Consider the following 63586-nt stretch of genomic DNA (forward strand, 5'->3'; position numbering starts at 1 on the left):
TATTTATATTGGAAAAGAGTAAAAGGTCACAAATCAATAATCTAAACTCCTACCTCATAAACTATAAGTAAACTCCTACCTCATAAACAAAATAAAAGTAAACCCAAAACAAGAAGAAGAGAAGAAATAATAAAGATCAGAGCAGAAAACAATAAAATTGAAAAAGGAAAACAATAGGGAAAATTAAAAAAAGTCTGGTTCTTTGGAAAAAATCAATAAAACTGATAAACATCTAGCAATACTGACAAAGGTAAGAGGAGAGGAGTATAATAACCAATGTGAGAAATGTAAAGAGATGTGACTGTCCATGCTACATCCATTAAAAGTTAATAAAGGAATATCACAATGTTATGCTTATGTACTCAAATAGAAGAAATAGATCAATCTTTAAAAACAAGCTACCAAAACTCAGCCAAGAGGAATACATAATCTGAATAGGTCTCCAATAATTTTAAAAACTGAATCCATAAATAAAAACCTTCTGAAAATGAAATCTCTAAGTTCAATAGTTTCACTAGAGAATTCCATCAAACATTTTGAGAATTAAGACCAACTTAACACAATTTTTTCTTGAGGATACAAAGGGGAATATTTCCCAACTCATGTACAGGTCAGCATTACTCTGATAACAGAGCCAGGCAAAGATTATAGAACAAAACAAAACTACAGACCAATATCTCTCATGACTTAGAGTCAAACATCCTCAAAAATATTGGCAAATTAATTCCAACAATGTATAAAAAAGTATACACCACGACCAGTTATGTAAAAGTGGTTTAGCATTTGTAAATCAATCAATATAATCCACCATACCAACAGACTGAAGGATAAAAATCATATGATATCAGTCAAGGCAGAAAAAACATTTGACAAAATCCAATTCCCAATCATGATAATAACTTTTAGCAAACTAAGATGGAAGGGAACTTCATTAAGTTAAAAAAGGGCGTCTATGAAGAACCTCCAGATAATGGTGAAAAATTAAATGATGAAAGATATAATGGTGATAGACTAAATGCTTTCCCTTTAATATTGGAAACTAGGCAAGGATATCTGTTTTCACCACTCTATATAGTACTGGAAGTTATGCAATAAGGCAAGGGAGAAAAAGCACGCAGATTGGAGAGGAAAAATAAAGCTGTCCTTGTTTGCAGATGGCATGACTATCTGCAGAGAAAATCCTAAGAAATATACAAAAACCTCCTAGAGCTAACATGTGAATTCAGCAAGGTTGCAGGATACAAGATAAATGTACAAAGTCAATTGTATTTCTATATACTAGCAATGAACACGTGGGTACTGAAATTAAAAAAACAACACCATTTACAATGACACACACCACACAAATAAGATACTTAGGAATAAATCTAACTGAATGTGTGCAAGACTTGTATGTTGAAAACTGCAAAATGCCAATGAAAGTAATCAAAGAAGATCTAAATAAATGTAGAGACATACCATGTTTATGGACTCAAAATTCATCGTAGTAAAGATGGCAAGTCTTCCCCAATTGACTTACAGGCTTAACACAGTTCCTATCAAAACCCCAGCAAGGGATGCCTGACAGGCTTAGTTGGTAGAGCATGCAACTTTTGACCTTGGTGTTGTAAGTTTGAGCTCCACGTCAGGTGTAGAGATTACTTAAAGAAATAAAATCTTTTTTAAAAATTTTTTTAAATTAGAAAATTTTTTTAACGTTTATTTATTATTGAGAGACAGAGAGACACAGAGCGTGAGCAGGGGAGGGGTAGAGAGAGGGGGAAACACAGAATCTGAAGTAGGCTCCAAGCTCTGAGCTGTCAGCATAGAGCCCGATGCGGGCTCGAACTCACAAACTGTGAGATCATGACCTGAGCCGAAGTCAGTCGCTTAACCAACTGAGCCACCCAGGCGCCCCAAAATCTTTTTTTTTAAAAGAAAGATTTTTTTGCAGGTATAGACAAGATTATTCTAAAATCTTGAAAGGGCAAAGGAACTGGAATTGCTGAAACAGTTTTGAAAAGGGAGATTGATATTAAGTCTACTTGATTTCCAGATTTATTATATAGCTGCAGTAACCAAGTCTGTACAGTATGGGTGGAGGGACAGACACACAGATCAGAGACACATGGAACAGAATAGAGAACCGAGAAGCAGACCCACACAAATACGCTGAGCTGATTTTTGATAAAGTGTAAAGACAATTCAAGAGAGGAAAGATAGCCTTTTGAACAAAGGGTGTTGGTGCAAGTAGACATCCATAGGCAAAACAAAACAAAGCAAGCAAACAAACAAAAGCTCTCCACCTAAATCTCATGTGTCATACAGAAATTAATTCAAGATGAATTCTGGACATAAGTGTAAACATTGAATTATAAGACCTATAGAAAAAAATTCCTCAGGATCTAGGTTCAGGATCCAGACAAAAAGCTGACACTAAAAGCAAGACTCATAAGAGAAAAAAAAATGGATAAATTGGACTTTATCAAAATTTAAAACTTCTGTTCTGTAAAAGATTCTGTTAAAAAGATGAAAAGACAAGCTATAGAGTGAGGAAATATTTACAAAGCACATATCCATCTAAAGACTAGACTCTAGAATATATATAGCACTTAGAAACAGTAAAAAAAAAAAAAAGCAAACAATCCAATTAGAAAATGGACAGGAGACATGAACAGATATTTTACTGAAGAAGATATGTAGATGGCACATAAGATATAAAAAGATGTTCAACATCGTTGACCATCAGGAAATGCAAATTAAAACCACAATGAAATATACCTACACATATGGCAGAATGGCTAAATGAAAATAGCAACAATGTTAAATTTCTGTGAGCATGTGGAGAACCTAGTCTCTCATACATTGCTGATGGGAGTGTAAAATGGTATTTCTACTTTGGAAAACAGTTTGGCAGTTTCCTATAAAGCTAACATACAAGTACAATGCAATTCAGCAGTTGCTGTCCTGGCATTTCTCCCAGAGAAATGAAGACTTATGTTTACACAAAAATCTGTACATGAATGCTTATCGCAGTGTATGGGAAAATTTCTCTGTTTTCTGTCAACCCACAGAATACCCTCCTCCACATCTGATACTTCTGGTCACCAAATGTGGGGGTGGGGGGCGGTTTCCCACACCAAGAAATTCAGTGACACTAGTTCAGTGTCCTACAATTCAATTCAGTCCTGACACTATCTAGCTAGTGTTAGCATCAGATGCCACAGGTTAAGGATTCAGTCCCACAGACTGCCCCCTGACACTTCTGATGCCAATCAGGCATCCAGGCTGTTACCTGTGCTTCTGACTGACTGGTTCTTGGTTCCATTAATTTGCTATAGTGGCCCTATAACTCAGGAAAAATAGTTTCCTTGGTAGATTACTGGTTTATAATAAAAGAATACGACCCAGGAACAGCCAGATGAAAGAGATACATGGGGCAAGGTAGATGGGAAGGGGCATGGAGCTTCCACGCCCCTCCTGGGTGTTGCACCCTTCCAGCATTTCCATGTGTTCACCCACCCAGGAGCTCTCCAAATCCTGTCCTTTGAATTTTTAAGAAAGCTCTATTACGTGAGACCCATTGATCAAATCATTGGCCATTGGAGATTGGTTGATTCAACCTCCATTCCCTCTTCCCTCCCTGGAAGTCAAGGGGTTGGGGCCAGTGTTTCAATCCTCTAATCACATGGTGGGTTCCACTGGCAACTAGCCCTGATCCTTAAGAGATTTTCAAAAGTCACCTATTAACATAAACTCAGATGTGGTTGAAAGGAGATTGGTATGGGTAACACAAGACATCTTTACCTCTCTTATCACTGAGGAAATTCCAAGGGTTTTAGGAGCTCTGTATCAGAAAAGAATATGAAGACTAAATACACGTTTCTTTTTGTAAATCACAATATCACAAATAGCTTTATTCCTAAAAGCCCGAACTGGAAACAACAGAATTGTCCTTCAATGGGTGAATGGTTAAACAGACGGTGGTATGTCCATACAATGGGATATTATTTAGTAATGAAAAGGAATGAACCACTGATAGACACAACAACCTGGATGAACCTACAGATAATTCTCTGGAGTGAAAAATGTCAATTCCAAAAAGATTACGCACTATACGATTCTGATTATATAATATTTCAACGACAAAATTATGGACGTGGAAAATAGATTAGTGGTTCCTAGGGATGAAGAGGGAGGTGTGGCTCTAAAAGGGCAACATCAGAAATTCCTGTGGTGATGTAAGTGTTTTGTATCTTGAGTGTGTCAATGTCAGTATCCTGATGCGATCTTGTACCAGAGTTTGGCAAATATGTTACCATCAGAGGAAACTGGATGAAGTATATAAGAGCTCTCTTTGCATTATTTCTTACTACAGAATATTAATCTACTATTATTTTAAAATATAAGGTTTAATTAAAAAAGCACAACGTGTGCTTGAATTTACTGGAGATCTAGCAGGGTAGTTATGGTAGATCGTAAAATCACTACAAATTCCTCCCATGCACATTTTTTAACAGGTGAAAGTAATAAATCCTTTATTGTAAATATCTCCTGATGGGTTCTGCCTATCTAATTGAATTCTGACAGACAGACCTAGCAAACACCAAAGTAATCAATAACTTGTTTAAAAAAAAAAATAGCCCATGAATTTATGGATGGAACTTCTCATTTCAGTTTCAATATATAAAGGGGTTGGAAGTCATTTCATACACACGATGAGAAAAAGGTGGACAAACTGAAAATTAACCACTTTTCTTAGATCCATGGGAGCACTGAGGTCTCAGGGCACACCATCACCCTGGAATCTGGAGACACAGGTGAATAGAAAGAACCACAGTCAGAGTCAGCTACCTGGAATAGAAGCTTCTAGAACTACAAACTGGTAGTTACATTTAAGTGGTCATTTTGACCGATTGCTGGCGTCTGTGTATAGATTAGCTTGACAGTGAGGCACTCCAGGCAGCTGGGGGTGGAGTTGAAGATTAGGGGAGTCCAGAGGATTCTCCATTCCAAAGGCCTGCATTTTTGTCCCTGTTACGTAATTCTGTGCTTTAAAACCGCTTGAAATAATTCTCTGTGGTTATGCTACAACCTTGATAGTTAAGTTCATATGCTTCATTCTGTTATTTTTAGCCATTACCTTTAAATGTATTGCTTTAATTTTGTTTTATAATTATGTAAGACATTTAGATGGCTCCAGACTCAGAACTATAAAATAAGGTCCTTTTAGTGAAGTCTATTTTCCAATCCTGTCTCTCCTCCTTTCCCTTATTGGAAATCACTTTTATTAGTTTTTGGTTTATCCTTTCATTGCTTAAAACATAAGCAAATTTATTTATTTACTTGTTTGTATTAATACTCTTCCTTTCTGAGATAGAAGACACTTTATTATGCATTATTTTGTACTTTGCTTTTTGCACCTGGCAATCATCATTCCATAGCTGTGTGCCTGAAACAAGATTTTGTTTTTTAATTTTTTTTAACGTTTATTCATTTTTGAGGTGACGTGGGTGCACAAGGGGGAGAGGGGCAGAGAGAGAGGGAGACACAGAATCTGAAGCAGTCCAGGCTCTGAGCTATCAGTACAGAGCCTGACGCGGGGCTTGAACTCACGAACCACGAGATCGTGACCTGAGCTGAAATCAGACACCTAGCTGACTGAGCCACCCAGGCGCCCCTGTAACCGGATTTTGAATGAGCTGCATGTGTTACGATGCAACCGGAATGTAGCTATATCATTTTCCCCCACTGCCCCTTCACACTGGCTCTCCCATCGTATTCTCCGTTTCCCCGGGGTGAAATCTCTGGCCATTCTCGGGGCTTTCCCAATCACTGACAGCTAAGGAATAGCGCGTCCTTTTCCAGTGGAATATAAAGACTCCAACTTTGTTTAGGGTGTCTCCCTTCCTGCAGCTCAGACCCCTGGGTCTCGGGAGCCCTCCATGGGACAAGTGTGCTTGTGGGAGGTATGATCAGCTTCTCTCTTCTTTCCCTTCTGTCCACCTGCCTCGCTGCCAGTTTGGATCCCCGGGTGGGGAGAATCAGAGTAGTTCTGGCTTGACTGCGGTAGTTGTAACTGGGTGCTGATGCTTCCTGGGCGCGGCTCTTTCCAAATGATCATCCTTCTCTAGGAATAGCTTCATGGGTTCTGTGACACCCTCCCTATCCCTAAGGATTTCTCACCTATCTTTACCTTGGCACAGAGGTTGTCTCCTTTTGCTGTTTCTGTGTAAGTTCCTTCTCTGCCCCTCAGTTTCTAGGGAGTCACCTAGTCTCTCCACACTCTTAAGGTGACTCAGCCTGGCTTCCTCTTTCAGGCGCTAGATCTGACCCTGGGAAACTCACGGACCCTTCGCGTGTACGCATTCCACTTTCCTTCTCTTGACGGGTTCCCTTGGGACTGAGGCCCACTCATGGACTGAGATTTAATTATAAGGTTGTAGAGATGCCCCGAGTCCTGGCTTGTCTTCAGGCTTGTGTTTTACATTCTGACCCAAACAGCACTCAAAACGTTCTGTCCCACCACTCCCCAACAGGATCTCCAACCAGCCAGGTCAACCTGCTCAGTCCTTAAACAAGGTGCTCAGACCCCTCTGCAATGCCACACTCCTGTTCAAGGCCACCCGGCCCTCTACCTGCTGCGTTTTTACGAGACCTTCAGCCCTCCCATCTACAGAGTTCACTCTTCATCTTGAGCTCCTGCGGCCTGGGTGGACTCTTCTACGGTCACCTCTGTGGCCATACGGCCACGCTCTGTTTCTTCACTCTACTGAGCGTGCTCATGGGCTTGTGTCAGGACTCCGGGAGGGGAAGGTTCACCACCCCGACAACGGGCTGTCGAAAACAGTAAGCACCCGCCAGACACTATGTGCTAAGGGCTGGACGCGGATCGTCCTCGTTAATTCCCGTTGCAAACATGGAGAATGGGCGTTTTCACCCCAGTTTCCCAGAGGGATAGCTTCAGAGAGATGAGTCACTTGGCCGAGAGGACCCCTTGGTGAGCAACAAAGTGAGCCTTCAAATGGAAGTTTGATAGGCCGTCTGCTCAAGTCCTTCACCACTGGGCTGTCTGGCCGCTGGGGGGCTCCTCCTGCTCACGGCAGTGGCAGATGCTGGTAGTCACCGCCCTGGCCAGCCTCGTCTGAATGGCACACATTGGGAAACTGAGGCTCACCGAAAGTCACACGGCCTGCTAACGTGAAGATAACTCTGACCCACCCCGCGGGCATTTCCCTACACTAGAGCTGCTGGTGGGGCTGCGGGGAGGCTCTCCTACGCTTTCTGGTTGTTTTATCTCCTGCTCCGGTGGAAGGTGACTCTGGGAGATGGTATCGTTTCTGGCAGGGCTTAGGGACGGTTCCGCACCCCACCCCCCAACCCTGCTGCCTCTCCTAGACTCCCTCCCCGGCAGGCCATAGTGCCCAGCACCATTGAAATTTCATCCCCAAACCTCAGCCAGGCCCTGAACATATGTTTCACCATGAAAGGAACAATAGGACCTCCAGGCTTAATTAAGACCCCACAAAAAGCGCGGCGGGGCAGGCCCCATTCTCTGCTTTTGGTTCCTTTTTCCGCTCACCCCGCCCCCACACTTCTTTCTGCTGCTCCCTCTGTGGAAGGGATGAAAAGCGTCCCAGGCCGTTGGCTCCTGTTCTCTCCCGCTCCTCTTTTCTCATCATCTGACCTCCCTCTACTCTCCTGAGCCCCGGAGGAGAAGAGGCTGCCCCGGTTCTGGTACCAAACTGCCCGAAGGCCCCGTGTCCGACTGTAGAAGCAGGCGACCAGCAAGAGCCTGTGTGGCTTCTGGTCCCCCCAGGGCTGCAGCAAGGTGGGGGGGGGGGGCCCTGGTTCACCTGTGGGCTCAGCCTAGCCTAAGCTTGCAGTCCAGCCAGGATTTTAGTGGGAGGTGACTGCTTTGACTCTAAGGGGGACCCCCGGTTCTGAGAGCTCTGTAGTTCACCCTTGGACCCGAGTCCACTGGCTTGTGAAGGCATATCGAAGGACCCGGCACAGTACAGGTCCTCGGAGAATTTTTGTGTTGAATGAATCTATGAGTTTTCACGTATTTCACAAAGCTCGTGTACCATTTACTGTACGCCTAGGAGCGATTAATCTTCACATTAGGTAGTATTATCTACTTCACAGATGAGACCATCGAGGCACAGAAAGGTTAAGTAAATTGCATGAGGTCACACAGCAAGTAGGTAGCAGGGCCAGAGAATTCAAATCAAAGGCAACTGGCCCCAGAGGCCACACACATAATCCCCCTGGGCTGCCTCTAATGAAAGAAGAGACCCATTTGACCACTGCCCGGAGAAGCAAACTCCTTCTTCAGTTCTGCTTCTCCCTCTTCCCTGTGCAGGTTAACAAATCATCATAAAGTGAACATCCATGAAACCACCAACCACGTCAAGAAATAGAATATTGCCAGGACCTCATAGCCTCTGCTGCCTACTGCGTGCCTTCCTCCCTGCCAGACCCAATTCCTTCCTCTCTGTTAGAGCTAAGCCCTACCTTTTGGCAACGATTTCCTTGCGTCTCTTGACATTTTTGCCACACAAGTATGTATCTCTAAATAATATAATCCAACTTTACCTTCTTTTGATCTTCATAGAAATGGACTAGGCAGTAAGATTTATTTTGCTCTGGCTTCTTTTGTTCAGTAGTAGTATTATTTTTGTAATGTTTATTTATGTTTGGGGGTGGGGAGGGGCAGAGAGAGGGAGACACAGAATTGGAAGCAGGCTCCAGGCTCCCAGCCGTCAGTACAGAGCCTGATGTGGGGGCTCCATCCCGCGACCCTGCGATCATGACCTGAGCTGAAATCAAGAGTTGGATGCTCAACTGATTGATCCACCCACAGCTTTTCTGGCATACTTGACGTTTTATTTTGTTTTTTAAGTTTATTTTTGAGAGAGAGAGAGAGAGAGAGGGAGTGGGTGGAGGGACAGAGATAGAGGGAGAGAGAGAGAGAATCCCAAGCAGGCTCCAGGCTGTCAGCACAGAGCCCAACACAGGGCTTGAACTCGAGAACCATGAGATCATGACCTGAGCTGAAATCAAGAGTCAGACACTTAACTGACTGAGCCACCCAGGCTCCCCCTTGACATTTATTTATTTTTTTAAATAGTATCATGAGGAATAGGAGTTCTTACTTTTTTTTTTTTTTTAAATTTTTTTTTTCAACGTTTTTTATTTATTTTTGGGACAGAGAGAGACAGACAGAGCATGAACGGGGGAGGGGCAGAGAGAGGGAGACACAGAATCGGAAACAGGCTCCAGGCTCTGAGCCATCAGCCCAGAGCCCGACGCGGGGCTCAAACTCACGGACCGCGAGATCGTGACCTGGCTGAAGTCAGACGCTTAACCGACTGCGCCACCCAGGCGCCCCTAGGAGTTCTTACTTTTAATGCAAATCTAATGTAGTAAAATTTATCAATCACTTCCTTTATTGTTGTTACTTTTTATGACACATTAAGAAAATTTCCACTACTGATGTCTAGGACATCTCTCTCTCTCTCTCTCTCTCTCTCTCTCTATATATATATATATATATATATAATATGTAATGTGGTTTACATTCTTAATTCTTTATTGTTTTACCTTTCATAATTAGATCTATAATACGCTTAGAATTTATTTGTGGTACATGTATAAATATGTGAGGTAAGGGTCCAATTTCACTTTATTCTGCTATGGATACCCAATTACCACACCATCACTTACTAAAAAGATTATCTTTTCCTTACTGTTCTATAGTAATGTTACCACAAATCCCTATGTTACCACAAATCCCAATTTATGGATTTGTCCCTAGATTCTGTTTATCCATTGGTCACTTTATTATGCTTATACCTAGATCACAATGTCTTCATTTCCAGAACTTTAAAATCGGTCTTGGATGCCTGCTATTGAGATTATGGGTAAATATGTTTTCCCCCTATTCTCCTATTAAGTACAACTAATGACCTTGGTTATTATGTATAAAATCAACATAAGGAGACTTTGAAAGGTGGAGACGAGCAGGCAGACTCGTTGGGGATTGGGGGATCTGAGGAATGACACAACACAGAAGTAAATTCCCTGAATTTCTCATTAGTCTTGTGTATCCCAGATTAGGAACTGAAGAAGCTGGAAACGGCCAAGGGTACAGACCATAAAAGCCTTGAAGAAGGCTGCTCTCTCTAGCAAAGTACTAGGAAAGGTACCTAGCAAGACAGGAAACTTTTAGACAAAAACTGCACTATTCTAGCCAAACACCACAGAAAAAACTGTGGTCTCATCCATACCTGCAAGGGCCAAGCAAGGAGCTTAGACTTCTGTCCTCATGATGCTGTAAAAAAGAGAAATCCAAGTAGGGAATCACTTTCATCCTCCCTAGCTCGTAATGAGTCCCCCTAGCTCCCACCCATCATATCAGTGGAGACCATTGGGGAATAGAAACTCCCATCCCCACTTAACAGTAACGAAGAATGTCTCTCTTCCACCCTCAGGCTCCTCCTTGGGTGCCATTGGAGGATGAGTGGGAAACCGGCACTTTCCACTTCCCACCTGTCATTGATGAGGCAGTTTCCTTCCATCCCTTACTGGAGCAGTGTCAGAAAATGCCAGCTAAAACAGAAGGTTTAAATAAGAGGCAGAGTCTCATACCATAATAGGAAAATGTCCAGATTTCGTTTGAAAATCACTCATTAAAACCCCAAACCAGGAAGGGATCAAAGAATGAAAACAAAAAGATTATTAACAGAATCCAACACTGCGATGTCAGAGATGCTACAATTACCTGACAAAATTTTTAACTCAACCATGAAAAAACGCATCCGTGAGCAAATAATGAACACACTTGTAACAAATGACAACATAGAAAGCCTCAACAAAGAAATAGAAAACCTAAAGAAAAATCAAATGGAAACTTTAGACTCGAGGAAAACAATAACGGAAAGAAAAGACATTTAGATGGGTTTAACAGCAGAATGGAATCAGTAACCTGGAAGGCAGAGAAATAGAAATTACCCAATCTGAACAATAGAGAGAAACTATGGGGGGGAAGGTGGGAAGGAAAGAATAGAGCCTCAGGGACTCTGGGAATTATAATAAAAGATATATTATATATATCAATGAAGTCCCAGAAGGAGAAAAGAAAGAAAGTGGGGCTGCAAAAGTACTTGAAGAAAAAATGGCTGAAAATTCCCCAAATTTGGCAAGAGATGTAAATCTAAAGATTAAAGAAGCAGATGAATTCCAAAAAAGATAAATCCAAAGAAGTCCATCCAAGACACATCATAATTAAACTTCTGAAAACTAAAGATAAAGCAAAAAAAAAAATCTTGAATGCAGCCAGAAGTAAAACAATACCTCAACCAACAGTTGAGGGCACAACAGCTCTAATGACAGCAGATTTCTTGCTAGAAAACCATAAGGGCAGGAAGAAAAGGCACAATATTTTTTTTAAGCATTGAAAGAAAGACCTGTCAACCCAGAATCCTATATCCTTCAGGAATCAAGAGGATATAAAGACACTCTCTGGAAAGAAAACTAAAATAAATTGTCACCAGGAAACTGACTCTAAAAGAATGACTATAAGAAGTTCTCCAAAGAGAAAGGAAAAAGTAAAAGAAACTTGAAATACCAAGAGGAAGAAATAACATGGCAAGAAAAAATATGGGTAAATAAAATAGACTTTTCTTCTTCCCTTGAGTTTTCTAAATTATGTTTGACAGTTGAAACTAAAATAATAACACTGTCTGATGTGGTTCTAAATATATGTAGAGGGAATATTTAAGACAATTACACCACAATTGGGAGATTAAAGGGACATGAAGGGAAGTAGGTTCTTATACTTCACTCAAATTAGTAAAACTGTGAGTGAAGTATAAGTATAGTAGGCTGTGATAAATTATGTATGTGTAATGTAATACTTACAGTAACCACTAGGTAAGCTATATAAAGAGATATAAGAAAAAGTAGTACAAATAAATAAAAATGGAATTCTAAAAAATGTGCAAGTAACCTATATGAAGGCAGGAAAACAAAAACAGAGAAATGAAAAACAGAGAAAACAAACAGAAAACAAAATAAAATTGTCAGGCATCAGCCCTAACATATTATTACATTAAATGTAAGTGGTCTAAATATACCATATAAAAGATCAGGAGAGTAGGTTTAAAATTATGCCATCTATAAGAAACTCACTTCAAATATAACAATATGGGCAAGCTGAAAGTAAAATTATGTAAAAAAGATGTATTATGTAAACATTAATGAAAACAAAGCAGGATAAAGTAGACGTCAGAGCAAGGAATATTACCAGAATGACCTTATATACGACAAAATAGTCAATCTACCAAAAAAATATAGCACACCTAAAAATGTGTGCACCAAATAACAGAGCTTCTAAATATGTGAAACAAAAACTGGCAGAACTGAAAGGAGAAGTAGACAAATCCACAATTATAGTTAGGAACTTCAACACCTCTCTCTCAGTGACTGATAGACCTGGAAGCAGCAGAACACACATTCTTTTCAGTCACCTATGGAATATCCACCAAGATAGCTTCTCTGGCAGAAAAGCTGGGGATCAGCGTCATCATCTCCCTGGAGGGCAAGCCTTTGTGAGCCCCCTTTACCCCCTACCTAAACCATATGACAGCCCCAGACCGGCTCATGGGAGTTTTGGCCTTCCCCCTTCCTGCCAGACCAGAAAGGCTAATGGGGATCCCAGCAGGGAGAGAGCAATCTCTTCACCCTAGTTGTTAAACGTTCCTTTCACCCCTGAACCTTCCTCTTTCCTCCATCCCTGACAGTTCTAGTCTTCCCAAACCACTTTTGATCTTCTGATTCCTCTTGGATTGAGGCAGTTCTAGTTCTCCCCAGGCACCCCAGTTTTAGGGGTCCTGTATTTTTTAATGACACCCCAAATCTCTACCTGGTCCTCCCCTTTCTCATGCTGCCAACTTCTAACCACAATAGTGGTGGAAAAAAAAAAAGATTTATTTTGGACCATAAAACAAACCTCAACAAATTGTGAAGAACTGAACTCATACAGAGAGTGTTCTCTGACCACAGTGGAATTAAACTAAAAATCAATAACAGAAAGATAGAAGGAAAATTTCCAAACACCTGAGGATTAAAAACACTCTATTTGGATAATCCATGGGTCAAGGGGGAAATGACAAAGGAATTTAAAACTTCATTGAACTACATGAAAATGAAAATGCAACATATCAAAATTTATAGGGCACTGCTAAAGCTGAGAGGGAAATTTATACCAGCAAATGTTTACATTAGAAAACAGGAAAAGTCTTGAACAAATCATCTAAGCTCTTACCTTAAGAACTTAGAAAAGTAAGAACAAAATACATCCAAAGCAAGCAGAAGGAAGGAAATAACAAAGCGCAGAAATTAGTGAAATTGAAAACAAAAAAACCAATAGAGGAATCAACGAAATAAAAGCAGTTTCTTTGAAAAGAACAATAAAATGGGGGTGCCTGGGTGGCTCAGTCAATTGAGTGTTTAGACTTCGGCTCAGGTCATGATCTCGCAGTTCATGAATTCAAGCCCCACATCAGGCTCACTGTCTAATGTCAGCAAGGAGCCAGTTAGGATCCTCTGTCCCCCTCTCTCTGCCCCTCCCCCACTCGTGCTCTCCCCAAAATAATAAAGTACTTTAAAAAAAAGAACAATAAAATAGACAAATCTCTAGCAAGAGTGAAAGGAAAAACAAAGACACAAATACCAATATCAGGAATGAAACATGGCATACCACTGCAGACCCTGCAGATATGAAAAAGATAATACAGGAATATCACAAACAATTCTACAAATGTATATTTGACAATTTAGACAAACAGACCAATTCCTCAGAAACCACACTACTGCAACTCACTCAATAGGAAATAGATCATTTGAACAGCTCTATAACCATTAAAGACATCGAATTCAGAATTTTAAAACTACTCAAATAAATCTTCATGCCCAGATGGTTTCACTGGTGAATTCTACCAAACATTTAAAGAATTAACACTAATTCTGTATCGCCTATTTCAGAAAATAGGAGGGGACACTTACTAATTCATTTTACAAAGCTGGTATTACCCTGATAACAAGATTAGACAGAGATAGTACCAAAAGAAACAAACGAACAAACAAAAACCCCAATATCCTTCATGGAAATGAATGTAAAAATCCTAAAGGAAATATTGGCAAATACAATTCAGCAATTTATAAAAAGAATTATACACCATGACTCTTCTAGGCATGCAAGTCTGATTCAATATTTGAAAATCACTCAATATACTGGGGTGCCTGGGTGGCTCAGTCGGCTAAGCGTCCAACTTCGGCTCAGGTCACGATCTCGCGGTCCGTGAGTTCGAGCCCCGCGTCGGGCTCTGTGCTGACAGCCTGGAGCCTGTTTCGGATTCTGTGTCTCCCTCTCTCTGACCCTCCCCCGCTCATGCTCTGTCTCTCTCTGTCTCAAAAATAAATAAACGTTAAAAAAAAAATTAAAAAAAAAAAAAAAGAAAATCACTCAATATAATTTGCCACATCGAGATGTTAAAGAAGGCAAATGACATAATCATATCAATCAATACAGGAGAAGCATTTGACAGAATTATATATATATATATATATATATATATATATATATAGCTACAGCTGATATTGGCCTACAGCTAACATTGTATTTCATGTTGAAAACTGATTTTTCCCTTAAGATTGCAACAAGCAACAATGTTTACTTTCACCATTCTTTAAAAAAAAATTTTTATGTTTATTCATATTTTGAGGGAGAGAGAGAGACAAAGCATGAGTGGGGGAGGGGCAGAGAGAGAGGGAGACACAGAATCGGAAGCAGGCTCCAGGCTGTGAGCTGTTAGCACAGAGCCCGAAGTGGGGCTTGAACTCATGGACCGTGATATTGTGCTCTGAGCTGAAGTCGGACACTTAACTAACTGAGCCATCCAGGTGCCCCTGCTTTCACCCTTCTTATTCAACATAGTATTGGAAGTTCTAGCCAGTGTATTAAGGCAAGAAAAGGAAAGGAAAGACATAAAGATTGGAAAGGAAGAAATAAAATGGTCTGTATTTGCAGATGACATGATTGTTTACATAGAAAATTCCAATAAATCTACAAAAACACCTAGTAGTAGTAAGTGAGTTCAGCTAGGTCATGGAAATATACAATAACACAATAATTAATATACAATAATATACAATATATATTGTACAAATGTACAATAATTAATTGCATTTTTATACACTAACAATTAACATATGGACAGTAAAAACTAAAATATAATATCACTTGCAATCATTTAAAAATGAAATACTTAGGTGTAAGTTTAATGAAACGTGTAGCCCTTATATGCTGAAAACTACACAATGCTGATGGAAAAAACAGAAAAATATGTAAATAAGCAGAAGGACAAACTATGTTACAGATTGGGAGATTCCACATAGTAAAAAGATGTCAATTTCCCCCAAGTTGATACACAGGTTGAACACAATTCCTACCAAAATCCCAGTTAGATTTTTCATAGATATAAACAAGCTTATTCTAAATTTTACATGGAAAGATGAAGGAACTGTAAAAATTAAAACAATCTTGAGAAAGAAGAATAAAAGGGAAAGAATCATTCTACCCGATTTCAAGAATTATAATATAACTACATAATCCAGACTGTGTGTTATTAGCAGAAGGATAAACACATAGATTAATGGAACAGAATAGAGGACCCTACGCACATCTTTTGTTAGATTAATCCTAGGTGCTTTGCATATTTCTTTAAAGTTTCATCTCATTTGGTATTATTTTCGTAATCTGATTTTCTAACTCCTTGCTGCTTGTATTTAGGAAGACAACTGATTTACAGATAATAATAATCTTACTAAAATGACTTATTGATTCTGATCATTTATTTTGGATTTTCTAGCTACCTAATCATATGGTGGATGTCTAGTTACCTGTCAAACCTTGGTGGAGGGGAGGACTCAGTAATTAAAAGCCAAAAGAGGGTGGAGCACCGGTGTGGCTCAATTGGTTAAGCATCTGACTTGGGTTCACATCATGATTTCACGCTTTGTGAGCTGGAGCTCTGCATGGGGCTCTCTGCTGTCAGTGTGGATCCTCTGCCCCCCCCCCTTCCTCTCTCTCAAAAGTAAACATTAAAAAAAAAGGCAAAGGGGCCTATGAATCTAAAGGACATTTGGTTGTGCCTGCTATGTCAGCGGAAGGGGCTATCTCACAGTAAATGACATTAATTTTCTCCTACTCCAGCACAAGGGGGTCCTGTTCCATTTTGGGTTCTCCAGGAAGCAAACTCAGAATTTAGAGTTCAGTATATTTATTAGGGAGGCAGAGGAAACGGGGTTGGGCAGAGGGGAAACTCATGTTATGATGAAAACCTGAGGGGCGCCTGGGTGGCTCAGTCGGTTAAGCGTCCGACTTCGGCTCAGGTCACGATCTCCCACTCCGTGAGTTCGAGCCCCGTGGCAGGCTCTGGGCCGATGGCTCAGAGCCTGGAGCCTGCTTCTGATTCTGTGTCTCCCTCTCTCTCTGCCCCTCCCCCGTTCATGCTCTGTCTTTCTCTGTCTCAAAAATAAATAAACGTTAAAAAAAAAAAAAAAAAGAAAACGTGACACTCAGTCAAGCTCGAGAGGATCTCTGGAGCTGAAACAGCCCCGTGCATGTCTCCTGTGGCCATCCGTCGTTGAATGTGGGCAGCCTCTGGAAGGGCTTGACTTTCGGTGAAGTGTCTTTCTGCAGCCGAGCAATCTGTGAAGGGGCTGATAGCTGAAGGCTTCATGGATGTTCTCCCGGAGGTTAGAGCAACGAGTCCTTCCCTGGAGGGCGTCTGCCCCGCACATCCTCATGTTTCCTACAGTCCACCCTTCACATCGTTCAGATCCACTATCCCGGGATTCTGGTGGGTCACTCTTCCTGGGAAATATTAGTGGGACAAACTAAAGTCCCCACCACTGTGGCTGCAAACGATCATCATCTCCCTCCTCCGCTATGCCTCAGCTGGCACCTCCATTGGTTTCAGTGACTTGCCCGGAAGCGTGACCCAGACCGTCATTCCCGAGGCCTCCGAGCTTCTGCTCTCCAGCCCCTCTCAGGACAGAATTGCTGCATTGCCTTTTACCACTACACTCGGGTAAAGGACAATCAAGAGGCATCCAAGTGGACCACGTGGGTGCCAAATATGGTCGCCCTGTCCCCATGATGTAAGAGCAGCCCTACCTCCTCTCAGTGACAAGGACCAGTTACTTCTGCCAAGACGAAGACCCCTGATTTCCAGAAATGGGGACCCAAAGTCCTCAGACTGCACCCTTCGCTCATAGTTCAATGGGACCCTTGCTATAGTCTCTGGCACTGGTGTTCCCCTTTGGGGTGCAGGACTTCTAACTTTGCAGAGCCCAGAGTTGTGGGGATGGAAGGCACACATCCCCCAAGAGGGTCATTGGGTGTGATGGTAAGTGAGGCCATTGCTTGCTTCTACCCCTGAGTTCCTGAATCCAAGTATTTTCCAACCGGAGACCCAACAGCTCGTACAGGTCTTTGATTCAAGGTATCCAATGCATCCTTGAGGATGGGACACCATTCTTGCTGAGCGTTGTCTCTGAGTGGGCCCCTGGCTGTGCCTTCAGTGGGTCATTCTAATGTTCTATTAGGCCAGTAGCTTCTTGCTGGTATAGTATGTGATGTAACCAGTGAATCGTATGGTTATGGGCACACTCTTGCACCTGCTTTGCTATAAAGGAGGCCCCTGGGTCTAATGCAATGTTATGTGGGATCCTGGACCAGTAAATTAAACACTTTGTAAGATGTGTGGTGCTAAGTGAGGCCCTTCAGGCAGGAAAGGCAAGCATACACCCGGAATGTGTGTCTCTTTCTGCTCAAATGAATTTCTGGCCCTTCTAGGGTGGAAGGGACCCAATGAAGTCAACTTGCCACCAAGTGGTCAGAGGGTTTCCTTGAGGGTTGGTGTCATACTGGAGGCTCAGTGTTGGTCTTTGCTGCTGGTGTTTGGATATACAAAGGAGGCAAGCGACTGTAATTGTGACGATGTACCCTGGGCAGTGTTTCCTGTCTGGGGCTTGGAATTGGCGACACAAGCTTATATCTTTGTTGGCAAATGGAGCTTACTGCTTTGTATCTGAAGGAGCTCTACGTTTAGGGGCAGCCGTCTGGCCCAGAGGAGCATCGACTGCAATGTTTTAAAAACTGCCTATTAGTGTCTACAACCTCGTTCGTAGGAGATGTCCAGGCTTCCCCTCCTAGAGGTTCTGATCCAATTGGTTTGGGCACCAATCCCCCTTTGGGGAGTCTAACGTGGAACCAGGGTGAGAACCCTATATTAGATTAGTGCAAATTAAGTTAGTGAAACCCTATATCATGGGTAGTGAAATAAAGTGAGGTCTTGATTAGCACCTTTTCCTCCCTTAAAACATTGAAAATATCACAGTGTATCTAATGTAGAAAGGATAAACACTGTTTTGAAACTTGCGTTTCACATGCGTGAGGCTCCTAGGTTGTGATGTAAAACGTACTGCTTTCAATGTACTGTTTGCAAAGGCACTGGTCTAAAGCAGTGCTTCTCAAACTTCAGCGTGTATAAGAGTAACTGTGCAAGGACCAGGGAAACCAAAAGCACATTTTTACTGGGCACCTGCCGGGAATAAGGCACGGCCAGGGGTCCAGTCTCATGCTAATGGCATCGGGTGTGGGAGGCACAAAATAAAGAGGCAGCAGAGAGGAGACAAGCCCGAGGGGGAGGGGGAATCTGTGAATCATTTGAATCTGCCACAGACCTTGAGCTGGCCATCTAGCATCTCTCTGAGTCTCAGTGTCTTATCAGCCAAAGGGAACAATAACACCTACCCTTCCTATGTCACAATCCAAAAAAGAATGATGTGGTCTCTGGAAAAGCATGGTAAGGACTCTGCACACAGAGGGGTTACTATTACTCAGAATCAAAGTTTGTGCTGTTGGCATAAAAATTTGGGGGGGGGTTGGTTAGATTGGGTGGAGAGGACCTTCGGGCAGATAGATAGACCCAAGCCAAGCAGGACTTTGGGTGATGTCCTTCAGGGACAGTGAAGGAGACCAGGTGGTTGGACCTGAGGGAAGGGGGTGGTAAGAGTGCGCGGGGGCCAGATTTAGAGGGTTGTCAGAGATTGCCAATGAGTTGGATCTTGTTGAAGCAGACAGTAGGGAGCCATTGCAGGTTCTTGAGCAGGGGAACTACCTGAAAGAAGTGGAGAGGTAGGAAAAGTGAGTCACAGCCTCCTGAGGCTGTTTTAGTTGGTAATGATAGGTCTTTTCCAAATCTAGTCAAACACTCCTACCTCCTAAAGCTGTTCTTGACCTTTCTAGAGAGATGTCCTCCTCTGGGCCCTCATGGTTATCTCTGGCTGGACTGTGTGCCTCTTTGGCAGCTGTTGTAGCAGCTCAAGACTTCCTAGAAGCGTCCCTCATTTCCTCCCCAGCTTCCCCAGCCCACTGAGGTCTCTCCCTCCTTGGGGATCTTAGGTTGTGAGTCTGATCTGTGGGGCTCTGTTCATGGAAGGCAGTGGTCCTCTGCGCGGGCTGTTCATTAGAATCGCCTAGAATTTGTTTTATAAAACGTCTCCACATGTAGGTTGCATCCAGATCAATGGCATTGTCGCCTCTGGGGTAGGACTCAGGCACTGGCATTGTTTTTAAACATTCCAGATAATTCCAATATGCGGCCAGTTTTGTGATCCACAGACCATCTCTGACAACCAGGAATCCCGCCTTGGGATCACCTCTTCCACAGGGGCACACCACGCCCGGCATCGGAGGTCAAGAAGAAAGCACCGGGACTTCAATTTTACATCTATCTGACACCTTTTTCTTGTTTAGAGTCCATGTTTTACAAATGAGTTACTGCAGTGGAGCAGTGGTAATGACAATAACCGTTAGCGGCCCCGAGCACTTGCTGGGGCCAGGCTCTCATCTAAGAGAACCGTGTACAAATCGTGCATAGTGCTCCACGAACACCTGATGGCAAAGGTACTGTTATTATCCTCATTTGACATATGAAGGAACTCACACCGGAAGGGCTGAGTAACTGACCCATCGCAGCGCTAGAAAGCAGCCATGTCAAGCTTCCAACCAGGTTGGCTCGGGCAGCCACCTTTTACCCACACACAAATGATACACAAATAAGATACAGATACCAGGGGGACCTGCTCAACATTTTTTACTGATAAATCTCATAATCAAGTAATTAAACCATGATGGCAGATGCTGAGTCCTTAAGGCAAGGCCTGAATCTCACTCTTGTTCCTGTCCCTCACTAGGGGCCAGTGGGCATCTGGCTACATCTCAACAAATATCTATCTGCCTTCTCCCAGAAACATCTACTGACTGATCGTCATAACCAATGTTTATCGACAGTTGCCGTGTGCCAGGAACTGTCATTTGTAATCTTTGCCACAATCCTGTGAAGTAACTGATACGATTACCTCCATGTTGCAAATGAGGAGACTGACCGGCCGGTTTCGGAGGCTGAAACCCAAATTGTGGGACCGCAGCGTTCATTCTCTCCCACTGGTGAAAGGGTCCACAGAGAACAGCTTATGAAAGTAGGCGGGGGGCGGGTATGAAGACATCAGGAAAGAGGCAGAGACTGATTGTTGATTGTTCACTCCTTTGACAGGTGGTACCCTTTGCCAGGAGTGGCCGTCCCTATTTATCCTACCTACACTTCTGGCCCCACCTCAAAGATCGCCTCCTCCAGGAAGCCTGCCTTCCTACAAGCTGCAGTTACTTGCACCTCCTGCCTTGTGGTTCATGCTTCGTCTTCCCCACTGGAAGCTGGAGCTCCTTGAGGGTCGGGCTGGGTCCCACTCAAGAGGCATTCCCCCGAGCCGGCTCAGCAAGCTCTTACTGGTGGGTTGAGCCTGTGCCTCCCCCAGGGCAGAGGGTCTCGCACCCTCTGGGCTTTTCCTCCACGGGCTCCACTTCCCTTTCTTCCTCTTCTTCTTCTCCCTCCTCCTTCTCCTACTTCCTCCGCTCTTTCCTCCCCACCCTCTTTTCTCCCTCCTTCTTCCCGGTGGCGCCCAGTTTCTCTCCCTCCTCCCTGCCCAGCGCCGCTCCCGGGCCCGGCAGCTGCAGTGCCCCCGGCGGCCTAAAGAGGGGGCTGCGGCGCCGCCCGCTGGCCGTGCCGCTGCGGCTCGAGCTTCCTGTGAGGTCAGGTGGGAGGAAGCGGCCTGGGAGCCGCGGGGAGTGGACGCAGCCGAGGCCCGGGAGCCGCGCCCGAAGGTGGGTGTCCGGGCCCGGGGCGCGGGCGAGCGGGCGCGCATCCCTCCCCTCCCCCGAGCCCGGGCTCGGCAGCCTGGGCGGCGCCCCCTCCCCGCAGCCCGCGTCCCCCTGTCCCCTCCCCCGCCCCGCGGCAGCCGCCCCCGCCCCCCGAGTTCCCCCCCCCCAGCTCCCGAGTCAGGTGCCCCGAGGGCCAACCGAGGCCTCCGCCCACCCAGCGGGCTCGGCGTGGCCAAGCGCCGAGGGACTGCGGGGCTCCGTGACCCGCTTGGCCTTCTCCAGGGACCGACGGGCTTCGGAAGGGGGACCCGCCTGTCCCACGCTCTGGGCCAAGGGCAACAGAACAGGGGCTCCTCACCCCCTTTGGGGCGCGTGTCACAAGTGCTTTTCAGAATTTAGGTGAAAACTGGCTCATCTCCTTAGAAAAGAATGGCCTTTACACAGACTCGGGGAGCGCCATGGAAGGACCCCACCCCCACCTCCAGCCCACGGACACCCTTGGGGGGTCTGCGGAGCGCCCGGCTCAGAGCCCCAGCCGCATCCCCCGTCCCCTAGTTTGGGAAGGCTGGCGCCGCCCCGGTGAGCAGGGGTGGGGGGGGACTGGTGTTATCTGAGAGGTGAGGGCCAGGTGAGGGGCGTGCCCTCTGCGAGAAAGGTCTGCTCCTCCCCCAGCGCTGGCGGCCCTGTGGCCAGCAGTATGGTCTGCTGCCAGGCCGTGAACCTGAAGTAGCAACAAAGTGGGTCCAGAGCTTCTGTGGGGAGCAGGCCCGGGTCCTTGGCATTTACTCCCAACGGGCCATTTTGTAACGGATGGGAAATAGGGACAGGGGGGATCTCGGTGCCCTGGACTCCATATTTAGAGCCGAGAGAAGGACCTGGGGCCAGCGTTCCTGTGGCTTCCCCTTCTTTCTCTGTTGCCTCTACGTGAGTGGTCCTGGGCAGGCCGGTTAGACCTCTCTGGATCTCTAGCTGTACCTGCTCCGGAGCGTGTGGGGAGGTGTAAGTGCGGTGGGCCTCAGTGGACTTCCCACAAGGGCCTGGGCCCCAGCGTGGGCTCTCATCCCTGGGGTTGCTGGAAGTGGTGGTTCCTAGAACATCCATCTCCAAGGATCGTTTTGGTAGTTTTCCCAGTGGACTCGCATGCCTGAAAGATTTTTGTCTGTCAAATAACGTGCATTTATTTCTCTCCTTGTAATTAATCAGACGCAGTGCCGGCCGGGCTCGGGGGACCGGTGTGAACACCTGCAATCTCAGCTTTTCCCACGAAGGCAAGCGTCTCTTTACCTCTGATGAATCATTTCTTTCAGGTCTGGGGAAGGGTGCAGCCCAGCAGGGACCCATAGCTCCTGGGAGGATGGTGCGGATCTTGGCTAATGGGGAAATCGTGCAGGACGACGACCCTCGCGTCAGGAACACTATCCCTTCGCGCAGCAACACCCCTCGACAGGTAGGTGCCCAGCGCCCGTGGCAGGGGCAGCTGGCCTCCTGTCCTCTGCGCCAGTGACTCCTTAGCTCCCCGAAGCTCTCTTGCTAGTCATTAACCTTCTGTAGCCTGAAGCCCTCTTTGCAGAGCGTCGGGCTGGGGAACACAGGGTCAAGACTGGGGGAAAAATGCAGATTTAATCCCAGCCAGGCCCCTTCCTCCCCAGTTCTTGCTCTTCTGGAAGCCTTCTCGGACTTTGAATCCAACAGCTGTCTCTCCTTTAGCTTGGTTAACCCTGCTGGAGCTGGCATCTTTGTTTAAGAGGCTGCCGGCCGACAGAGAACCCGGGGAAGGTGACAAAGATGGGCCCACGGCCACACCATGGTGGTGTTAAAGGAAGGAGCGATGATATGAATGCCTGCTCAGGAGCTGCGCCCTGTGGTCCCGTCCTCCTTGACCCCTTCTCTTTTCTCTGGCCTGGGCACCTTCTCCCTGGCAGGACTTGGGGAAAATAGAGTGGCATTTTCTGTGCTCTGAGAGCTTATGACTCTGTGATTGGCATCCCCGGGGGTGGCATCTGGAGATTGCTGAGGAAGGAAGGTGTGGCCCTCGGGGGCTGGAGGGGAGGGCAGAGCCCAGCCCAGAAGATTCCCTTGTTGCCTAGTACTTCGCGCCAGGGAAGCTTTCTCCAGATTCATTCGTCTCTCTGTCTTCGCCTTCCAGAGCTTTCTCAACAGGGGCCATGGTGCCCCCCTGGGGGGTTCCGGCCCTCGCCAGCAGCAGGCGGGTGCTAGGCTGGGCGCTGCTCAGTCCCCGTTCAATGACCTCAACCGGCAGCTGGTGAACATGGGCTTCCCCCAGTGGCATCTCGGCAACCATGCTGTGGAGCCGGTGACCTCCATCCTGCTTCTCTTCCTGCTCATGATGCTTGGCGTGCGTGGACTCCTGCTCGTGGGCCTCGTCTACCTGGTGTCCCACCTGAGTCAGCGGTGACCCACCTGGCAGCTAGCGGGGCAGGCGTGGAGGAGAGGGAGTTTTGGGGCCTGGGGGTGAGAACAGGCACAGGGGCAGGGGTCTCAGGGTGCCTTGAAGGTGTGCTCAGAGAACACGCGTTCACGTCGCGCGAGGCGTGAGGCAGAGGAAGCCTCCGGTCCTGCCTTCCCAAAGGATTGGGTGGATCCCCTCAGTCCCTTGAGACGGTTTTAGGTAGTATTGGGCCCGCGTTAAGCACAAAGTCAGAGCAAGAAAGGTATTCCCTTTCCAGTTCTCTTCCAATCCTTTCATGCCAAGAAGATAGCCTGAACTTGGTGCCAGCGTGTTCTCATGCCTCTGGAACTCACGCATGACTCCCCCTGTTACTAGCGAGGAGGCCTCGGGCTTAAGGCAGATGGGAAAAGTTTCCAGACTTTTATAGCCCTGTTTGGTTTTAATGGTATATTTTTAATTGGCTACTTTTGTTTATGACAAGTCTCACTGGCATCTACTTACTGTGGTGGCATTTTCAATAAAGAGATTTAAAATGGAATCCAATAATGACATTCATAAATGATTGTACAGCTGCCTGTAAATCTGGAAGACACGAGGAGGGTGGTTGGGAGTGACTGGGATTGGGAACAGGGCGGAGGTGGGCATTTGACCCCGGGGTGGGGGGTGGGGTCCGGGGTTTCTAAGCTTTTCTTGATAGGTTCTGGGAGCCTGGCGGGGGGGGGGGGGGGCGGGGGGGGTCCAGGTGAAGCGCAGACCCGGGCCCCTTGTCTGATGCTTGGATGATTTCTGGCTGACTCTGAGATGTCGGCCTTGTGGGGGGTGGAGTCCTGTGGCCAGAATGGCGATGCGGCTGTGGCGATGGGACTGCTGGGGTGCGAGGCTTCCGTGCCCAGGGGGTCGGCTTCCCTCCTGCGGCTCACTCTCCTTAAAAAGCAGGAGGTCTTGGTGCCGACTGCTCAGTGCGTGGGGGCTAAGGGTGCCCTGCTTTTCTCGAGTGGAGGCCTTGAGTTTGGGCCCGTAAGCCCTGGGTCTGTGTGGAGGCCCTGTCGGGGGGGAGGGGGTAACACCGGATGACTGAGGGCTCTGGGCCCACGGGTGGTCCGAGGGAGGCTGGGTGAGCCTGAGGGCTTCCCTTGCCTGGAGACCAGAGTTTTCACCTCCTCTTAGGATTCTTCTGGGGCCGGGGGAGGAAGGCAGGCTGGGGAGGTGCTTCTTGAAGGCCAGGGCTAGTGGAACAAACCATCATGGGGTGTATGTGGGATGGTTGGGGGGTAGTTTGAGACTGAGATTGATTCTGTCCTTCCTCCTGAGAGCCTGCTGTGCTGCCTAGGAACGGGACCTTGCCCCCCAAAACACCCCTGTGCCCACTGCTGCCCTTGAGGGGGCTGGTGGCCTTTATCACAGACATTCCCGAAGGAGCTTTGTGGTGTTGGAACAGGACTCCTTTCTCAGTGTTTCCTGCGTCTTTATTTGGGGGCAGCTGTTGGAACATGGTTTCCCTTTGTGATGGAGGGGAGGGCGCTGGGCCCTTGGGGGCATTGCAGAGAGGGAACAGAAGGTCTGGCCTCCAGCCGCTCCTGTGGGGCCTGGGCAAGGGGAGGTGGTGCCCAGGTCTGGCTGGTGTCCCTGCTGTCCCCCATGGCATCTTCTGCCAGCCCCCAAGCTTATGTGGCTGTGGCCTCACAGCCACGGGAAAGGGATCACTGTGCACAGCATCCCCCTCCCTCATACTCCCCCCTCAGCATGTCCCTCTGGGGCTGGGCTTTCCCCTTCTTTTTGCTTTGCAAAGCTGTGGGACTCTGAAGAAAAGAAATCTTAAGTGAACCCCCAATATATAAAGTCCCTTTAAGGGGTATGAATCTGAGTCCACAAATTCAGGTCTGAGAACGGTCTTTTTGTCTAGAATTTGGTGTCGGTTCCCAAGGCCCGAGCCTTCTGAGGAGAAGCGAAGGTCCTTTAGGGAAGGCAGGGGAGCCCAGGGGTTTCCTCTCCGCTCCTGACTAGAAAGAGCCTGGGGGGGGGGGCATGGGGCCTGTCCTCGTGTCCAGGAAGGCCCTGGGGTGCAGGAGGAGCCTGGACATCGGTGGCCACACCTACCCTGGGGCCAAGGCCCCTCCAGTGACTTGTTAGCCTAAGGGAAGGGGTTGGGGGCCTGAGGTGAGTTGTTTGAGAAAAAGTTCTGTTTTCTCATCCAACACACACAACCCGGACCTGACAGAATTACTCTGGTTGAATCAGGAACCCGCCTCTTGACCCTTCTTATTTCAACTCACCTTCCCTGTGCCCCTTGGGCCCTGGGCAGTTTGCTAACCGTTGCGCTGTTTCCCTTCTCACAGCCACCGGGGTCTGAAGGTAGGCCGGGCCAGTGTGGCCCGTGGGCAGAGGCAGAGTGCCCCCTAGGGTTGCTCGACCTGTGTAGCAGTAGCATCCGGGGCCTTTTCCCTGCCTGTCCTCAGAATGGCCTTCAGGGAGGCTCTCGCCTGCGCACGCTGAGAAAGCGTGGTGCCAGCAGGTTCTCAGCTGGCAGAGGCTTGTTCCTCCCGGTGGCCGGATGCAGGTCCTGATGAGGCTTGGGGTGAGGCCGAAGGCCGTCTCGGCCTAGTGGGCATCTTATTCCTAGACCTCCTGTCTGAGGAGGAGGGAGGGGCTTTCTTCCTCTGCCCACCCCCTGCCTTGCCTGCTGTGTGACAGGACCCCCCGGACCGGGCTGCTTGGAGGGCAGGTTTTCAGGGAAGGTTTCTGCTAATCTCCAGGGCTAATCCTTGAAGCCCTGTGTCTCTGTGTCAGGTTGGATTTTCGGCTTGGCTGCCTTGGCGAGAGCTGCCCCCCACACCACGTGAGCCGCAGCTTGGATCTCACCAGGCCTTTGCTGCCTTTGTGGAAAGGGGAGCTCCCCCTCCCCCTGTGGAGTTATTTTGACTCCTTGGTTGGGGTTACCTGATGAGTGGAGCTGCGGGGTCTGACGGCCTGTCCCCACTCCATCTCCCAGACTCCCCGGGTGCCTGGGCCCTCCTTCCGAAAGTTCCAAGGCCTTCATTTTCCAAACCCTACCTCTCCCCACCATCTAGCTAGCCTACAGGTGGAGGCCATGTTTCTGCCTTCCCACAAGAGATACCAAACTTGAGATGGGGCCAAATGGCGCCTCCCATTTTACCAGCTTCCCCAGGGAGCCCTCCGTTGGCTCCCGGCTCTCTGGGACTGGGACCAGAACCCGGCCCTTTGGCCAAGGTCCCTGACTGGGGGCTCTGGCTCTGAGTTGAGGAAGAAGCCTTGGTGTGGTGGTCAGAGCCTCTGCCCTTGGGTGCCTGACCTTGTGGGCAGCGAAGGCTACCCCCACCCAGGCCACCTGGCCCCGGAGGAGACCTGTCTGTTTGCAGGCCCTGCTCTACTTTGTGGGTCCGTGACCTTGGACAGTTCACTTGGCCTCTCGACAGCCTTGTTCCTTACCTCTAAGGAGAGGGATGATGATCAGGGTCCCTCCTGCCTCTCGGAGCCTCAGGCTCACCCTTGCATGGTGGATGAGAGAGGGGGGCATAAAAAGGAGGGGCCGCAGCCACCCCCAAACCTCCTCCACAGACGCTGCACCTTGGACCCCAGCTCCCGTGCTGTGGGCTTTGGCCTAAGGTGGCCACAAGGTAGCAGACGCCTGGGACCCCCAGCTGGGGTAGTGCTGGGCTTCGAAGACTAGTGTTGCCCCCTCCACAGCTGCTTCTGTGTGGGCCGGGACCCTGAGGGGCTTGCTGTAGATCTCCTATGAGGACGGGACGAATTTGCTGCGTGCTGTGTGCCTGACCTGTGCTGAGCACTCGAAGTCATTCATTTATACCGCCCCAGCCCGCCCCCCCCCCCAGCTTTATGACTCACGCTCTACTACTGTCCTTTTTATTTCCCTGCTGAGCACATCCTAGAGCACTTATAAGTTGCCCTGGGACCCCTCGTGAGCCAGGGGGTGGAGCGAGGATCCAACTGAGGCCACATTCTTAACCATTCCTTGACTTCACCTTTGGCCGGATGTCAGAATCACCCGTGGACTTGTTACAGAGGCAGATTCCCAGACCTCACCGCAGACCTTCTCAGACATGCTGAGGGATGCGGCCCAGAGCCTGCCTCTTTCAAAGGGGGGCGATTTTGATGCAAAGGTTGGGAGGAGAGAGGCAGTAGAACCCCTGACTGTGCAGAGGCCCAGGGAGGGGGGGGAGCCACCTCTGCCCGCTCAGAGAGGAGGGAGACCCGACAGGGGCAGGCCTCACTACCTGCTGGGACCCACTGTGGCCATCAGATCAGCTCTTCGAGGGCAGAGGACGCAGGGTGGGTGCGAGGATGTTGGCCGCAGCTGCCCAGCTGGGTGGCCTCCGTAGCTTTCCAGCTCTGGGCTGCAGCCGCTGAATAGGGGTGTAGCCCTCTTCCCTGCATTCCTGAATGCATGACATTTTCATTGCAAACTGACAAGGGGAGAAATCCAATTACCTCGCACAGGGTCCCTGAAGGGCTGTGCAGGGGTGGTGAGGGTGGGGGAGGGAGCGCAGAGGGTTTTGCTGCCAAAATGTGATGGAGAGAGAAGCTTGCAGCCTCTCAAGCAGGGCACGACAACGGGAGAGGCAAAGCTTACCCTTCCTTGTGCCCAGGGCCCAAGAGACAGAGACAGACCCTCAGGCTTGGGGGTGGGGCAAGAGCTGAAACCATTTGGCTTTTGGGACCCAGAGTTTGGAAGAGGAAGATGAAACTGTCCAGAGTGAAGCCTGAGCCTTTAGGGCAATTTCGTCAAGGGCTGGGTGGGCTGGGCTCTGGGCTGGAGGCAGGAGGGCTGGTCTGCATTCACTGGACCACCAACCTTGGTCCCTCCGGTGTGGGGGGTCCCCGTGGGAGGCTGAATGCCTAAGTTCACATTGTCGGCTCCATCCCAGTTAACCGGTGACCTTGGACACAGTCCACATGCTCTCTGCCCCTCTGTCCTCCTGTGCACCTCACAGGGGCAGGAGGATTAAGCATTAATTCGTGGCAAGCACTTAGCAGATTCTGGCACAAGGTTAGCACAAAACAACAGCATTAGGGTTTACTTAACATTTTTCATCTTAACATTGAGAACAACTTGCATTTTATTTAAATCTCTTTGAAAAGGAAGCCTCATCTGACTACTGTAAATGGAGAGTGAGCGTTACCTGCCATTCATAGTAGAAATATCTACTATAAACAAGTAAGTTCAGTGTAGAGAAAATAACATGATTCCATTTTAGCTAGCCGCTGCTTGTGGCCAAGGCTCTGAGCCGGATGCCTGCTTTCTTTGTTGAAAAGGCAATTTACCAGGATTTAGAGAGTGTTAAAGACCTATTAGCATCTCACTGAGACATTCTCCTCGATGGAGTCAGAAGACTGAAGAGACATGAGGAGGAAAGGGCTTTCTCATTTTATGATTTGGTGCTGTGTTTGTGAATTGTTTTGTCATCTTGCATAGTCCCCCCAGATCACTTCACACATGTCAGGTAAAGGCATCCCATGACTGTGGGAAATACTATATGATCGTGAGCAAGCTATTTTTAAAGGTTAGTCTTTGAAAGGTAATACATCCGCAAGTTTAAAGATCAAGCGATGTACAAATGCATACAGAAGAAAGTCTCAACTCCCTCTCCTGTCCCCGTCCATCCATCAGTCCTTCGTTCCTTTGTTCCTTCGTTTGTTCGTTCCTTCCTTCCTTCTATCCATCTTTCCTTCCCTCCATCCATCCATCCATTTATCCATCCACCCATTCTTCTTCCAACTTTCCTCCCTTCCAACCATCCTTCCATCCATCCATTCTTCTATCCTTCCTTCCTTCCTCTTCCTTCCTTCCTTCTTCCACCTTCCTCCCTCCCTCCCTCTCCCTCCCTTCCATCCATCCTTCTATCCCCCTCCACCCCATGACTACAGTTCTTAGTGTCCTTTCAATCCTTCCAGAATTCATTTACACAAATATAAGCAACATAAAGTATACTAAGTTTCTCTTTTTAAAAATACAAATAATGGAAAACTAGACACATATCTGCTCTCACTTTTTTACTTAACAGTACATCCTGGACTGGACACATTTCTTATTAGTGCATAGACACCTTCTTAATTCTGTTGTGTTTTGGTATTTGGGTGAGTTGGTGACCCTCTTTGGCCTCCATGAAGTCATTTGTACCATAAGGGGTTGACATAATTGACCCCCAAGGATCTTGTAGCTCTGACCCTGAACCACTCCATGGGGCTGTTTCTCTGAATTGTGGGGTCCCTGAGAGAAATGGCACTAGGGTTTCTCCAGTGCCTGAGGGGTGAGGTTCCTTGGGTGGTTTGAACTTAGTCCTAACTTCTAAGTTGGTTCAGCAAACATTCAGGGAGAGTCTCCTGTGTGCCAGGAGAGGTCAAGGCAGGACTAGCCTCTGGAGTCCCATTCGATTTTCTCGGTTCCCTTTGCAGATGGCTATGGTGCCTTTCCTGTCTTCGCCTAGCTTTGTCTGGCTCAGCGAGGACGCATGGTGTTTGTAGTCGCTGCTGATACGGCGTGGTATTGCCAGCCTCACGGTCTGTACCCCCATCCTCCCCCACCAACTCCTTCCCAGCACTCCCCCCTCCACCCCTCCCCACCCTGTCCTGCTCCATATTTGATGCAGATTTAGATTAAGGAAATTGAGGAAAGGCTTGAAGAGTGACACAGCCTCAGGCTTTCTTTAGCCTGGGTAATCAATTTCCATTCTCCTTGTGCAGGAAGACCCTGGAAACCCCAGCGTCTCCAGGTGTTGGCTTCAAGGGCTGTGAATTTTGTACCGTGGCGCCACCTGGTGGAGAGTTTGAACAGGAGCACGACCGCTGTCCATGAATCGCGGTACTCCCTCCTGACCCAGATGACCATGCACCTCAACAACCCCAGGCTTACCATGACCTTATACTTCAGGGATTGGAAGAACTCAGGTTTCTGGTGGAGGGAGCATGCAGCTCCATTGGGATTCGTTCCTTGTGGTCTCATGCGGGGCTAAGCCCTCTGCCAAGAGCGTCCTTTCATTTTATCCTCTCCCAAACGAAGAAAAATAGATGTCACCCCCTTTGCACAGATGGTCAACCAGAGGTTAAAGCAACTCAGATGGCCAGATCCAGGCGGGAGCAGATTCGGCCTGGGGGCAGGAAGAGGGAGACTGAGGCCCCAGGAAGAGGCTCCGTTGTGAAGCAGACTCCCTGGTATTTGAGCTTCCAAGGAGAGCAGTGGAGCACGAAGGCTTACTCTCCATTCTTTCTTCATCCAGCCCTGCTGTCATCACAGAGGGTGGCCCCAGCGGAAGGGACCCACTCATTCTCTAAGGCTGGACCCTCTCCAGTTTGGGGGCTGCCTAGCCAGCCCCACCGCTGCACTGCCCACCAAGACATACACCTATTTTTTTTCTCAGCCTGGTTCCTTCAATTAATGTGATATTGTGACCTGGCTGTCATTCAGGACACAGTGTCCCTTGCCTGGTGCTTGTGTTTTTCATAGGAAGCAAGGAGCAGTGGAGTCAGACCTCCCACTTGCTAGTTGTGTGTCCGTGGGCAAGCTACTTACCATGCCTCGGTTTCCCCATCTGTGAAATGGGAATAAGGTGCCATCCGGGCTGGTTGTGAGGTCCAGATGGCAGGTGTGTATACAGTCCCTGGGTGCAGCACACTGAGCCACGATCACATCACTTCCTGCAGCGCTTGCTAGTGAAAATTCGCTGCCCTAAGCCAAGAACACTTCAAATGTAACCTGCTTTTGAAATTCTGGGAGACAAAAACTTGAAAAAATGTCCAGTATGGCTCCTTGCCAGCAGGACAGAGTTAAGAAGTTTCCCTGTGAAGCACTGGCCTGTGTTAGAGCCCTCAGTGGCCCAGGGAGGGCATTTCTTTGCAGCTTTGAGCTCAGCTAATGCCGAGAAACTGACTTTTCCTGACGAAGTGACTCAAATGCGGATCCCGTTGCTTCCAGGACTTCCAGCGGGGCTAGAGAAAAAATGTCACCTGCGTATGTGGGGTGTATGTGGGCCTAATTCTCAGGTTATAAGTGCAGGCAGTTCTGCCCTAGCCCACATGGCACAAGAAGAGGGAGGGGGGAACTTAGGAAGTTCAAGTTAGGGTCCCAGGGCTTGCCGTAACATCTGCCGGCATCCCTGCCTTTCCCTTAAAGGGAAACAGCACCCCTCCTGTGGGGACCATCTCATGAGAACCCCCCTATTTCCCTGACCCACCCCTGCTCCAGGAGCTGGGGGGGGGTCACCTCTAAGGCTGTGGTCCTTGTGTGTCCCTGTCCCTCCTCTGTTGTACTTGGTATTGGGCCATCAGACCAGGCCTGGCCCCGGGCTACAGAGGGTGCAGTGACCCTGGAGTATACAGATGTCACGGAGGTGATGCGCTGTGGCCTCACAGCTCAGGAAGGGAGTGCGGCATTGCCCCTGGAGATCGCAGGCTGCCTCCTTCCCTAGCTTCATTCCCAGGAGAGCTAGGCTCTTGCCCTTTGCTCTCAAGTTCTTGGGCAAACAGGGCTCTACCTCCCATTGCCTTAGTTTTATGGGCTGGAGACTCACATGCCCTCAGGAGCCTGGTGGGTGACTGAGAGAAGCCTGTGTAGCAGGGGGAGTACTAGGCAGTAGGGAGGGGTGGGGCCTGCGAGAGAACCCAGGAGAACACACTCTCCCAAAGGCCTTCACGCTGCTACACAGCGCAGCGAGCAGTGCGGGCTAAGGCCAATGCCACTGCCCGGGCCGGTCTCCAGGCTCTTCATCATGCGGTCTCTGGAGCCTTTATCCCTCTCCTCCAGCCATTGTGTGGCCTCAGTCAATTTAGCCCCAAGCCACAGTTTGCCTTCTATAAATAGGGGTCATAATACTTCTTCTTAGGGTTGAGGTACAGACAGGAGTGAAGTGACATATTTCTTAAATATTGCATGAAATATTCTGGATACAGCATCTATATTTACCTTCTGTGCTGTGGGACAAATTACCCAAAACTTAGTAGCTTAAAAGAACACACACATAGATATTTTTAATGTTTATTTTTGAGACACACACACACACACACACACAGAGTATGAGCGGAGGAGGGGCAGAGAGAGAGGGAGACAAACTCTGAAGCAGGCTTCAGGCTCTGAGCTGTCAGCACAGAGCTCCGCGGGGGGGCTGGAAGTCACAAACTGAGCCACCCAGGCACCCCAAGAACACACATGTATTAACTCCCAGTCTCTGGGCAGGGCTTAGGCGGGTGTTCTACGAGGCTGTGAGCCCACAGGCCATCTGGGTGGGGTTTGGAGGAGGGTCCCAGTTTGACCCTTGGCTTGAAGAGGTCCCAGAGACTCGGTGCTGGGGGACATACTCAGACCTGCCAATTCTGGTCACTGCCACCGTGCTTCCAGTGGTCACCAGCAGGTGGCGCTAGGCACCCAGTGGCCGCAAACTCCCAGAAGAAGGGAACCAACCCATAGTCAGGGAGTAGTTAGGGCAAGAGGCCGGCTTTGGGGCCCAGCTTCCAATCCCCTTCCTTCTGGAACCACTGTGCTTCAGGGACCGTGGGTGAAGAGGAGGACTGGTAGCCCCAAACTGAGTTCCTCCGGTTCCAGAACCTCTGGGGGGTTGTTCTGTGGTCAGTGAACAGGGACCCCAGAATGTGCTGCATTTACGCCTCTGGAATAATGGTGGGATGAAAGCGGCGAGGACAGGTGGGTGTCGTGGCTCTAACTGGCATGAGACTCAGCCTGGGGCTCCAGCTCAGGCCTCTGCACCCAGCTCACTGGCACGTGCCCACACTGAGCACAGGGCTTCCTTCTCCACTGGGCAAAGTCCAGAGAACTCAGGATCCCCCTGTCTGATGCCTGGAGCTGTTCTGTCCTTCCTCCTTCCTCCTGTCTCCCTCTCTCTCTCCTCCCCGCTCCCTGTCTCCTCTCCTGTGCCCCCTCTCCTCCTCCTCTCCTCCTTCTTTGCTCACTCTCTCCCTCCTCCCAGTTCCCCCTGAGGGACCCGACCCAGGAGGTCTACTTCCCCTGCCCCCAGCGCTCATCTGCAAAGGCAAACAGGGACCAATACCGGTGGGTTTCTAGGATGTGGTTTCCATGGCAACAGCGCATCTCCTGCCTCCGCAGTTCTCAGCCCTGGGCAGGTTGCCGTGGAGACTCACACCTCATCAAAGAGTGATTTGTGGGGTTGTTTTTTTCCTTAACTTCATCTCCTTCCTTCTTTCCAGAAATTCTGACCTTCCCCACTCACAGCAGACCCGGAGAAGCCCTCACCCAGGGCCACTAAGACCTAGAAAGCACTTTGTTCACACAAGGTTGCCCGGCAACCTTCCCCTACTCTCTGGGGGATGAGCGAGGTGCCCCTAAAGGCCAGCTGAGAGGTCTCACAGAGGAGCAGGTCAAAGCTGAGCTGGGCCCCCACCTCTTCTGCTCACGATGCCCTTCAGGCCCCGTGCAGCCGGTGGATGTCAGCCCTAGAGTGTCTGCTCAGTGGCCGTCTCCCCTAAGAACCCTCCATCCAGGCTTTGGAGAGGAAAAGAGAGACAAGAGAGGGGGTGGCGGGGAAATGAGGGATGTGAGGAGGGGTAAGAGATGGGTTAAGAGGGGGGCGGCTTTTGAAAAAGGGGGGAAAGTGAGGCAAGGAGGCTGGGATCTTACAGGGGGAGGAAGAGAGGGAGGGTGACCACCTCGCCACAGAAAGCGGACCTTGCATTTGCAGCGGGAGCATTTCCTTATAAATCACTCGGCAGCCCCAGTCCAAACTGGCCTCTTTCTCTGCCAAGTAGAGAATGTGTTCCTCGACATAAAAACATATTAGGCGCATTGTGCCCCTCTCTCCCCCAAGTTGAAAGCCATTACGATAATTAATTAAGGCAGGAGATTAATTAAAGAGTCGTTTCCCCCCATTCTCCCCAAATAGATGGCAGGGGACATGTGCTACCCCGCAGACAGAAGAAGGGGCTGGGGGGGGGCACAGAGACGCATTTGCAGACACAGCTGGAGACAAAGGACATTACTGGAGGGGGCAGGGAGGCTGGGGGTTGGGAGAGGCCCTCAGGGAGGCCCCAGCGGGGAGCAGAGCTGCCCAGCTTCCGGGAACCTGCATCCAGCTTCTTCTCCTGGTTGTCACAGCATGAGGGGCTCTGTCACCATGGGAACAGGCCCCGGGCTGGGGGGCAGGAGTACTCACCCTTCCTCCAGGATCGTCTGGATCGTCCTCTGCCCTCGGCGCGTGTGGTCAGGGCCAGAGCTCCCTCAGCCCAGGTGAGCACAGTCAGGAGGTGTTTGCCTCATGCCCCCTTGAGTCCGCCAACCTAAAACCACCTCCCTGCGTGACCCGTGTACCGGTGACCCAGCCTGAAGCTCTGCTCATCAGATGCACCAGGGTGCTGGTGTGGCAGGCGGTTTTAGCTCAGCTGAGAATTGTTGCAGTCTTTTAGGTAACATGTTTCGTTTTGCCACATTTTGAGGTCTTAATGATTCCTTCTTTCCTTCCCTCCCTCCCCGCCTTTCTCTCTTATTCCGTTGATTTTCCAGCCTAATTTTGTACTTCTAGGAACTATTCATACAATGCAATGTGTTTCAGACGTGACATAATGGATTCGACTCAGTCCATTCTGTGCTTTTGTTTTAGATTTTATTTTTAAGTAATCTCTACACCCAACGTGGGGCTCCAACCCACCACCCTGAGATCAAGAGTCCCACGCTTTTCCGACTGAGCCAGCCAGGCGCCCCTCCGTTCTGTGTTTTTGTCTTGCTTGCTCTCGAGCCTTCCGGATGTTCTGATTTGTTCAAAAGCACTGCTGTCGTGTTTCCATATTTTGAATGATATTTTTAATCAATGTTATGAAAGGTGTGACTCTCCATAGATGAGTCCACATCATCCCCGGAATCTTTTCCTCCTTTCTGTTGTTATATTTTAGGTTTTCTGTATCTTCCTGCTTGGACTTAGCAGGCAGTTAACGGTTCCTGCGGAGTGCAGATGACTCAGCAAGCACGGGAGACGTGGGAGGAGCCCCTAGGGCACCTTGGCGCTTTATGTTCTGACACCTTCTAGATGTAACACAAAGCAGCGCATGGTCTACTTGCCCTGCTGTTATGGATAGGGGTCGAGCGGGCACTGGACTTTGGGAGCACATAGTAGACAAGACAAATGTGCTCCCTACCTTCTGGGGAGTGACAGTCTGCCGGAGACACAGACCAGTCGATACCCACGCACGAAAACAGAGCCACAGATTGTGGAAAAGGCTAAGCAGAGAAAAGAGCGAGGCCCGATTTTAGGTTGAAGTCAGGAGGAAATGACTTTTACACTGATGAAGTCAACCAGAGTGAAGGGTGAGGGTTCCCAGCAGAGGTAGGACCCCCAGAAGCTGATGAGGCTTTGACCCCAGAGCCCCTCGGTGCTCTGGAGCCTTCCAAGGACCCGGGAGGCGCCCTGGCAGTGTCCCCATGGTCACAGGTCTGTCCTGTGGTATATATAAAATACTTTCACTATAATCCGTTAAGACCTCTGTCTTCTCCCTCTACTGTACCTTGGAGTGGCCAGGCTAAGGGGATGCCAAGCTGGAGAGAGCCCGTTTGGGTTGAAGGAGGTGTGCTTAGGTGGTTACAGCATCCCACGTGTGGCGAGAGCTCAGCTGGCCGGCCTGGGATGGGAACAGCTCCTGGGTGCCTTCGTGCCGGCCCCTGGGCCAGGCAAAGAGGCGCAGTACCTGGGTCAACTCGAAAGGCCCCGTGACAGGTAGGGAGTGGAGGCGAGATGAGGTTTGAATTAGCAAAACCTGGTCGGGAATATCGTTTTGGATTTTGTGACATTTGTGGAATTTGTCAGCCTTTAAAATGTGTGGTTTGTTTTGATTTCTCTCTTTCGAAGTAAGTTTTCGCTTTCGTACCTCCTTCTGGTTTGGATTTCTGCGTTTTTGTTTTGTCGGGGTTTTTTGTTGTTGTTGTTGTTGTTTGGTTGGTTGGTTTTAAGGAACCCGTGGCCCGCACGGGCAGATCTGGGGTCTGCCTCCGTCTGAGGAGCGTGTCTGTGTCATTCTCCATGGCCAGAGCTGAATGGGTGATGGAGGGGGTGTCCTTGGGGCCAGAACAGGAGGCCCCGGAGACGTTGCGGGCATCTCCCTGAGACTTTCCTCCATCTGCCGGCAGGTAGGGCAGAGAGATCAGCGGAGCAGTCCCTTGGCTCAGGACCATGGCTAGCTGCCCCACGCCACAGTGCAAGTCCCGGGGCCTCTGAGCTGGGGGGGTCCCTATGGATGCTCATCAAGGGGGTTTGCGAACACTAAGATTCGCAGCAGACGCCTGTGTTTCTGCTCCTCATTCAGACGCCCCGTTTGAGGCTGCTGTGGCTCACCCGGGTCTCTGCGGGACGAGGGTGCCTAGGTCCTTATCCCTCTGCCTCTACTTGCGCTCAGAGTCAGGACTAAAATGCAGGCCTCCCTCCTGCTTAGCAGGGCTTTGTCCTGAACCCTGGAATGCTGAAAGCTTCCCTCTCCTTCCAGCCAGCTCCAGCCCCTCCTGCCCTTGGAAAGGCCTAGAAGGTGTGGAAGAGCGAGGCCACCTGCCAGGCCTCCCGAAGTTTTCTCCTCGAACTCCGGCTGCGGGGCTCCTGCAGACTCAGCCTTCGCTTGCCTTTCTCCCTTGGGGCTCCCATGGCTGTGACCCTCCCTGTCCAAACGTTCCAAACAGCAAAACGAAGTTTGGTGAATATCAGGAGGAGCCTGTGCTCCCTCGAGGAAGAGCAGCAGTGTTTCCTGGGGCTCCACACTGCTCAGTTCCTAGTGGGTTCTTGTGCTCTGACCCGGTTTCCATCCACTAACTCTGGAGGGGCCGGTTCACACAGCTGGTTTACTCTAGTGAGGTCTGGGAAGTGCCCGTCACAAGCTCCAGGGCCCCTCGGACACATGGGTGGCTGTCCTTGCTTGCACCTGGGGGCCTTGCTTGACGGGCTGGCAGAGGCTGGGAGCTGGACACTGGTCCTCTGCACCGTTCTGGGCCTGGGGACAGGCCTGGTGAGGCTGGTGGGGTAGAGGGAAGCCTCAGTGTCCTCCTGTCACGATGAGAACCCCAGGACCAGAAAGAGACCATCACTAAGGAGACAGGGCAGTTTGGCCAACCAGCCTGCCGCCCATCTGGAGGTTTCGAATCCTTCTGGGAACAGCGTGTGATGACCTCATGCTCCGGGGGGTTTCCTCCAAAGGGAGAAGAACTCTTTGATCCACGGTGGCTGGTTTTTCTGAGGCCATTTTTAGAGCCCGGTCTAGGCTTGTGCTGCACAGAACTCTGAGCTGTCAGGTTTCCTGTGAGTGTTCCAATGCCTCTGTGGAGTGGGTGTCGTGACTGGGCCAGGGAGCGGTCACGTCCCTGTGCATCGTCCCACCCCGAGGGGGGAAACAGGCACCTCGAAGACCTGTGGGCCACTCCCTCCCGTCTGTGCCTGAGCAGGAAGCACAGGCCGTGTGACATACACAAGCTGATTTCCTGGACGTATGGGTGCTATTCCTCCAGATGGAAGAGATAAAATTAAGGAATCGTGCTAAGGAAAAGACGACACATACTTATTTTAAAACAAACAGGAAGTTATATTATGACCTCCTTGGGGACAGAGAGATGTCTATTTCATGAGAGCCCTGCTCTCGGAGCTTTGACATCGAACACACAAGACCTGAACGAGCCCCAGGTGAGGTCCTGAGACACAGGGGACACGGAAGGAGAGAAGATGCGGTCTGGGCTTTCAACAAGGTCACAGTCTAACATGGTAGATGAATAGATAAACACCTACGTTAAAATTCAGGGTGACAAGTATGCAGATAAAGCAGGAAACAGCATTCTTGGGAGCTCAGAATCGGGGTGACCAGAGAGTAAGGGAAGGTATAGGAGGATTCTGCTGTTGCCTCTGCCTGCCCTTCTCCTTTCCTGGCAGGACCCCATCTCTGCTTGGGTGTCCACTGCTCCTGCACAGAGAACCTTCAGCTGTGGACACAGGACTCCAGCTTCAGGCTGAAAGGGACCCCGATGGGTATAAGCCAGCTAGCGTGTTCCATCCCCTGGCCACAGCCATTTGCCACAGATAAGTATGTAGTCAGGGGAGATTCTGGAAGCCACCTTGAGCTCACGAAGTCGGCTTTAGGGGAAAGATAACATCATGTAAAGCAAAGAAGTGAAAGAAAGAAACTAGGTCCTTGGTGACTTTTTCAAGCCACTGGGTCAGTCCCATCCTGAGACTCGCTTCACTTCTGAACTTAACCACCTTCTGTGAACAGGGCGTTCCTTTTCGTTGAATCCGTTTGAGGCCGCTTTTGTGGTTGTTACTTCCCACTCAAAGTGCTAAGTGATGTAGGCTCTTGCTCCCTGAAGAAGGGGACACTTGAGATGGATCTTGAAGCATGTACTCTGGAACATTCTGAAGCATTTTTGTCTGGAGTCCTCTGATTTAAGCTGCCATCCAGCACATGTGTGCTGAGTGGGGACTGTGGGCCAGGCCCTCAGCAGCACGCCGGGGGAGAGGCTGGAGAGCATCTCAGGCTGTCCTCCTAACCAGAAGAACTCTGGTCTCCGTGGGCTGGCTTTAAAAGTAGCACTTGGGTTGTACTATGTCCACGTTCAGGAGTTCTCCAGCCATTGTGTCTCAGAGCGAGGAGGGGCCTCAAAGAACTCCTTCCAGGTCCAACCACTCATGTTCCTGATAAGAAAATAGGGCCCAGGGGGTCGCTCACTTGCTCAAGTTCCCCGTGGACGTGACGGCAGAGCTGGGATGGAAGGCCAGAGTCCCGCCAGCTCCTGCCGTCTATCCTGGCCGGCTTCGTGGTTCCAGCAGCTCCTGGAATGGGTCCGGGATGGACCGGGATGGAGCAGAACAGAATAGCTCCAGAAGCCTCACCTCCTAGCCTCCCTGGGGGCGGCGGGCCAGGGCATCACCTGCCCAGGCCGCTCCCTGCCCCCACGTCTCACTCCCGGGCTGGGCCGGGGGATGGAGTTTTGGGGTTCCTGGTGTTGGCACTCTTCCGAGAAAGACACCAGCTCAGAGCTCCAGCGGCCCTCTGTAGACACCCAGCATAGCCAGACCAACCCACGCGAAGACCTGTGAACAGGAAGTGTTGGGACCAGCAGAGCTGAGCAGACGGCTTTCCTCTCAGAGAACGACTTCGACAGACATGGCTTCCATTCCCAGGACCGGCTGCATGATTTGTGGCGCCCCGTGCAAAAGGAAAATGCCAGATCTGCTTTTCAAAAATCGTTTAGAATTTCAAGATGGCAACCACAGAGCATTAAACTCAGTGGGGACATCCCTGCGAGTGCACCTGTGAAGCCAGCCCATCTATACCGTCTCGGTATTAGAAGGTTCTCCGTCTGCTAGACTGTGGGTGAGCTGGCACAGCGGAGTGCTTTGGAACCGTCTCTGGAGCCAGCCTGGGTGGACCTCCTCATTTGACCTTTCCGGACTTTGGTTCCCTCTGCTATAAAGTGGAAATAATAACAGGGCCGTTGTGGAAATGAAGTCAATGTGTAAATCGCTCGGAACCAGGCACAGAAGGGCTTGCTGTTGTTATTTACACGCCCATGCACACTCTTCTGGGGTGAAAATTGGTCCCCAGCTTCCCGGCTCACAACATGGCCTTCCCAACTGCCCCATCCTGGTTCTGGCTGCTCAGCTACGCAAGGAGAACCGCCATGTTGAGAAGCCAAGATGGTGTCCTGGGACCCACCCCACCCGGTGTCCTCGGCCTCCCCTCCCCAGAGAGCAGGCAGGCCAGCGTGAGCCATGAGCCCTGGGCTGAGAGAGCCAAACCCACTCCTGTCAGGAGCACATAGTTGTGGTTGCTGGGAACTTGGCCTCATAAACCTGCCGGTCTGACCACCGAGCACTTCTCCCTGGAGTCCTGAGGTGGGGAAGGCTGCCAGGCTGTCGGAGAGAGAGGGTCAGAGGGCAAGGGTGTGGGCCATCTTCCCCCACCCCCCTGCCCCCCAGCTGAGGATGGAGTGGGAGAAGGGAGTAGCAGGGGAGGAGGCCCCCAGGGCGGTGCCACAGAAACCTGATGGGCGGGTGTAGACCCACCGGGTGGCATCCACAGTCTCCTCCAGGTCAACCCTCGTTGGTGGGGAGGTGGAGCCCTCAACCCACTTGGGACACCCAAGCCCCGGATTCATACCCCAGCTTTGCCACTCACCGACCCCAAGTTGGTCTCTCAGCCGTCCCTCTGGGGTCCCACCCTCCTGTCATATGGGATTAAGGCTGCTTAATTCAACAGAGGTTCTCTGAGAAGCAAAAATATGAGAGAGAGATAGAGCGTGTGTGTGTGTGTATGTGTGTGTGTGTGTGTGTGTGAGAGAGAGAGAGAGAGAGAGAGAAACGGAGACAGAGAGACAGAGGTAGAATCAGCAACAGAGAGAGAGTGCCAGAGACAGAAACAGAGAGCCCTGGGGAAGTAGAGAGAGAGGCCACCTGAGTGCAAGGAGCTAGAGCACAGCTCGTGTATACTTTTGCCGCTCACGGCACGCTTGCTTGAGGAGAAGGGAGCTCTGGACCTCGCACCCTGATGTGGACATTCTTCCCCCTGCCAGCCCCGGGCCAGGTCACCCCCGGCCAGCAAGCCTTGTTTCCAGGCCAGTTGTCGCCCTTAGAGTGAGGCTGTGAGGGGGTCTCCGTGCCTCCGGCCCGTGAGGCGCACACATCCATGGAGTTCGTCCTCTGAGCCTCCCTCGGTGCCTGGGAGCTGCCCGGGGCCTGGGCGGCCAGGGTGAGCTGTTTCTTAAGAACATCGAATGTCCCCCTGGGCGTGATTCCCGGCCGCGGCCCCGGGCTGACCCTTGCTTCTGGGCCCCTCTATTCAGGTACCTTGAGGAAGAATAGCAAACAGGTCTGGAGTCCAGGAGGCAAGGGGCCAACGTATGACCTTGGAGTGCTTGCTTTTTTTTGACAAAAAATATGCAATTTTAATTTGCATCACGAAAACAATTGTGTTCGTGAAACTTCCAGGCGGCCCCCGACTTGGCCAGTTCCTCCTTTAGGCTGCCTCTCAAGAGGGAAAACTGCGAAATACAATTACTGAGCAAACAATGGACTGAGGATATATTTAACGCAGGGCTAGGCTCAGGGGCCCGGGTGCACACCACCTCGTGGGCCCCTCTCCCTCCCGTCTCAGTGTGAACCTTCCTGTCCTTTTCTCTTCCCTCAGCCTCCCAGCCGCCCCCACCTCCCCGTCTCCAGTTGTCTGCACGCCAAAGCCATTACTGATGGACAGACAGTTGGACGAGCCCCTCCCGGGATGGGAATAAACCCCTTCCTCCCCACCCTCCCCAGATCCTTCCAGCATCCTCCTGCCCCTCGACTGAGGTCACTGCTGAGTCAGAGGTATCACTGAGTGGGACCGGCGTCTCTGGGGGTGGAGTTGTCTGGAGGAAAACCATCGCAGCCTTCAGAGCTCCGAAACACCCTGCCCATGATGCTCCCGGCTCACACAGGGAGCTTCTCTGCCCCTGTCTTGCTTAAACCTCCTAACAATCATCCGAGGCAGGTCCATTTCACAGATGAAAACATTAAGGCTCAGAGCAGTTACGTGGGTTCATCGTAGCGTTCCCATGATACAAAGAGAGTCTATTTTCTGTTCGACTTGGACAAGTCGGCTGCCTTGAGATTTCCTTTCGGAGCGTGCATTACAGGCAGGAGGCCGCTGAGGTCTCTTCCAGTGCGAAGTCTGATGGGTGTGAGATCCAGAAGCTGGGAGGGCGATCTTTGCAAACGTGGGCATCTTCATAGTGGGCGGTGCCTGTAGGAGGGACGTGGAGTCATGTGTTGAGACAAGGGCCAAGGCAGTGAGGGGACACGAGAGGGGACGCGTCTAGCACCCAGTCCCTGCACTTTCTCAGAGAAGCCTTCCCACACGGCAAGGTTGGATCCCCTCCTTCCCCTCTCCCACAGCACCCCTACCTTTCCTTCATTCAACTTTGTACTTTTTCCTGTGGTCATTCCTTTTTTTAAAATTTTTACTTCGATTAAACAATTTGTTAATGTTTATTTTTGAGAAAGAGAGAGACAGAGCGTGAGCAAGGGAGACACAGAATCTGAAACAGGCTGCAGGCTCTGAGCTGTCAGCACAGAACCTGATGCGGGAACCCATGAACCGTGAGATCATGACCTGAGCCAAAGTCGGACGTTCAACCGACTGAGCCACCCAGGCGCCCCTATTAAACAATTTTTTTAATGTTTGTTTATTTTTGAAGGAGAGAGAGAGACAGAGCATGCGTGGGGGAGGAGCAGAGAGAGAGGGAGACACAGAATCCGAAGCGGGCTCCAGGCTCCGAGCTGTCAGCACAGAGCCCGATGCGGGGCTCGAACCCATGAGCCGTGAGATCATGACTGAGCCACCCAGGTGCTCCCTGTGGCTATCCCTTTTTACTCTGTCTCTTCCAAGACACTATGAGCTCCTCAGGGACAGTGAGTGTCCTTCTGGGCTTGCCATGAGTATTCCATAGCTCCTCCTCTTGGATGATGAAGGGCTGCTCGAAACCCAGACAGATCTGGAGCAGGCCGTTCATTGGCCAATCAGGACAGCCTTTGCCCACCTTCGGGCCGTGGGAGTTCACTCCACCCGCAGACGAGGCCTGTTATGCCCCGCACCCTTTGCAGACCTTACATAATTTCCCCGGGGTCCTCTGCGCGCAGGTTGCGGTCTCGGGCTCCAGTCGCCCTTTCTGGAAGTGTTCCTGACAAAGGCCTCCCGCGTCAGCATGTGAGGGAGTTTCTGGGGGTGGGAGTTTGGAGGGGGTGGTGAGCGAGGTGAGGGGGAGTGACGGAGCATCGTGGTGGGGCGTGAGCTCGCCTGCAGTGACGAGGGTGACAGGGCGTGGCGGCGTGGGTGATCAGATAGAGGAGGGGCCGAGCGTCCGGGAGATCCACCGGTGCGCGTGGCCTGCCGGCGGGATCCCGGGTGTACGTGTTACCAGAGGGCGAGGTGGATTGAACACCTGCTTGCCTCCCGCTGCCGTGTGCCGTGTGCCCCAGAGCGGGGAACCAGACCCGCAAGAATAAAGGGCCACACTGATATTCAAAGGCCAGTACCGCAAGAGGACAAAGCTGAAGCCCGTGGCTCCCAGCGTGCCCCGGGAAGATGTCCTCAAAGGAGAGGATGGGCTCAGGGGCGTGCCTGAGCATTCAGGGGCCCCAAACTGCCCAGCTTCGGGGGCCAGTTCCTGTCTGTGGAGCCCGTGGTTCTGAGTCCAAAACATCTCACTCCCTTCTGAGAAAGGGTCTCGGAGAACAGGCCGCAAACAAGCACAACAAGTGAGATCCAGGAGAACCCCAATCCTTACGTTCACATGGCCCGGAAAATAAAGTTTCCAAGTGGCTCAGCGGAACGTGCCCTGGGCCTACTCCAACCGCAAATGTGAGACGAATAGTCCCAAGCGCTCACCAGGCTCAAATCTCAGCCAACCCGGCCCTCCCTGGTTTCTCGTAAACTCCGAGGAGCCGGCGGCAGCCATCAGGTTTGACTAACAGCACCTGGGCCACGAGGCACCTTGTTCAGCTCAGCTGGCGCGGCTCCCCCGGAGCCCCTGTCCCTTGCCTGGCTCCTCACAGCTTCCTCAGCCTGGTTCTAAAAGAAATGCCTTGTATCTATAGTGTACTTAGCTCTGGAGGGCTTTGCGGGCATAATCTCATTGAGGGGAGCAGAGGTGTGGGGCTGCAGGGAGTTGGGACCATCTTTTTAACCGGGAGGGATGCTGGGCAGGAGGGTCAGGGGTGCCGGAAATTCCGTGCCATGTGGCCTGCTGAGCACTCTGCCACCACGGCATCCAGGTGACCGATCTCTGAGCGCCTCCTGTGTAGCCAGGCCTGCCTGAGAGCTTCGAGGAGTTTGGAGGCACGGGGCTTGGGCTCTGCTCCCACGTTGCCCTTGACCGGGTACAGGAGGCCGGGGTCCTCCCACAGACCACAGGGTGGACAGGGCTTGGTCAGAGGCCTGCTCTTTCCAGCAGTCCGTCCCGCACAGATCGCAGCTGGCTTTCTTCGGTGGCACCTGCTCCCCTCCGTCTTGGGCTAAAGGACCGGCTCTGTGCCTGGCGTTTCAGCCATTTGACGCCCACCTACCTTTCCAGGCTCGGCACGTGGGTGTGTTCGTGTCTCTCGCCGTTAGCCACCGTCTTTAGGCCCCCAGCAGGTGCTTGAGGGGCTCACACGCACTGTCACAGTGCTCCTCGGTGCAGGTGGGGGCCTGCCACTCGCTCCAGGCCAGCTGGCAGGTGAGAGAGCTGGGATTCGCAACCAGCCTGACCTCTTCTCCTGACATCCTAACAGAAAGCCCGAACGCCCCACCAGGTGGCAGGACGCGGGCTCTGGCTGGAGTTCTTCCACCCGTGGAGGTGTGTGTGGACTCGAGAGCCTATCCCAGGCAGAAGGAAGAGCCAGACTGAGCCAGGCCCCAGCGGTCCCTGTTGACCAGACAGAAGGGAGGCCAGGGTGGCAGGGATAGGGAGAGCCGGGGAGGGAAAATGAGCTGGGGCCTGGAGAAGAGACGGGGCCCAGGGGTGGGTAGGGCAGGCCTTATACATAGAATGGGGGTCGTGTCCCAGTTCACGGAGGTGCCCCTCATGTTCCAGGCTGTCCTGGGGGCCCGGGTCCTCACTGACTGCTTCTCAGGCATCCTGTGAACCTGTTCCAGCAGTGTCATTTCTGTCCCATCTCTGGCACAGGTCCCCGCAGGTGGGACGATTATAAACAAGCGTTGAATGACCAGACCTCTGAGGATACTGCGACATGGAGATTTGGCAGCCTGGCCGGGCACTTGCTGAGTAAGGAGATACTGATTTTAACCAAAAGATCACTAAACACACAGTAAAAGGCTAACGCTCCCAGCTGGCCGGTCTGTGTAGCTTCTATATGTCCAAGAACCAGGATAACAAAAGTAGATACTATTTGTCAACCATTTTCTCTGAACCAGGTGCTGTGCTCGGAACTTTACAGACCACTATTTTAATTTAATCCTCATTTTTAAGGTGACCCTCCCAGGGGGAGAGCCCTTCCAAAAGCTCCTGCCGCAGAGTAGCTGATGAAAACATATTTGTTGACTCAGAAAGTTGAATTTAATCAGGTCTTGGAGGGCGGGTGGGACTGTGTTCGTTGAGAGGAGCAGCGAGCCCCCAAGAGCGCCCCAGGCTGGGGGCTGGTGCGAGTGAAGGTGGGGAGGAGGCCACCAGTGGGTGAGGGGGAAGTAGAGGGGAGGGGCTGCCCATGGGGGTTGGGGTGGCTCTGCTCCGGGGACCAGGGAGGGGGGAGGCAATGTCAAACCGGGGACCGGGTGGTGCTGCTGACTTTGGACGTGAGGGAGAGTGCGGAGCCCTCGTAGTTCTGGAACGGGGGAGATAAAGCTAGGGTTGGATGCTGGCTGAAGGCTGTGGGTCAGGGGAGGAGAGGAGAGGGGGGTCTGGAGGGAGAGGGGCCAAGAGGAGGTGAAGGCAGAGAAGGAAAAATAAACTAGACGGAGAAAGGGGGAAGGAGGGGGTGAGGCCCAGGGAGAGGAGGACATACCGATAAGTGGTGATTGCTAACATTTGTACACCGTATTTCACCAAGCCATTGCACACACATTATCTCCTTGGATTTAGTCCTTGAAACAGGCCCGTGAAATAATAGGATAGCTCCTGCGTACTGAGCCTGCTCATGCCGGGGACTTTATGTACATTTCCTGTAGCCCTGTCAACAGCCACAGAGGGCGAATACCCTTATCCCTTCCCCTCTACAGATGATACATCTGCGACTTGGGTAGGTTGAGGACCTCACCCAAGATCTCGGCTCAGAGCTGGCATTCCAATCCAGGCCTGTCTGGCTCCACCGCCGAGGTCTGGCCTGCTTGTTCCAGACCTTCTCCCATTTACAGATGAGGAAACTGAGGGAGGCCCTGAGTAGCTGCCAGTCCAGGGGGCATCTTGACAGCAGCTATGCCATCTGGTTCTGGGCTGGCCACACTTGGCCCAGAGGGGTCCAGGGACCACATAGCTCCACCCCTGACCAAGTCCCCTGTGTCCATTCCTGTCGGTCTTCGTGATTCCTCAAATGGGGGCGCCCTCACTAAGCACTCCTGCAGGCGGTTTTTCCAGATGCCCGAAATCTGATCTGAGGCCCATGATAAAGCCTTGGGGACTGGAGGTAGGTCCTCTAGGGGTGACAAACTCTGGATCGCTGCTTGCCTTGCCACATCAGCATCAGAGCTCAGCACTGTGAGGGATGGAGGGGTTTTCAGTGGGGTTTCAGGCCCAAATGGGAAAAAAGCTCCAGGCCCTTAAAGATGTGAGAAGGGGCCAAGACAGGGGGTAGGCGTGTGGCCAGAACAGGAGAAGGAACGAGTGGAGTGTTGTCCAAAGACCCCGTGGAGGTGGCAGCCGTGGGCCTCATCGGGCTGTGTCCAGGGCTGAGTGAGTGCTACATGGCCACCTGGGTGGCCACTCCCACATGTCAGCCCCACACAGCCAACAGGTTCTCGTGAACGACTTAGCCACCTGTCCCAGCTGCCTCTCTTGGCTGGAAGGTTGAGATTCTAGAACTTTATGGGGCCTGCAGAAGGTGGAGCTCTGCAGGGTCCCAAACCACATGTGTCTTCTCTGCAGGTGACTCGTGGCAAGTCTCCGAAAAGTGGGCCCGGGGCGTCGGGGTGGGTAGGTCGACAAGCCTCTGCTAAGTAGACTAGCCTGTCTGGCCGTCCAGAGGGGCTCCATAAATATTTGTTGACTGACTAACAGAAAGGAAGTCCAGCCTGAATTAGAAAATGCCCGGCAGAAAGAAAAACGCATTGCATGATATATTCAAAGAAGACACTAGAAGTCTCAGAGGGCTCTGCAGAAGGAATAGAGAATGGCTGCCATTAACATCTTAAACATACCATCAGAAGGTAACGTGAGTCTTTTTTCGTGGGTCAGAGTGCTTAAAATCTGTTCTCCTCGCTATCTCCAAGTATCCTCCCTTTGAGGATCTTGTTGGTGAGGATCTGGAATCTCGGCGGAAAATGGTGGCTCAGCAGAGGCACACTTCAGGGTTGCTGTCACCCAAAGAGCTCTGGCTCCCGGTCTGCAGGGTTTCGGTCTACATAAGGAAATGCAGGGCCCTGCCGTGTGTTTGTTCACATGTCATACTCCGGCTGCCAGGCTGCCTGAAAACAGACAAACAGCCTTTGTGCCAGGACCCCAGTCCTGCCGCGTGGGGCTCTCCTGGGACCTCGGACGAGCCGGGCCAGCGGATGGAGCCTGACCCTCCTGAGCGCTGTGTCTGCCTGTCCAGCCAGAGCGCAGGCCGGGGGTGATGATAGTGTGCACCTCCTCCCCCCGCGGCAGGCTGGCCCCCCTGCCTACCCTGGATGGACAGAATTCTGTGGGTCAGGGGGAGCTGGGCTGCATTTCCTCCCCCATTACTGCCCTGTGGCTTCTTATACCACCCCCCAGCCAGTGGAGAGGTCTTTCCTGTATGTGACCAGGTCAGGGACTGACGTCCTGATGGCCCTGTGCTCACAGTGAAAAGACGGGCACCCCAGGTGGCCTGGCTGTGGGCCCTAAGCTGACAGGAGACTATGTGGGTTGACAAAGGTGGCTGCAGGACCCGTTGCCCCTGGGCCGGCTGCCCTGGCAGGGGGGGAGGCAACGCGCCCTCCTTTTCTGTCAAGAGGAAGCCATTCCCTGACAAGCGTCGTCCATAGCGTCCCACGGGGTGCATGATCGAGGGATGGAGGAGGGTTGGGCCCCCGTCGCAGAGCCCACTGAGTTTTCTAGAAGAGAAGCAGTGAGAGCCCTTGTGAGGGGTAAAAGACCCAGCTAGTGCTTTGGTCAGGCAGGAGGGTTGGGTGTGGAGGTCCCCCTGAGGTTCTCCGCCGGTAAGCTATGGGACGAGATTTTTTTAAATAGGCCCGAGCAGTGACTTTTGCTTTGTTTTTTGTTTTGTTTTGTTTTAATTGTGAGTTCACAGTTGGCACTTAAATTTGACATCTTTCACAAACACACCTAGACTTCCAGTTTCTCTTAAAAAATCAGAGGACTTGGCAACAGTAGGCCGGAGCTGGGTCACAGATGCCTCCCTGGAGCTCCTGTGGCCCTCTTCCCCTCCTGCCCACTGCCCTCACTGTGGTGTCCCCCGGGCTCCGCAGCCAGGGAAGGGGCTGTGATTTGGGACTGATGCTTTTTGGGAGAGGTGCCGGGGAGGACTGTCCTCCATCCTCCGGGGAAGGCTGGCCTTGGAGCGATGGGGAGGGCGTGTGGGGGATGGCTGGTGTGGCCAACAAGCGAGTAGGTTTGTAGCTGGGCCAGGGACATCCTGTCTGGAGGGCCCGGGAGGCCCCCGTCCCCGTCTAGCAGGAGTGCAGATTGGGAGGACCGGAGCCTTTTCTGGGAGAGTTCGGTGGCAATGGAGAGGGGAGTAGGGGAAAGGGGGAGGTTTCAGTCCCTCTTTGTTTTTATCCCCCCAGGCCTGGAAGGGCTTTCCCAAGAGTGCTGAGCTCCTCAGCTCCGGCCTGATTAGAGCCTGGAGCCCCAAGGAGGAAGAGGCAGGGTCTTTTGGGTGCTGTGGCCACAAGGCAAGTCCAGACTCCAGGCTTTCCAGCACCAAAGCCCGAGGGCGGCAAGGAAGCCCTGTCAGGAGCATGTTGGGGGGCCACTGGGCTGTCTACACCTGGTTTTTCTGTAGTCACAGCTTGTGAGGGTTGCTGGGCGAGGGTCAGTCTGCAAAGTGCCCAGGGCCCCAGGGAGATTGGGGTAGGAGGATCCTCCCTTTGGGCTGAAGGAGACTGTCTCTGACCCAGGGGACCAACAGTCCTGTTTCCGAGGGCCTGCCCTTGCTGGAAGGCCATGGAAAGCAAAGGCTTCCAAAGAGTGAACACCTTGGTGGGGGATATGGGATGTGGGGAGACGACCCTCCCTTATCCGGGGCCATCGAGGGGACAACTTTGTGGCCTTAATCATAAGGAGGGACAACCCCAAGAGGCCACATCTTTGGATGCTGCTCTATGGTGGACACAGCTCCCATCAAGGAGCCGGAGGGTTTCAATGCAGCTACCCTGCCTGTGACCTTGGGTAAGTGATTTACCCTCTGTTAAGAAGAATGTTGGAATAGCTTTCTCGCTAGGTTGTCGGGAGGCTCAAAGTAGATTATAAATAATGATAGCTAATATTTGTTTTATTGATTACTGGCCAGCCCCAGTCACATCAAACAGCTGCTGCTTAAGAAAAATGGTGTTTTGGGGGCACCTGGGTGGCTCAGTCTGTTGGGCATCTGGCTTCAGCTCCGGTCACGATCTCGTGGTTTGTGAGTTTGAGCCCCACGTTGGGCTCGGTGCTGACAGCTCAGAGCCTAGAGCCTGTCTCGGATTCTGTGTCTCCCTATCTCTCTGCCCCTCCCCTGCTTGCAATGCGCTCTCCCAAAAAGAAAGAAACATTAAAAAAAATTAAAAAAAAAAAAAAGAAACATGGTGTTTTGATGCCTGCGGGCTGGGCTCTGAACCAGGTGAGACCCTGGGGCCACCTGAGGATCTGCAGGAGTCAGCAGGAGTTGGGGAGGTCCAGACATCCCATGGGTCCTGTAGACCCGGGGGAGGCAGGAGAGCAGGTGGCTGACAGGACACACGGCTCGGGGTTAGGGGTATCAGTGAGGCAAGTGCCAGGGTTCAAAGGACAGCGAGGTCCTTTCTCAGACCTTGGGCACATGGCTAACTCTTTCTAAGCCTTGGTTTCCTCATCTGTAAAGTGGGCATAATGGTTAGTATTTATGTTACAGCATCGATGAGATACCATCTACCACGTAACATAGTAACATATTTTGAAAATCAACTGATGTTTTTTTCCCCATTGTGTTTCCTTCCTTCCCCACCCTTCTCCCATTCAAGCAGCCAGGCTCATGGCCCCCGGGAGAGGATGTGACAGAAGGAGGCAAAGGGAATAGAAGGAGTCTCTTCCGGACTTTTGTGTGCAAAAGCCTTGGCTGTAGGGGAAACTACAAAGGGAACAAATGCAGGAGAAAAACATCCTGAGTGAGTAAGAACAACCCCACCCCCACCAACTAGAAAGCTTCGGTGATGGGGAGGAAGAGGAGGATGGCCGGCTGAGCGTCGAGGAGGAAGAGGCCGCCGTGAACACGCCTGGGTCTTGGGGAAGGGCCACAGCTCCACCTGAGGTCTGGGACCTGGGAACAGATCCCTGGGGGAGAACCCAGGAAGGCGTCAAGGCCCAGAGAAAGCAAAGTGCTGCTGTCGTGAAAATGTCACGGTCTCAAACAGCCCCATTGGGAGTTCTCCTGCCCCATCAGGCCATGGAAGCCGCAGGTAGGTCTTCGGTGCAACTGGGCCCAAAAGTGGAGAGACCTCCACCCCCCTTCCAGATGGGAGGGACCATGTGGCTGGGATCACAGGGCACCTCTGTGGTGACCAAGTGGGCTCATGACGTCAGGGTCTCACTTGATGCCGTGTCTCTAAGGGCAACCCCCCACCCACCCACAGGAACGGGGCCATCTTCCTGGGGAAGATGGCGTGACACTTGCCATTATTTGAGACGTGGCCACCGCTGGCACGGTGATCCAAAATGAAAATAAGGCCGAGTCGCAGAAAGCAAGGAAAGTCCTGTGTCTTACACACTTGACTTGTGGACTGTGTGAGATGGGTGCCCGCCACTCGTGCACGCACGGGGTTAGCACAGTGCCTGGTGCAGGGCCGGGTCTGGCTGCCACGCTCAGTGTGCATGCGTCACGTATGTGTAGCCAGAGCGTTAGACCCGGAGGCAGACAGGACGCTGCGCTGCTGGGAGATCATAGTCACCGTCCCCACGGAGGGCGCTCAGGAGGACAGCTGCGACTCTGGGCACCCCCTCCCCCACATGAGCCTTTCCCCCACTTTTCCCAAGCTCTCCCCACCCCACCATTTGTATCTCCCACGGCGATTCTGGCTGGGGTGACCCTACACTTCCTCGGAGCACAATTCGAAAACCCCTGCTCTCTTGCAATCCTTTTTCCTTTTTTTTTTAATATTTATTTTTGAGAGACAGAGACAGAGTGTGAGCAGGGGAGGGGCAGAGAGAGGGGGAGACACAGAATCGGAAGCAGGCTCCAGGCTCCGAGCCGTCAGCACAGAGCCCGACGCGGGGCTCGAACTCACGAACCGTGAGATCGTGACCTGAGCGGAAGTCGGACGCTTAGCTACTGAGCCACCCAGGCGCCCCTCCAATCCTTTCATTATAGGGTTGAATCAGAAGCCGAAGGGTCAATGTTGGCCTTTGTCCCATGGCTAGAAGGTGGCAGAGAGCCGTGCCCCTTCCTGTGCTCCTTTGAGAGGAACCGGCAGTCGTGTCTCCAGGCAAAGGGCAGTTGAAACCCGTTTATGAAGCACAGTGACCCGCTCCTATTACGTTCCTGCTGTCCACTCATGAGCTCATTGTAGCTTGTTTTTACAGGACCTCACTCTCCTCCCTCCCTCCAGTCTCCTACCCGGCTTCCCCACTGGGCAAACCGCAGCACGGGCAGAGGGCAGGAGGGCCGGCTGAGGGTAGTTCGTGCCTGAGAGTCCCCTGGGCAGAGAGCAATGTGGAGACAGGAGGAGAGTGGCCCTGGAGAGGCAGACAGAAGGCACTGGCCGGGACATGATTTAGTTGCCATTAATTCCTCTGTTCAATGCATATTTTTTGAGCATCTATGAAGTTCTAGCTAATGTTCAAATATAGCAGACAAAGTTCTTGCCTTCATGGCCATTAACATTCAGTGAGTTATGGTATTAGTTGTGACCTCAGAGCTATTGGGCCCAAAGTTGGAATGGCCATTTAGCTTAGAATATCTGCCCACCATGACCTCCCTCGGCCCCCAGTGCGCCTTCTCGTCACTAGTCAAGTGGGCCAAGTCAAAGGTCACCGTACCCGTATCCCTTTCCTGACCCTGACCACGATGCACTCCACACTGCTCTGGACCATGATGGCCCCTGCTCTGCACTCTGAAGCTTTACTTGAGCGCAGTGACACAAGGAAGACTGAAGCCCTCCATAAAAATCTGCCTTTGTCTCCTTTTCCTGCTTCTGTTCTTGCTAGGACCTGCCCCCTGCCTTACACATGCCTCCTAGTACAAACGATATATGTCTTCCTTGTAAAGATCAAGGAATTAGCGATTTCTTTGGAATCTTCTAGCACAATAGTTAACATCTAAGGAATGACCAGGCGAGGCCATCCTCGCCTGGGGTCTTGGCCCCAAGACCCTGTGGCTCCAAAGAATAAGTGACTTACAGAGGACACTTGGACCCTTGTCCTTGTTCCAGCTGGCTCCTGGACGCCTGAAAGGACACACACACCGGACCACAGCCCTCAATAGAAACGCTGGACCCCGAAAAAAGAGGAGACGCTCTCCTTTCCTTTCTGAGTCTCCCAGACACTCCATCTGTACCTGCACTCTCTCTATAGCTTCACTAAACTCTGTGCTCCCTCCCTCCCGGCTCGTGTTTGATTTCTATTCTGTGCAAAGCCAAGCACCCCCTTGACTGGTCCTGTAGGACCCCCTCTGCAGGTCCTCGCTCCTGGCCTGCCTACGTCAATACACTGCGCTGTAGTTTCCTAGGTGTGGGCTGTGGCCCCACTAGACAGGGAGCCAAGAGCTCTGTGTTCCCGTGGCTTGGAGGCTGCCTGGCACTGTGGTAAGTGCTCGTAACAGGAGACGCTCGGTAGGCAACTGAGGCGTTGATGGCGAATGGTTTTATGCTCTCACAAAACATCGTGCCTTCCTGTTTTTGGCCATGCCCCTCTTTTGTACTTTTCCCATATTTTGCCGCCCTCACGGACACCAGCCCACAGCAGCCCAGCCCTTCTGTGTTGACGACACATACACAGTTCCGGCCGAGTACGGTCTCCCGCCGTGTACGTCCCAGGGCTCGCCTGCTCGGCCAGCCACGAGCTAGGCTTCCAATCCAGGACTGCGAACTTCGGGGCCACGTCTTCTACGTCTTTGTGTTCCTGATCCACCGCTGCCCAGCCTCACGGTAGGTGAGGCAAGAACACCGTTAACAGTGGTGACAAGCGGGCTCCGAGCGCACATCCTGGGCTTAGAACACGCTAAGCCCCTTGACTTGCATTAGTTCATTTAATTTTCCTGACAACCCCGTGAGGCCATAGGTTGGCACCCCCACTCACTTGGATGTGGCAACGGGTCCAGAGAGGTTTTCAGTGACTCATCACACATTCCCCAGCTGATAAGCAGTGGGACCTGGCCTTGAAGCCAGGTGTCCGGGTCCAAATCCTGCTCTCATAACCACATCATGAGCCATCCCCCGCCTTGGCCATTCTCTTCCCCGCACTTGACCTCTTTCCTCCCCTGCTCAGCATCTAGAACAGACCTGGGCGTGCAGAGAGTGCTTAATTAATGCGTGTAGACGGTCTGTTGGATGAGGTGGCCGGTGACGGATCGAGACTCACAAGACCCTGGCATCTAGTAACACCGCATCTACAGGAAACACTGCAGCCACGCCTCACCTCTGGCCTGTCACACTCCTATAGCCTGACACCCTTTCTGTCCCCACGTGGGGGTGCGGGCTGGGTTTCTAGCCAGCCCCGGACATCACTCCTGACAAGCGTCCTTTGCTCCCAGAGCCGAAACAACATACAGAAAACCCAGGTCCCTCTTTCAAGCCCTCTGAATCAGAGCCACAGGGGCCTATAAAGTTCAGGTTATGAAGTGTCACGGGGTCTGTAACGACTGCTTCTTATTGCCTAAGCACACACCAGAAATCTGCTCATTTCTGGGCAGGGGCTAATGGAAAAAGAGGGAAACTTTCCATGTATTTATTATGTGAAACATCACATACGGGGGATATGCACAGTGATATGTAATTAGACATAAAATGAGCCAGACTTGAGGATTTGCCAAAAATCTGCGGCAGGATAATGAAACTGCTTTACGAGGCTTTGGATGGTATCGTTGCTTTCACGATCCTCCCTTGCAACCCACTGCCTGGCGCCCGGCTGGATGGAGACGAGGCGGTGGAACCCCAGAGCTAGGAGTTCCTTCGAGGGGATGCCTGGCCAGGCCCCATCTTTGATCAGTCCCTGTGTCTTTTCCAAGGCAAAGATACATTCATCTCGAAGCCCCGGCTGCAAAGGAGCAAAATAAAGAGAAGGTGGGGACGGAGGGAGTGAGGCCCACCCCGGGCAGAGGGTGATGGGACCAAGCCCCCTGATTTCTCCAGTCCCAGAGGGGCAGGGGTGGACGGTTGTCTGTCCTGACACTCTGGCTGGGCAGGGGGGAGCACTGAGGCAGCTCCTAGTTTCAGCTCTGTGGCTGTCTTGCTCTGTGACCTTCCCAAACCACTGCACACCCCAGGGCCTCAGTTCCGTCCTCTGCGGAATTGGGAAGGTAATTCGCCCCAGCAGCCTGGGCACAGGGTGCCAGGTGACCGGTGACTGATACGCGGAGAAGATCTCGCTTTCTTGGCTTTCCCATGAAAACCTGCTAGGATATCATTCATCCCCATGGGTTGAATTCAAGTGTTTCATTCAGATCACGCCAGGACGTGCTGGCTCGGTCAGTACAGCATCTGATTCTTGATCCCAGGGTCGTGAGTTCAATCCCCACGTTGGGTGTGGAGCCGGCTTAGAAATCCATATATCGTGCCAGAACAGAGCCTTGTGGTTTATTTTGTTTTGTTTCTTAGTTAATATGGAAGGTCTGCTACATGTGCCCTTGACACTTAGCGGGCACACAAGTTCTTTGCTTTGCAGGTAAGCACCTGACAAATTCCGCCCGTCTTCCTTAAACTCCTGCACACGTGTCCCCAGCATCTCCTTTTCCCTTGCGACTGCCCTGGGTCGGTGTCTCAGTGTCTCTTTCCCAAAGCATTACAACGCCTTCGAAATCTGGTCTGGGCTGATGAATCTTCTCTCTCTGCCTCTGTCCCTCCCCCCATCCCTACCCCGTTCTCTTTCTCTCTTTCTCTGTGCTGATCTGTGTCCCCAGAAACTGACCCCTGCAGTCCTTCACAGGGACTTTCTTGCTTTCTGGTTTCTGCCCACGGAAAGCTCCAGGAGGAGACCCAAGGGTCGCGTTTCTTGCCCCATGCCTGCTCTGGGCTGTGTTTTTGGCAATGACTGCATCCTCAAAGTTCTATGCCTTTGGTTCTCACCGGGTCCACAGGCAGGTTTGTTTTGCCCCTTGCCTCACAGGCTTAATGCTGGTTAAAGCTCCTGGCTGCCCATTCGTGGGGGGGGGCCTTTCTGCCCCTCATTGGCTCCACCCACCCTTCCATGAGAAGTGGGCTCATTCACCCATCCACTGAGCCCCTAAGCTCCACTGTCTTCCACCAGAACCCTGAGTGTGCACATCGCTCCTACTTCCGGGATCTCCCCTCCTTGCGTCTGTTGACCACACACAGTCCCCCAAAGCAGGGTCCTGACCGTGCTCCCATCACAGACACCTTTGCCTCTCCGCCATCTTCGTTCAGTTTAAGAGGGACATTTACAAGCCTCCGCAACTTGGCTGGTGTTCTCTTCTCTGACCTGCATCTTTCCTGTGTTGCCTCTCGTTCCCCGGCAGAGCCAACGGCTCTCCTTAAATGCAGCCCCCACCGTTCCCTCGCCCCAAACCTCTGAGGCTCCAAATCCTACCTGTCCTTCAAGGCTCAGCTACCACGTCACCTCCTCCATAAACCCTCCCTTTTCTTGCAGCTGGAAGCAATGCTCTCCCGTCTGAACTCCCAGGGGATGTCATCTGTTTCTCTCTCGGTCACTTATCACTTCCCCAACTTGTATTAGAATAATTTATGTCCAAGCTCTTTCTTCCCTTCGGGCTGGGTCTCTTTCACCTTGCTGTGACCGTGCGGCGTGGTCACTGAATGTGTGTGCTCTGGAGACAGCCGCCCTGCTTCCAAGCTTGGCTCTGCTGCTTTGTGGCCACGTGAACTTGGCACGTGACGTTCCTTCTTTGAGCCTCACGCTGCTTGTCTGTAAGATGGAGGGGGCGGGAGTGACCATAACACCTGTCTTGCAGGCTTGTGGGAGGATTCCATGAGTTCCTGCATGGAGAACACACTTCGAAGGGGGCTGGCACATACAAGCGGTCCATAAATGTCAGATCTCCTCTCTTCCTCGTCTTACTGTTACTTAGTTGCACTCGGAGAATTAATTCCATGTGCTGTCAGACATCATGTGAGAGTAGGTGGCATGATAGAATAGCGCCTTGAAAACAAGACTTTGTCATCAGAATGGTTTTCCTAGATTGGTCACGTCAAAGCGTGTGACCATTTCCAACGCCAGGATTGTATTCGGAGACAGAGTCCAGCCCTCTCCTTAAAATGATAGGAAAACTGACGCCCAGAGCCACTGGTGACTTGGCCAAGGCCACACAGGGAGTGGCCAGAGCTAAGGCTCGAGTTCAGGTTTTCTTACTGCAACTGTTTTTCTTCTATAGTCCTCAAGTTTCTGAGTAGTTAGACCTCCTAAGCTTCCGAGTCCCAAGAGAAGGTGATCTCTATGCACTTAGCCTGGAGGACAAGAGGCGAGGACCCGTGGGCTTGGGGGGTTCCCTGGGGCTCACTTGGCCATCTTATAATTTGGGGTGGGATTTAAGAGCCTGGAAATCTATGTTTGTCTCTTGGAAATTCACATCCTGTGTCTGGTGGGCAGTTTACCCCTGAGTATGTCACCAAACACTGGGAGAGTCCTTAGCCCTGAGTGAGAGACGCGAACATTTTAGGGAAAGAGTTGACATAGAGTGGGTAGGAAGAGGTGGATGAGAACAGGCTTGGTTTGGTCAGTCTGAAAACTGAAAATAGATCTGATCTGATGACATTTGGGCAACTATTAACCTTGTCACAGAGCCCAAAGCCTTGTCTGGATGGGCGGGGATTAGGCAAGAACATTTCAGAAAGAATGTTCCTGTGCCTCAGCCGCTAGGAATGCTGGGTCATTCCTGCTGGGCTCGAGGGTGGCAGCAGCAGAGGGAGACGAGCCCCAAGGGGCCAGCGGTTGGCTGGGGCCTGCCCTGGAGCCCATCTGACCACCAACACCGAGGCCTCACAAACCAGTCGTGGTGGGTGACATCCTCATTCCCTCAGAGCCTGTCTCCTACCTGTCATGGCGTCCTCTATGGCAGGGTCTGGGAGGGAGACTAGGAGCATGAGACAAAACCAGGCAGAGTGGGCGCTCTAGATGGGCTTAGATCTAGGGGCAGCATTGTGGTAAGTGTTCTCTTAGGGGCAACGTGGGTATTGGAGCCCGGTTGGCTTTCCCACCCAGGAGTGGGGGAGGGGGCGTTTGAGTCACCTGACAGAGGTGGATTCTAGTTCTGATTCTACTATTTAGCACCGTGTGTCCTTGAGAAATGGACACTCTCATTGTCTTCATCTTCGCAAACCAAACAGTGATGCAGGCGAGGGGCTTAGCGCAGTGCCTGTTGAAGTTATTATTAGCGAGGTACAATGCCAGGCACAAAGTAAAGGCTCAAAAAATGGTAACTGAGTGGGTCATGTGTGGAAGTTTCCTGGGCAATCATAAAGGCTTACTCACATAGGCACAAGGACTGTTAGCATCATACCCAGGCAATGGGGCTCTTCACGTAGCATGTGGGGTTTCTGCACCTGGGGGACCTTCTCTTTGCCTGCTTGGCCTCTCAGGTTGAGGCTCACCTTGGTCTAGACAAGCCATGCAACTGACATTTCCCCAGGCCAGGAAAGGGTTCAGCTGGGATATGAGTTTCTAGATAGAAATTAACCTATGAGTCAACATTAGGTCTCTGTCTTGAACATTCAATGGTTAGGACACTAGAGCCCTTTGGGACCCTTCACCCAAGCTCCAGATGTAGGCTGGAGTAGTGGAGGGCTCTTTCACGAGTGGAGGGATTTTGGGGGGAGCAGAAGTATAGGGCATCAAAAGGAGGGTCCCTTTGGTTATGTGGGTTGGTTGTCTCTTGGTGTGCCCCCCCCAAGCCCTGGTTGCCAGGCTGAGCTGGCTGTGAGGGGGGCACCGATGGAGGCTGGCACATCAGTATCTACGGTCTTACCCTCACCCCTTCCCCCAGAATCAATCCTTCAGCTTCTAAACACCAAGGAGCCCACTATCTCTCCATCTCCACGGTGAGGAGGGCATCATGAGGAGGAGCTGAGAGAACTTAATGAAACAAACATGTTAATGAGACCCAAGAACTACCCTTCCCCTCCGTGGCCCATGACTACCATGCTCCCTCTTACAGGCGTGGGGTCACGTACACACGTGCACACACTTGTGGATACAACACGCATGCATACACAGACTTACTTTGAACGGATATTTATTAAACTTCCCCAGGGCCCTGACGAGTTCCCTGACCTGTCCCTTGTCCGGCCCCGCACGGTCTCGGTGTCCCAGGCCTGTGATCCCTGATACTCTGCATCCCTCTGCCACTGGGAGCCCCTGAGGCAGGGATCGTGTCTTCGTGTTTCCAGCTCCTGAGTCACATGTAACATAGAGGAGATTTTCGGTACGTGCGGAATAAGTACATCAAGGAGGAGGAAGATGCACGGGGCAGAGGACAGCATGTGCAAAGACACGGAAGAGGGGAAATGAAGGCATTTGTCTGGACAGCACACACACAAAGGCACAGGACTTAAGGCAGAGACTGAAGACGGCAGCCCACAGCCAGCTCTTCCTGTTAAAGCAGAACTTCCCTTCCAGTGAGGGATGAATACTTATCATCCTTCATACATCCTCCTCAGCACCTGCCTCTTCTCCTGCCCCGGAGAAGACAAGAAGACCAGCGTGGCCACAGGTGTGGTGCGAGCTCAGGATCAGGGCCAATTCCTCCGCTGTCGCCGTCCGCAGCTTATGGCTAATGGCTGGCAAATGCAGGGACACACCAGGACTGGCGAATGCTTTGCGAATCTGGTTCCCGTTAAGGTGCCAGTAAAGAAACCCGGGAGGTCCTCATGGTAACATCAGACCAGATGTGAGCAGATTGACGAACGTCCCCCGAAACAGAACGAGCCCCACGGTCCTGACATGCCTACAGGGTTCGAAGAGACCCACGGCTCCCTTGGTGTTGGGGTGGGGGTGGGGGTGGGGGTCATGTTCCCGAAAGAATGTCAAGTCACAACATCAAAAAGCAAATGCCTCACCACGACGGGAGCCGAAGAGCAGCCCAATTTCCCAACAAGAAGCAGGCCACCGGTCGTATCACAACACGGTGACGAGGCAGACCGTGCTCGCCGATGATCCCTGGACTCTATCAGTGCCAGGCAAGCCCAGGAGGCAGGATCGCCGAGAGGCTGAGGGCGGCCACTTGGATTGTGCTGACCCCTTCACTTCTTAGACTTAGGCGCTCCGGTGAAGATTCAGCGGGGATCCTCAGGCCCTATGCGGCCCCAGAGCAGAGCCTGGCTCAAGTCAGTGTTCAGCAAGCATCAGCCATCATTAGTATTCTTGGTCAAAACCTCCAAGCAGGAGAGAATCACACCCATGTGGGAGGTGAAGAAACCACCGCTCAGACAAGTTCGTTAACACGGCCCAGGAGCGCGCAACGCGGCTAGACCCAGGAGCGAGCCCTGAGCCCTGGCGGGCTGACGCAGAGCCCTCCCTTTTGAGTTCTGTTTTATACCACTTCCTGGATGGGAAATGGGGACTCAGGCCAGATGGACTTGGGAACTTGTTTCCTAGGGCCGCTGATGCCCATCCCCGAGAGTTGGGCAATGCTGGAACAAGAAGTGAGGCAGAAAGGGATGGAAATGCAATAATCAGGCGCTAGAATGTCAGAAGATTCCAGAATGTTGGAAGAGGGACGCCGCCTGCCCCGCACCCCCTTCAGGTGCGCAGGCTGGCTCCGGGTGAGCCGCGTGTGAGGCAGGGGCAGGCCGAGGGCCGGCCAGGCAAGGCGCCCCGCACGATTTCCTGTTATTCAGTCTCGTTCTAGGAGCACCCCATCATCTGGCCAACTCAGGGCGACAGACTCCGGAGAGCTCAGTCAAGCACTTGGGGAGTTTAGTTTTTAAAATAACAAATCGTGAACCCAGTTAAAACTTTTCAGTCAGCCCAGTCAGAAATCCAGTCAGGTGGCTTGAAAATTCGAGAAACCCAGGCCACGCTACGTTCGGTCAAGTTTTGCCGTTAACTTCTGCAAAATCAATCAGAAACTCGGTCAGTTCATCCTGAAGCCCTGGGAGTCTAGACAGAAGTTCAGGCAGCCTTCTCATGTACCGAGGTGGTGAGTTGGAAATTTGGTGAGGTTGGTCCAAAATCCAGCAAGGTCAATCCAAGTCCGGATCAGCCCAAGGTTCCATGTGGTGAGGCTGAAGTCCACGTGGTGTAGTCAGGTATTCAGTTACACGGGTCATAATGTCCGCCCCACCACTTGGCATCACGTAGGCCCGACATCCCGTGTGGGACTGGGTTAGTAACGGGTAAACAGAGAGAGACAGAGATTGGCTGTGTGCAGAGGCAGGGGAGCTAAGCCGGAGACAAAATGGTACTGTCGGAGGGTTTCCGGAATCATCTCCACCAGGAGCCAGGCCGAGGAAATGGCAGAGCTGAGCGGGAGTGCCGTTCCCAGACAAGCCCCCGAGACTGCCTCGAGTAGACCCCAGATGCCACTCCGCTGACCCCCGTGAACCCAGCTTTTCAGAGCTGTCGGGCCTTCTGGCCCCGTATCCGGCCACTGGCTGCCAGCCAGGGTGTCCTCACCTGAAGGACAGCAGCCCCGTGCGCACATGCAGCACGCCTCGTCCCCTCACGGCCTGCCTGTCTGTTCTCCCACGCTCCTTCCCCTCTCTGGCCCGAGCTGAGCAGGCATAGCCAAGAGCTGGCCCCGTGCCCCAGCGCATGGAGGTGTAGCTGGGCTCCAACCCAGCTCTTCAAACAGGTTCCATATGGTCCTCCCGGCCGCCCCTCATTCCCCTTCCCCACCTTGACTGTTTCTGAGATTAAAATCCCTTCCTGGTTGTCAGCGAACAGCCGCAGGGAGGGGCCGCCTCACTGCTTTGGGGGGCTGAGCTGGTGTGGAATACTCATCAGGAGGCTGGCTGGTTTGGGGGGGGGGTGGGGACAGAGTTCCTGGGCTGCTGGGTGACGGGGTGTGGAGGGGGGCAGGTGGCTCGAGCGTGGGAGAGACCTCTATCTGTCCTCTCAGCCCAGCTTCAGCCCCAGAGCAGTTCCCGGATGTCTGGCCTTGGCACCAGACCCCCAAGACTCAAGGTGGAAACGTGCAGGCACCCCAGTAGCTCTGACTCTCTTCTGAACCCAGAATTTCTTCTGTAGCTAAGAGGGCTGTGATGAAAGCAGGTGGGTGGGGTGGGGTGGGTGGCGCCCCCGGAGTGGGGGCCGCAGCTGGTGTTTCTGATATTGAAGTGTTTAATAATTTAACAGCCAGCGCAACAGTCCCAGAAGGTCCTGGCTGAGCCTTCACCATGGGTTGGAAACTATCTCAACTCTGGCTCTGCCTTCTTCCCTGGAAAGGCATCTGTTGACTATGAAATCTGAGGACGTACACACTTGCATGTGGGTGTGGGTGTGTGTGTGTGTGTGTGTGAGAGAGAGAGAGAGAGAGAGAGAGAGAGAGAGAGAGACCTCTCTGGATACGCAGCCTCCCAAGCACCCAGGAAATCCACAAGCACGTGCCCACCTTGGAGCTTTGCCTGCCCTCGCGCCCCTGCCTCAGCCCCACCAAGTCCAGCCCAGAGGCTCGTCCGGGCACAGAGGCACAGCTGATCCACTTCTGAGCCCCTGGCTGAACCACGTCCTGGGGATTCTTAACTCTTATCCTCCACCATCCTGTCACAGACCCATGCCCAGGAGCTGGCCTTCATGTCTGGGGTGCTGAGCACTTGGGAAGTCTCCCCACCAGCCTGTCCCCCCCCCCGGCCACACCCTTGGCCGAACTCTGGGAGCCCGTCCTACCCCCTTGCAAGATCAAAGCAGGCTCCCTGTCTGCTCTCAGTGACGACATCTGGCTGCGGCAGGTGGTGATTTAAAATCTCAGCCCTGGAAGGCCCTCCGATCTCCATCCTGGCTGGCTCACTTTCCACATGGAGACTCAGAGAGGGGAAGGGCCACCGAGCTGGTGTCCGAGCTGGGACCGGAACCCGGGGTCCCACGACTGCTGGAATTTCCCCAGCGGCATCCTTGTGGGCAAAGGGAGAGAGTGGGCGAGTATACTCAGCCAAGCCAGAGCTTTCCCTCTCTTCCAGAGCAAGTATGGTCACAGGGAGGGCAAATACTCCTTGGAGATGGATCTCACACCTTCTGTCGCTTCTTGGAATCCACGGGGTGCAGGGACATCATGCTGTCTTGGGGAGACCTATATTGCAGGGCGATTTGGGGGCACAGTGGGAACATGGCCTGTGAAACACTTTGGACACTGGCACAGGGATAGAAGATCTCAAGTGCTCTGAGGGCCACCTTTCTGTCTTTTTGCTCCCTTCCTCTTGCTCTCTCTTTAGCTGTGCAAACCACTGCTTTGCACAGGGGGAGAATGCAAGCTTATTTTGTTTCTCTTTCCAGGTATTATTAGAAGCCTAGGGCAGAGCAAGGACTAGCTATGGCTCCAGCCGGCCCCAGAGGCCAGAGCCCTCCGAGTGAGTGGGGAGGGGTGGGGCACAGAGGGAACCCAGCTCCCCACCACCTCTGCGCACCAGCCCAGCCCCCTCACACGGCATCCGGAGGTCCCGTCCTGTGGTCCATAGCCACGTGTCCCTGGCACAGTCACATTGGGCAACTTCGACTCCAGCTAGCAATTTTCCCATCTTCCGGCGTCTGGGCCCCCGCTCACCCGTTTCTTCTCCTAAGATGTCTTAGGACATCCCATCCTTCCAGCCCGGCGCAGACTCTGCTGGGTCTTTGGTGCTCTGACCTTGGTGCCATCTCCTCTGCTGGGGCCCGGCCCTCGGAAGTCCAGTGAATGAGATGGGGTGTGCTTGTTTGAGAGGTTAACAGTTCTTTTTCTCTTGGGAGTTCACTCTGTGCTCTGTATTCAACACAGCCTGCGTGATTGCAAAGT

At 51.6% G+C, this 63586-nt stretch overlaps 1 protein-coding gene and 2 long non-coding RNA genes across 5 annotated transcripts; 1 reads left to right on the plus strand and 2 right to left on the minus strand.

The window, feature by feature from the left end:
- The first annotated feature begins 20861 nt into the window (after positions 1 to 20861).
- On the plus strand, positions 20862 to 24198 carry FAM241B (family with sequence similarity 241 member B). Of its 3 annotated transcripts, none has more exons than XM_042960665.1 (3): positions 20862 to 20902; positions 22579 to 22718; positions 23418 to 24198. In XM_042960665.1, exons 2-3 carry the CDS (start codon positions 22626 to 22628, stop codon positions 23685 to 23687), a joined length of 363 nt encoding a protein of 120 aa, XP_042816599.1. In that variant the 5' UTR covers positions 20862 to 20902; positions 22579 to 22625; the 3' UTR covers positions 23688 to 24198. The 3 variants fall into 3 exon arrangements, with proteins under 3 accessions (XP_042816599.1, XP_042816598.1, XP_042816597.1); XM_042960664.1 differs by lacking the exon at positions 20862 to 20902 and adding an exon at positions 21188 to 21274; XM_042960663.1 differs by lacking the exon at positions 20862 to 20902 and adding an exon at positions 21797 to 21850.
- Positions 24199 to 42190: 17992 nt separating this feature from the next.
- On the minus strand, positions 42191 to 47769 carry LOC122232002. The gene is made up of 2 exons (XR_006209317.1): positions 47520 to 47769; positions 42191 to 42413 (listed from the first exon to the last, which is right to left on the minus strand). It is a non-coding gene; the product is annotated as an uncharacterized LOC122232002 (long non-coding RNA).
- An 11107-nt stretch (positions 47770 to 58876) lies between these two features.
- Positions 58877 to 60525, minus strand: LOC122232001. The gene is made up of 2 exons (XR_006209316.1): positions 59718 to 60525; positions 58877 to 59605 (listed from the first exon to the last, which is right to left on the minus strand). It is a non-coding gene; the product is annotated as an uncharacterized LOC122232001 (long non-coding RNA).
- Positions 60526 to 63586: the final 3061 nt, after the last annotated feature.

This window comes from Panthera tigris, chromosome D2 (genome assembly GCF_018350195.1).
Source record: "Panthera tigris isolate Pti1 chromosome D2, P.tigris_Pti1_mat1.1, whole genome shotgun sequence".
In the NCBI taxonomy this organism is placed as follows: domain Eukaryota; kingdom Metazoa; phylum Chordata; class Mammalia; order Carnivora; family Felidae; genus Panthera; species Panthera tigris.

Coding starts and splice junctions, on each gene's coding strand:
- FAM241B (XM_042960665.1), top strand. CDS start 22,626: ATGGTGCGGATCTTGGCTAATGGGGAAATCGTGCAGGACGACGACCCT. Junction 22,719..23,417: donor GCAGCAACACCCCTCGACAG/GTAGGTGCCCAG, acceptor TTCGCCTTCCAG/AGCTTTCTCAACAGGGGCCA.